Raw genomic sequence first — 72,089 nt, 5'->3', positions numbered from 1 at the left:
ATGTAATTCATAAAAGACATAATAACAAATAACAAATACTATGTCAACATGTTATATTTCTGACAGGCTTCATATTCTTCTGAAAATAACCTGCATGCTTTGTGCTTTGTGTTAAAAGAAGAAAAACTGACCTATGGTTGTTTTTTCAGTGGACACTGCTATTATTTAATATTACTAATTACATTTGAACATGCTGGTACTAACCTCATCAATAATCCAGTAAATAGTACTAAGAAGGATTTCTTCTATATAGATGAATACAACAGTAATTTGGGTGGCATTTTTGTTGTCCCCCACTCTTGAGAAAATTCCCTCTTTATTTTTCCCCCCAACAACAAAATGGAATATCCAGCCTTGGCCTTAACTATTTTAAAACAATCCTGTCTATAAACCTCATAATTACATTTAATTCCAGTCATATGAAGAACTCCAGCACACATGCAGTAACCAAACACTGTCAGTATAGTTCTGTTTTTAATAATGAGGTGCTCACAGCAAAGCATACTGTCTCTATTTGACCTGACTTGACTCACTGACTCAAGATGCCGATCAAATCTGTTCCTTGTTCCAGAGTTTCAGACAAGACAAAGTAAACCCTCCAGCAGAGGTGGGAGACGTGACATCAGTCTGGGTGATGACCACAAATCAACTGTCATCACCCTCCAAGGGATGAAGAAAAATGAAAGACAAGTCTCTCCAGTTCTGCTTTGTAATTAATGGCTTTTCCATTTCTGTGTCCGATCAGTCCCTCTCAAATGGAACAAGTTCATTATCCCTACCCGACCAGTTACAGTGGTCTTAAAGAGGCTGAGGTCTCCACTGGCTTGGGACAGCAAAGTGCCATAGTGCTACCCTCCCCATGTGTCACAAAAGACAGGAAAATGCTGTGAGCATCAAAGGCACTGGAGATGAAGGTCTTCCATGCACTCACCGACCAACACCCAAACTTACACACAGACACACACACACATACACAAACTCCCTCAGAGAAAACCTCTCATGGATACACAAACAGGCATAAATATGTAAAGACATGAACTGAACCACATGTGCTTTTCCCCAGAGAGGCACTCACATACAGAAACCCACCATAGCGCCTAAAGCAGTTAATTGGCTCAAAACTAATCCCGGCTCTGTGTTTCTGCTGATACAACTCCTGCCACTGTGCAATAAAGGGGAAGTCTACTGCTTTTGTCCAACACAATGGACAAGGTAGCCAGGACTGAGTCCTTTCTAGAGCAACACGTTTAGTCATTTACATGAGAAAAGGTGATTGTGCTTTGAAGAAAATTCAGGTCATCGCCTGAAGGCATGGAAAATATCCAAAGGGGAAGAGATTTCTGATACTTTACCTTCAGTCTGTTAGCTGATCAAAAACAATAAGTGTTCCTCTTAAAATAATAGTTTTCATACAATTTAATATGAATTTTGGCTGTTATGCAAAGTTGGGTGAGCTACTGGAAAATGCTGTAGCCTGAATCATAACTCATTCATTAGTGAAACTCATTTTTCCATCATTATAAGATCAGAGGCTGAAAGGATAAGTCTGGCATTACAATAAATTTTTCTCATTGTGGACAAATCCCATGCCAACACCAAAATCATCCATCCATCCGTCCACCCATCCATCCATCTATAGATGCCTTTTTTTTTTTTTAACCACATCCTAGTATCTACTGTTGTTTCAGTTTTCTGTATTTGGCACCCCCTCCCCCAGATTGCTGCATAACCAGTTGCCCTCCAGGGACAAAAATAAAATTGAAGTTTAAGTTCGGTGCCATGAATCAGTTCAATCCCCTTCATTTCCTATGTTAACGTTAACACTATTAATTTTCAGCAAGTCGACACTTACTGTAATTTCCCAGATCCGCTTAGCTTGAACCAGTCAGACAGCATCCAATCAAGTTGCAGGAGAGAACCATGAAAATGTAACATTACCTTACTGGGCTCCCGTTGGAAAAAAATGCCACCAAAAATTATTTTCTTCGTGTACAAAATCTACAAGGTTGTCAACAAATTGCAGTGTGCAAAACAAGTGGTTAATTTGGGACTGCTGGGACTTGAGTGCAAAATGACATTCAAAACAATGACTTGGTGGCAACTGTGGTATGTAGGCTTGATTTGATATAAACTGCAGGGCTCAAATTTGTGGAAATGAAGGAACATGTCTCACAGAGCAAAGGTGTGGCTCAGTGGTGTGTTTTTTATAGTTTTTGGAAAACTCTTGAGCTCCATTATGACCCTGAGTCTTCAATATCAAATTAATAATTTTTTCTCTGTCAGTAGAGACAAAAATGGCAGCTCCAGAATTGTAATTGGCTGGTTGTTTACCCAGACCAAAGCCACATCCAATCACATAACGGAGGTACTCAACAAGCGACCTAAAATCTGGTGCCTGATAGGATGCTGGGTCTCCAGCCATTTGTAATTAACATTGAGAATAAATTGATTTACGCTGCTTCTCTCAAGAGGAGGAGTCCCCATTCCCATCCCTGTTCCCCCGTAACTTCTGACAATGGTGACAATTGATTTCTGCTGACCTGTGCGGGGCTGCTGCAGTCAGATTTTAGATTTGCCACTTGGTGGTGAGATGAGTGAAGACTGGAAACATGGACAGGTCAAAGAGGAAAACAGCCTACTCAGTGAATTCAGTGAATTTTGCCACTTCATACCAAACCACTGTGTTTAATAACAATAGCCGTATGCGAAGTTGCTAACGTCAGATGCCATTATGAGTCATAGCATGCTTGTTTCAGTGCAGTGATCCTGCCTGGTTTTAATTATATGAATTTTAATTGTATTTTTTAATTTTTATTTTTAATTTTAGCTGATAAATAACATATTATTAATGTGTGTTTTTAACTGGCCTCCTGTCAGTTTCCATAAATGGCCCCCAGGCAAATCAAGTCGAGTATCCCTGACATACGCCCTATTTTCCCTATTTTTCGATGAGAAATAGAGTTTTAATTAAAATGGTTATTTGGGGGTAAAGGCTTTGCGAAACAGGAGGAAGGAAAAATATTTAAATGAACTCAATATGAACTCTACAATAAACTCTGGTATTGTTTGTTGCATGTCTGTGACAACCTACAGTGGGTAAACACACATATCGGGGTTATTCTTTGTTGGTCTTCAGAATCTATTCACAGCATCTGTCGGCATTTGAAAAATGCCGTACACATACAGGCCTAGACTGTGTCTGGAAATTCTGTAACAATGCACCCAGGACACTTCAGGAAGGGTATGGTATCTTTATGATACGATCTGGCTGAATCCCACTCATTGAAGCTGACACACTCTGTGTCAAAGGTGAGGATGGAGAGTCAGATCCTGAATGGAGACAGACTGATAAAGACAAAGCAGCCCGTCAGACACAGACACAGATATCCTGGCAAACCCACAGCGGTTTAGGTATATTGTTTACTCCAACATGTTTCTGTGGAACAGCTTGTTGATAGAATATTGACTGTCTGAGACAGTGCACTGTACAATCTTGTGAGCTTTACTGTTGTTTATATACAGTACATTATAACCTAGTTTCTAGTTACTATGGTTACCCCATGCTCAGTGAATAAATGTCTCCCGACCAGAGAGAGCGAGAGCGAGAGAGAGGTGATGTTTTCACCAAAACTCAAATTTAATCTTGTGATCTAGTTAAAATGGAATACCATTTTCATTTACTTTATTGTTATCCAGTTTAAAAAACAGTGAAGCAAAATACACCCATGATGACAAAAACGCGAAGTTGTGAAGATACAGGAGTATGAGTGGTGCTGAATACTGGCCCAATAAGATAGTGGTGTTGTTCAGATTATATTACTTCATAGCTGAAACTGTGATAAAAACTGCTTAATATTTCATTAAAATGCATCAGCTTTGGAACAAAGGATGGTAGTAGATCACTCAAAGAACAAAAGAAAGGTGGTTATTGTTGGAAAGATGTGAATCTAACATTGCTGTCTACGTGGCTGAGGTGAAAGCCTCGGACTGTCACATTCCACCTGACCTGTTTATCAAAGGTAGGACTTTCAGATGTACATGTTTTAGTAAGAGAACAAGAGTCTACAGCCATGCCAGCAGCTTTGTAAGGCTGCACTCTGACACAGCAGTGCTTTGAGCTAAATGCTAACATCAGCAGGCTAACATCTTCACAGAGAGAATGCTAGCATCTCGAACTGCATCATGTGAATAAGGATTTCCCTCCCTAAAAATTGAAATCACGATTCACTTATTTTTTTTCAACAGAAACATTTATTGCACTCTTAGATACTCAAGTAAACACTCTTGCTGGCTAAACAGGGCCATGTTCTTGCTAGTGCTTATCTTATCCATGAGATTCATTGTGAAATTTTATTTTGAAATGATGCATTTGTTTCTGCTTTCTTGTCTTTCCACTCATTCTCGTTAACCTGTGTGTATTTGTTGTACTGCTATAACATCAGTAAAGACTCATTTCAGTAATTAGCCTGTTTGGAAATTAGCCTTGTCAGATCTTAAGCTATCTAAATAATCCTCCGAGCTTACCCTGTATAGCTGAACATACTGTTAATATGGTTACTGCAACAGTTGTTTAGTATTCACACAGTCACACAGTGACTATGCCAGCAGTATGCCGATCTCATTTTACAATCCTTAAATGTTTTTACTCAATGTTGGCTATCAGTAAAAAGTCACAGACCTGCAGGTAAAAGTTAAAATTCAACTGCAGGAGGCTGAATGAATGTGTGAATGTTGAATTAATAGCATGTTTTGCTTTACCTCATGTAGGTGTGCGTGGTACAGCAACTGAGCATGTTCCAAAGCAAATAAGTCGCCTTGTGAATGCAGCGTGATGTGAATGCAAATGAATCTTCATCATTTAGAAATGAGATCGCATCGATGTATGAAGTGAGATTGTGATTTTTCGCATTAGGTGTTTAGGTGCTAAGATATTCAGTAAACACAGAGTTTAGCTGAAGCCGTTAGGAATGTTATCTTACAGCCATTGCCATTCTTACAGTCATGCTGCTAGCATGGCTAAAATCACTACAAGTTCCCACATAAAATGAAGCATCAACTTGTTATGCATCATGATGTGTTCAGTTTTGTTCTCAGACTAGACAATGGCAGGATGTCATGACCCGGTTTAAGCACTGACAGCGTGGAGCTAGACTGCCCCCTGTTGGCTGGTTGCAGCATAGGTCATAAAAACAACCCAGTAACTGTCAGTAACTGTCCTTTTGCTTGTATACAGACAGTGAGCTCTGTTAAAGATGACTTGAGAACTACAAGGTTCCACATCATCTATCGTCACACAGTTTGTGTATTTAGGTAGGAAGATGGATGAGCAGGGTCTGTGCCTGTGTGGCGCCGGCACAAGATCTGAGTAAATTTTCAGCATAACTCAAATGATCAAAATTTATAGGCTCAGACAAGGGAGAGTAAAGGCATCAGTATACTCCAACCTGAAAATGTAGAGTAATTTTATTTATGTGCTGACAGAATTTTTTGAAATAAGGATTTTTCTCTGGACCAAGTGTTAAGTTTTTTTATGTAGTATGTTTAGTATTTAGTGTTTGCTAAACTTGTGGAACTGATAACTGACAATAAGTGTGAACAAGAATCAGTGTTTTCCTGCTGATTAGTGATCTTATATTGTTGTATATGAGTAGTTTATATGAGAGGTAACAATAGTCCATGTGGTTAGATAGTCTAGCTGCAAACCAGGATTTTGATTGATCTTTTGTGTTTCGATCTAAAATTTTAATGGGGCCTCCTGCCCTGACTCTAACAAGCATCTCTCTTTCTTCTTGCCACCCTCCACAGGGAGGTCAAAGGTCAGGATCAGCAACAGAACAACCACCCTGGAGCTGCAGGAGTCGTCCAGCTCCAGTGTCTTGCTTGAGGCCGATTCAGCAGTACATGTAGACCCAAGAGCTTAAAGTAGGATCCCGCTTTAGAAACGCAGTATGTTGATGTGCATGTGGTGTGTTTGTGTGCACATCATTAGAGCCCTCGCCTAATGATGCTGCTTATAAACCAGGGCAAAATGAGGTGAAGTGCCCACTTACAGATTTAGAGGCTGATGACAAATGGCTGTGACCTTGGCAGACACGTTAATGGTAGAGTCACCAGAACAAAAGCTGCAGCATTGTCTTCACATCAACTTAAAAAAAAAAGCCAGGGATCATACACATACAGATACAATAAGCATGCATTATGAATAAAAAAAAAACAGAGAAGATTCTATTAGGTTACATCATGTCTGCTACTCAGCTTATGAATAACCATCCAATGTATTTCCATGGAAACGAATCTCATACCACCAGAAAAACAATAAATTACATAAAATGATTACATGCTTCAGCATCCTGTATGAATTTATAAATCAGCATGTACTCTTCAGACATTCAAGTCTTTGTACACTTCAGAATGTTCATTGTGTAAGACAATCTGAGATATTACTCTTATTAAGATTGTTACTTTTTTCATAAATTCATCCTGTGTTTCTTAATCTGGAGAAATGTGTAAGTAAAACCAGAATTAAGAGAGGGACTATAGCTGTCCGTTGGGTTTTTTAGTTGAATTTAAAACAGTTCATTAGCCAGTTTTCAGTTCAACTGAATCACAAATGTGAACTGGTTCCAGAAAATCAGTTAGAGAAAATATTAATTAAGGAGCATTTTCATTCATTACAGTCATGTAAATATAACAAGTTGAGTGATAAACACCTGGTGCCAGTAAACCATTGCAGAGGATGAATGTACAACAAGATAACATATGTAAAAGAGTACCACTCAAACCTAAAATGATGGATAACAATGTAGAAAATGTGATGGAAACATGGGCTTTATGCTGCTTTATGTATTAATTTGAGGAACGTTACAGTCTCCTCATTTGCCCACACAGATCAGATGTTTTCAGCTGTGGAAGCTTGAGTCACGTGTTGAATGTTTGTCTTGATTTATTCACTAAGTATGTTTCCAGTACACTTTGCTCCAAAATTTGTACCTCAGCGAAGCATAAAAACTTTTTTTTTTTTTCAAAATGTTGATTTTTTTTTTTTTTTTTCGACTGGAGCTCTGTTTCACTGGAACTTGATGAAATGGCTAGCTATTAGCTACTTGCCATTAGCTAGCTAGAGTGCTATTTGATTCTGCTCATTTATATATTTCATATAAAAACAAGAGGCTAGGGAGGGATTTGTCATTGATGTTGTTTGGCGTATACAGTAGCCATTAGCGCTGTGTGTGTGCTACGTCCCTGCATCAGGCTGCTTGCTGACACTGGGACTGCGCCAGCGAACATCACCGAACTGTGACTGAACACAGCCTCTGAAACTGACGGAGGCCGGTTTGACGAGAGGGCATAACCAAAGTTGCTGAGTCAGCCAATGGGACTTCTAGCTGCAAGGCCAAACCAGCTAACTAGCTAACAACAGCTGCCTTTAGCGGTAGTTAGCAGTTACTTCAGCAAAAATCTGTTAACCAGGAAACTTACCTGTAAATCACCTCAGCACTGTATTCCGTCATCAAACTGGCCTTATAACATATAATGACATCTCTGTGAAAAGTCAAAATTGAACCATTGACAGATTATATTTGGTTAATGTCGGCTGTCATAGCAAAGATATTGCCATCTTCATTAATGTCAAGTTGTCATAAGAAAGACATCTCAAACAATGTCGACTTTGCATTAAAAAGGACATAATTGACACCTTATGATAATCGTATCATTATATTCATGTTGATGGTTATGACTGTTTATGACTTCAGATGAAATGTTGATTAATTGATTGATTTTAAGTACATTTTTGAATTGTGATTGCATTGATTAAGGTGGACTTAAACTTACTGGATTAGTTTAACATTTTGCATTAATTTTGGCTCACTGATTAACACAGTATACCCCCTTTATTGTCTTCAAACTAGCTGTGTCCCCTTGTTTTTTATGCTAGGCTAAGCTAATTGACTCTTGGCTCTACCATTATATACCATGAAACCAGCCCAGAATGTTTACAACATAAGAGCCTACACAGACTGACAGTAGTCAGTACACATTATTATAAGTGAGAAAATGAGCACCCCTACAGCTAAATTATATGCTTCTAAATGTGGCAGTTTATTGGAGAGGACTGGTAAAATTATGTGAACTAGAAGGTGGACAAAATACAGCCATGTATACCAAAAGACGCAAAGAAAAAAGAGAAAAAGACTGTAGGCGACATCATCAAAGCCACATACATTTATGTATGTATTGTGTGTACGTATTAAAAAGCACATGACATGTGTTCACGCCCACATGCATGCTTGTGAATTCCCGCATTCTGTAACAATTAATGACCTCAAATGAAGGCCATGTATGCATAAACATTACATGAGCACAGTGGCTGCATGCTAAATCCTGTCAGTAAGCACAGTGTGTATAAATTGAGTCGATTTAATGCCAGTCAACGTGGTTCTCTTTCCGTCAGGAAATATGTATTTAAGCCAGCCATGCACCACTGATGAAATTCTTACTGCTAGAAATGAACTGACCACTATCTGCAGTGACACAGATGTAGAGGGAAGCTTCACAAATGTAATGACTGCTAACTCAATACCCATCTGATTTATGTAATTAATAAAGCTTCCACAGCCTAATAATCTCCAGTGCTTAATAATGAAGTAAGAACAGATCAGTCTATTATTTAAATACAGCATGCAGCTAGCTATTAGTAATTCTACACAATAAAGTCAAGAAAGGAAGGAAGTAAAAGCAGAATTATCTGAACTATTTCAAATAAATCAAGGTCTTCTGTAAGAGAAAGATTAGAGGTGCACAGAAAAATGTGTGGTGATCACAACAACTCAGTGGAAAGCATATTGCTGATGTTCATCTCAGCTCCATAACAGAATTTTTGCTAGATGCATTTATTTTTTTAACTTTGTCAGCGCTCTCTGGGAAGTTGCGCCATAGTAAAGCAGCAAGTGTTTAGTATAATTGACAGCAAGAGATGGGAGAGAACCAGTTACTTTGGTCGTCCATCTCTACAGGAGTTGCAGCATCATCCACAAAATCAGGCTCTGCTTTGATTCAGAGGAACACGTGGGGAGGTACAGCTTAGAGTTTCCACGGTGACAAATGTGAAACACAATTCTTTAGAGGTCTTTAATATCGTATTCCCTAGGGACTAAATAATTACCTTCTTGTGCTTTAATTCTGTGTGTTTTTAGATTCCATTGTGCATTTCAGCCGACAGGCTGGACTTCATTAACTCCTTTGAAGACCTTGACAATTTACAGATCTGAAAGAGAAAGATTTTGCATGACAAACATGACCCCATTTGATTTTAAAATATAGTTATAGTATACTATATTATACCATTATATACTGCAGGACAGCAACAATGCTTTACTGCTGAGTATTGTATTGAATAATATAGTATATAGTTCAGCATAGTCAGTCCCTCCAGGTTTTCGTGGGCCTTTTTTGGGATCGTTGCAGCCTAAAATGCCTGATTTCACAGATGCTTTTCTAAAAAACTGCATTGCATGTTGCAGTGCTTTCAGGCATTTTTTGCAATGAAACCATAGGACCAAGAGAAAACTGCAAAAGAAAGTTGAGACTTATTTTGTAGAATTCATTAAAAATCAAAGAGAACTTGTTCCAGGAGAACAAAAATTCTCAGAATTACAAAAATTCTAACAAAATCTACTTTATGTGTAAATGAAGAAGTGCACCTGAGGAATATTCCACGAAGAAGTCAAATGTTACTGGAGCTCAAACTCAAACACAGCACAAAATTGTAAAATAAGACTGAGAAGCCCAGAGTGTTATAACAAGAAATGTGTTCTTTTCAGTTCCCATGACAAAATAAAAAATGTATATAAATGCAAAAAAAAAAAAATAGTGAATAATAAAACAAAACACTGAGTCGTTTCATTGAGACGTACATGTATGACATTTGCTGGGTCTGCTGTGATTGGTTGAACTCATGGGAAGCTACAATGATTGATCAAAAAGAAGTAGAATTGGAGCAAAATTGCAAGGATGCACAGAATTCACAGGGGATTGGTTGAATTTCTGTGAACTGTTGTGATTGTAACATTGCAACTTCCTGGAAGGACTGTATAGAATAGTATAGTATAGTATAGTATAGTATAGTATAGTATAATATAGTATAATATAGTGTATTATAGCATCGCATGGCATAGCGTAAGACAATATAGTTTAGTATAGTGTGGCTTTAGCAGGGTCACCAATGTGGAATCCTGAATTACTGAGTTCCTTGTAAAACTCAGCAGAATAATTGTTGTTTAACCTTGAGTTTAAAAATCAATTCTATTGCCATTTTGTCTGCACACATAAAAGTTCATTTATCACTTGTTGATGGCTTTTAACAGCCTCTTCAGACCTGTGGCAATTGCTAGGAGAAGAGAAAAGGCACTCCAATCAACACTAATCGCTAAATAAATGCCAGTGAAATATCAATACGTTGCTGTGTGTTATGGATTAGGCCCAGTCTATAAAATCAGTCCTGATACGGCTGTAATTAGGGTGTGAGTCATGTACACAGTAAACACTGAAGTGGTTTGTTTACTTTCCCTGTTGTGTTATTGTATTGGGTATTTCTTGTATTTATCAATTATGTCCTCCTCTTGAATGACTATAATAACTCCTCCTTACTTCCAGTGCTTCCACTCTGACTCTTATTCTTTAATTGTTCTCAACGTAGCACTTGAAGCAGTTCAGCATATATTGCAGGTGATTCTTGCAGGTGTTGGACAAACACGTCAGCTAAATGAATGTACTATAATCTAATATGTCATATAACAATGAGCCTTCATGCTGTTCAAAAGAAAAATGTACCTTTCTGTCACACTTTTGCATCCTTCTAGTTTCTCATACATGTGCTGATCTTATAATAAAACTACCCCATGTTACATGTACCCCATATCAGAGAGAACATTTGTAATTTTATTTGCATATAAATTGCTCACAAAGCAACTTTTCAATACTTTCATGGCCGGGAAAACTGGACCGCTCTCACATCAAATCAAGTCAAATGTTTGTTTTTTTCTTTCACACATACAGTTAAAGGTTAGCCTAGGACAAGGGTTCTTGAAGTCTTGATGACTGTGTGCCAATTTAGGGAACCAGCATAATGATTGAGAGCCACACAGAAAAACCCATGAACTTGTTAGATTTGCGACCGGTCTCAAAATAGCGTTTTACCATTAAAAGTTCTTAAAGCAGCGAATTCACCTGTTAGAACATTGGGCGGATCATTTGATCTGTCCCCTGGGGTCCGACAAAGTAAGAATTGACCCATTTTTCCTGAAACACCCTTTTTTTCTATGTGGCTTTTCAGTCTCACTTCCACATTAAATTGCTGAGCCGTCCACAGAAATGCAGCCTTTGCATTGATGACAGGACATAATTACCATGACGCTTGCAAGGTGCCACTAGTTGCCATGCAACCAATTAGCATCTTTCTACAAACTGTCATTCATTCCTAACCTGACAGACTCCTGATAGGGGAGTGCAGTTTGATACAGTAGTCGAGTAAAGTGTTAAATGTAGGCTGTTGAAAGTGACGGTCTTGAAATGGACTGCAGATGATTAAATTATAAAGCACGCATTTCAAGTTGCGTTCAGGAGCTGCATAACGTGTTTCTGAGGGCCACTATTGGCCAGCAGGCTGAAACTAGAGAAGCCCTGGCTTATGGTATAAATTACAATAATATTCAAGTTATGTTCATGGTACTTAATTTCAAATTGTGTCAGTTTTAAGTGTTTAAATGACAAACTTCTATATTTACAATGCATGTGTAGATTATTTTTACTTCAAAGTATTGCTTTACTACATACTTCTAATGTATAAGATTTACTGGGATGTATTGTCAGAATATGGAAGAAATGGAATATAATATTCATAAGCATGTTTTCATCAGTGTATAATAACCTGTAAAAAAAGAATGTTGTGTTTTCATTACCTTATAACGAGCCATTTGTGCCTACAGAAGGAGCAGGTCCTCTTCCACAGAAGCCAAAATATTGCACCACTCTGTTTCTACAGTAGCCCTGAATGGACAAACCAAACACTGGCTCTAGATGCAGCCTTTTGTATTTTTCACATCCACTGTAGGTTCTCCTACATGCTTGGAAGGGGAGGGTTCGCAATTTGCAATCTACAAGCTCACTGTTAGATGCCACTAAATCCTACATACTAGTACTAATTTGGTAATCTAATATGTAGTATTATTTCAAATTAATACAATTCTATGTGTTGAAATCATGAACTAATATATTGAACACACAATGTTTAGGCTCTGCCACTAGGAGTCTCTCTCACATTAATACAACAACAAAAGGAGCAGGTTGATGACTACATGAAGTAGGATCATGGGATTTGTTGTCATCACTTTTGAACCACCATGTTTACAATGGTTAAATTGGACAATATGTTAATGGAGCAGGCAGTGACAGTTATAAACAGCTGATCAACTTACAGTGTAGGACTCATTGTTGTTTGTCTTTGTCAAATTACAATGTTGTGCATGTCTTGCACTCCTGCAGTGTTTCTGCAGCCCATATGATCTTCCTCAAGTAGGAGGAGTGGGCGGGGGGAAACAACTTGTTTCAACCATAGATAGTATATTAACTAGGAGTCTATGGCTCAAGCTTGCTATTTAGACTGCTGTTTTTGGACATGCAATTGTTACATATTGTTCCTTTAATGCAGAAATGTCATACCTTCATATTATATTTACTATTATATTTACTTTTTTACATTATACTTACTTCAAAACTACTGCTTTACAATTATCATCACTTTCATTAATGTGCAGGTCTTATATTACAACTCACTTAAAAGAGACACTACTGTAATAATATAATCTGGGTTTCTGTATGTGTGATATTAAATAGTACAAAATGCTAATTATTGGTCCAGTTAACACTTTTTGGCTCGTTTAGTGCATGTTTTGTGTTTTTAAGTGGTTCTGGTAAGGTTTAAGAGTATTGTATTCCAAAAAAAAGAGTTAATTACATTATTTAAAAGTACCACCCATGTCTTTTTGATGAAACATGTTGTACTTCACATCAAGACAACTTAGTTAAGTGTGACCTAGAAAGGCAGCTGCTCTGTCCGTGAGTCTGGACGCATCATCACGTTGTTAAAATTCCCAATTTGACAGAAATAGCTCTTTGTTGTCCCTGTCATCCTGAATAATTTATTTCTAGCCGTCGTTCCGTGGTGACATTTGCTCACATCGTCCCCGGGTAAGCGCGGGCAGGAGCATGAATCCCTCATCAGAACCCGAAAAGGTCAAGTGACATTGATCTCACTATGCAAACGCGCTCTATATTGTCAGAATCAAACCTCCGAGGCTGGGATCAGGGCGAACATTTTCAGGACAGCTCAGGACTCATTATCAGATCCGGCTGTAATGATGCCTTTTACGAGCTGAAATAGGGACATTAGCTGGAATTAAGCAGATCTGACTGAACAGACCTCACAGACGGTAATGAATGGACAGGGGATATAAGTTCATCAGTGTGTCGGTGGTGCGTAAAACGCGCGCTCAGGGGTGGGGACTTCTTTGGAGAGGCAGGAGCGGAGTGCACAGCAGCACGACTCGGTGCATCCACAGGTTGCTGCACGGCTCTCTGAGCATCTTGGCAAACCAGACCAAAGACTACAGCTGGTGTAGATGAACTGTGGACGCGTTTGGGTGAACGGTTTGGACTTTGATTACGCACAGAAGCTCACGAGCAAAATGCCAAATCCACGATTATAACCTCCCCGAAAAAGAACCTAACTACTACTGCGCAGGACTTTTCTGTCTTGTCAACGTTTCTTCCGAGGACTGTGCGTTCTTTTCGGGAGCACCATGCCACAGGTCCCTCAGTGCAGCTGCACCGCGGTGACAACGGCAACATAATGGCATGTAGGAGCGGCTGCTGCTGCGGCTCCGGTCCAATAAATGAGGATAACGCGAGGTTCCTGCTGCTGGCTTTGTTCATCATCGTCTACCTCCTGTGCGGGGCCGCTGTCTTCTCGGCGCTGGAACAGCCGAAGGAGCGAGAGGCGAAGGAACGCTGGGCGCAGAGGTTCGAGCATTTCAGCCAGAAGTACAACCTGAGCAAGAAGGACCTGAACAACTTCCTCAGGAACTACGAGGAGGCGAACGTAGCGGGGATCCGTGTGGACACGATCAGACCTCGATGGGACTTCACCGGCGCTTTTTACTTCGTGGGAACTGTGGTGTCAACCATTGGTGAGATGGAGAAAGAGGCTTTAACACGGTGCAGCATGTAAATTCAGTCACCTGTGTCATCTTTTTCTAAAAACATTTAAAATCTCATTCAAACCTCTGAAGAAAACATTGTTAGAATTATTTACTTGTGAATATATGTGTTCTCTGTTGTGTGTCATTTGGATGTTTTGTTTTGTTTTAAATTTCCCTATAATGCGACTCACTTTGTCACAAATTGTGTGTTGAATAGTTTAATTTCTTTTGCGAACTCTCTAACAAACTCTTCCATTTTATTAATCACAAAATCACAAAAGTCAGTAGGGCCAAACCAACTGGATTTGGAGCCGAAATTAGGGAGAGAGAAGAATTTCTGATATATCGGCCAATATTCTGTTACAGAATATATGAAGATTATGCATATAAACATATATTTTTAATCCCACAAAAGTAGTTAACACTTGTGACAAAGATTTGTAATGGAGATATTTTAAAACAAAAAAAAAAGTATTGTTCACAATAATATCACTGAAAGTGAACTTTCAGAGGTATTTTTTTTTAAATAATTCTACAACATAAATAATAAAAAACACAAATAGAGCAAAGTGTATACTGTATATATTAAATCTGAGTTGAGAAAAAGAATCAAATGTACATCTAACAAATAAAAACAATCTGCTTAATGTTCTGTTCTGCTTGTATTATAGGTACATATCGGACAGCATATGCTAACATCGATATAGACCAATATAGATGTGAGATGAAGCTGCGAGATAGATGTGCAAATGTCGGGCTGATATTATCAGCTGATTGATGCATCAGTCAAGCTATATTTGAATAAGTCTCAGAAGCCTGGTTAGGTATAATCCAACTTTTAAGATACTAATCAGCCAATAATGTATGCAAAATATTTTTTCTAACATATTTGACTTTTTATAGCAGCGTTAATGATGGACCATTTAGTTGTGCGTACTGGTAACCCATGCAGTAAACCAGCATAAACAGTACTAGAATGAAATTAATCCATAATTAATGTTATTACTCACACCGAAACGTCTATTCAAATAAGACCTCCTCTTTACCCTACTTGTTCAGGTATTTCCTACTTAGTGATCCACTTCAAGTCCTTTTTAATAGGGCTGCAGTGAACTATAGAAAATCTTTGTCAAGAAATCCCTGGATTGATTTCAGGCACAATGCATCGAATGCATGCCACCTGCTAGCCTAAATGGGTGCTACATACAGCATTGTCAAGCAAATTACCTACAGCTTGACCATTTCTTTGCCACAGGTAGCTACACTGTTAACTTCAGAACATAATCAAACTTACATACAACAGCAATACAAACACATGCACATCGGCAAGGATAACAGAGCAGAACCAGCTTCCACTTAACAACACAGCATGTGCTAATACAGTTCATGCTCACATCATGAAAAAATGATTATGACCTCATTCGGCCTACAACTTACTCTAGTTATCTAGCTGGCTTCGAATGAGGCTTAACATTCACACAGTTTCTCTTGACTGTCCCTCAGTATTACAACATTAGTCCAACATTAGCTGTGCAAGATGCTAATGCCAAGCTCAACAGGTTAAGCTACTGACAATCCGATACAGATTCTGATACCTGAACTTTGTACACTGGACAATACAGAGTACCGATCCGATTCTGTCCTCTGAGGTTGGGGGCTGATCGGGGCCAGTGTAGTGATTTGTACTGGTACTTTGCCATAGTGTCAACTAGTTTGGAGATGACTTTAGTAAATACCATTAATTAGCATTTTTTCATGGGTGGTGGGGACACTACCACCATATCTTGTTCTCCTTCTCTACTGTCTGCCTGTTCTTCTGTTGCCTGTTGTCACAAAGAGCAACAGAGACACAGTGTCCCCATAAGGAAAAGAAAACTGTGTCTCCACAGTGCAAGGGGACATGGAGAGATACTGCCAGAGGAGTGCTGACTGAGATTACAGCATGCACTGGAATAAATGATATAACAATCGATTTGTGTATATTTCTCACTTTCCCCCCTGGCCTGTGTCTATAGGTCGGCAGCGGACCAAACCACTATGAAGCTTAAGAGGGGTAGATGCAATCTTTCAAGAGAGATTTGGTGCTTTTGGTTTAGTTAAAATGATTGCTAATGACAATTCTGTAGTCTCTGAGTATTAGTAGTGACATGTCTCCACCATCCCTATCCAATTCTACGCCTTTGAGTTTAAGAATCACTTTTTTCCTTTCTCCAATTGTCCAACTAATGAGAGTGTGGTTGGGCACGTGGATATAGACCGATTGACCAGAAAGTGCCCTAATTTTTAAAGAAAGTTCAGCTGCGAAACACTGCTTAGTGTCGACTTAGTACTTGCAGTTTCATTCAATGGATTACCCAAAAGTTGACTTGAGAAAAAAGGCAATTTAACGCCGGCCTCAGAGCAAGATTTGTCCCTGACAAAAGGGTTTTCAATTTCAGCACTGACTGTGTCCAGGACTGTCGGAGAACACTTGAGTCATGGTTGTAAGTAAGGCAGACAAAGTAGAGAAACAGAACCATCCCTCTAACCAAGAGCGCTGTTATACATAGTGACAATAAACCTATTGATCTTCTGTTGCTGGCACCTCTGATTCATACTTCCACACTGTGTTTTCTCTCTGTTCTTTCTTCACACTACCTGATGGGTAGTGCCATTTCAACATGTTTGACTAACGTGAGGCAATTCATGATGACTGACAGTTTGACAGGCCCTCTGATTAGATGACTGGCTTGGGCCATCACGATTTAGATGAGAGTTATGATGATTATGGGCAAGTCTTTATCAAGTTCTTATTACATGAGATTCTCTCTTCATTCAGAATCATTCCTGGTGCTTTTTAACATCCCAGTCAGTTGGGCTACTGGTTGGTTGATACCCTCGTGACATCCCAAGATTGATCTGTGATTCACCATGATTCCTGAGGCCACTGACAATTTTCAAGATGCCTGTCCTAAAGAAATTGCTTTTCTCTTCTGTACTAACAGCCTTGAGCTTCTACACTTTCCTAACACCTGCGATGGAGCAGTAAGTAGCATTCACGTAACCTCCTACAAGAGAAAGCATCATTATTCTATAAGACATGAAATAATGTACATAGGCATCTTTCAAAAGTTAAACACATCGCTCAGCAATCATTGACTGTACTGCTACGAGGCCCAGTTGTAGGTTTTAACAGTATGAAGTAATGCACCCACTGATTTATAATTGTACTGAGGCTGCATCCTGTCTCTGATCTGACAGATGCATCATGATATAATCATTTGAAGTCATCATTGCTGCAACCTAATGCAAAAGTAATGTATGCGACAATATTCCACTTGTTACGTTAAATCTAGGTGTGTGAAGTCAACAGCCAGAGAGGTTTTTACAATATTTAATTTATGCTTAGTCACTAAGGAATTAGTCTTTCTGATTTTCATTTCATCCAGTCCTCAGCTTTTGGATGTATGAGCACATGAAACTTGAGGGAAAGCCCCTCACAAAGACATTTCAGCATTTTGCATCTTCAAGGACAGCGCTGTGTGCGTCACAGTGTGGATGAGTACATGGAAGAGTACAAGAGAGATGCATTGCCAGAACATATGTACATATAAGTTCCCATGTTTATATGACATAGACACTTCACTGAACAGCCTTTTATTGGATTGTGATAATATATATAAAATATATGATTACACTGTACAGAGATTAGTGTGTTGTCAAATAGTTCAACATTTTGGGAAATGCACTTGTTCTCTTGCATGCTGGGAGTTAGATGAGATAATCATTACCACTGTCATGTATCTATTAAATAGCGTAGCAAAGTAAATTAATTTTTCTCACAGATGAAGGACTGCAGTATGAATATCTCCCAGTCGAATCATCAGCACAAAAGATTAACAGCTGTGTTAGTAAATACGTAAATAGTTCTTCTACATATGAACTGGTTTACAAATCAAATTACAGAACCTCAAATTCTGTTAAGTGCACTAGTAATGAAGGAAGCTAAAGATTATGGTGCTGAGAGAACATAATATGCAGCAGAAATCAATTCACCTTTCGATTCTGGATCAATCTCGCAGCTATGGCAATGTGTTTTGTTCACAAATACTGACTGGCTGGCTTCTTCTTTGTCGCAATATTGGTGGAAGCTCATGGGTATTGTAGTATATACACCCATCAGCCACGAAAAAAAACACAATGACAGAAAAATCATATTTTCTCAGAAACACAAGTTAAGACAAGTACAAGTAGTGGCCTTAACAGAAACCTATGAGATTGTTACATTAGCCAATGTGAGAGAGATCAGAGATTCTGTTTTATGTAACACTGAGGATATTCTTTAATGAAGAACTATTTACTGAATTACGGAATGGAGATAAAAAAAAAAAAAACGTGCAGAACCAGCAGCTCCTCTCACTTCACAACATTTTAAAGGTATTATGTGTAACATTTCTGCATTAAAACACACGTTATATATGTTATTGAGTTGTGTAATTACAACATTACAATGTTTCAAATGCAGAGATATTTCAAATTTATTCATGGAAGTGGTGCGTTTCCTGTTAGCCATTGCTTGCTAGTTACTGCAACTTCAAGGAGAACACGGGATGTGGAGAATATGTCATAGAATGTGGAAGAGAACTTGAATATTACCTGGTCCATGAGCATAATTTCTTCTTGAGTCATGTCAGATAGATTTTTGTCAGCTGTGGTGGTTGTTTAACAATGAAGACAGCAACTCCCATGTTCCCGTCCTACTTAGTGACATCATTAAACTATGTCTTTTGTTATGTTTAATGCAGCAGAATTTACATACTGTATGTTTAAGGTTACAACCATTAGCATGTTAGCCAAACTTAGCTTAGCACAAAGACTTGAAACAGAGGGAAATAGCTAGCCTGGCTCTGTTCAAAGGTAACAATATATGTCCTCAGTGAACAAGTTTTATACAGTTTGTACAAAACTGTACAAAAACCTAAGTGTAAAAATGACAAATTCTGTTTTTTCAGGAGGTTACATGCTGAACCACTAACTCTGTGGTTTACTGGCAACCTCACGGTGACAAGAAGACTTCAGGATGATATAACATGTAATTAGTAAGTTAAGAGCTGGTGTTAGGGGGATTTTGTTACCTTTGGACAAAGCAAAGCTAGCTATTTCCCTGTCTTTGTGCTAAGCTAAGTGACTGCTGGCTGTAGCACCGTATTTAACAGACAGATCTAACTCTCTCTCTCTCTCTGTGTAGCAAAACACAGCACCACCATTAGCACCATGGTCAAAGCTTTTAGACCCGCCATCCTGACATAGATGTCACGGTAACACAGTAGCACGCTGTTTTCTTTTGTTTTTGTTATTAACTTTATATTTTATTACTAGGCCAAATGACTCATCAATTAAATGAATTTAGCAAACAAGAAAGAAACAGAAACACATCTATAAAATCCAGCCCATTTGGCTTTATCGTTGTGAAAAGCTCCAGCCCAATTAGCACCTTGAGAATGAATGTGAATTCAAGGCAATCAAATCTTCCACGAGAAGCCTGCCTCTGGCACAGCGGCAATTAGTCATGCTGCAGAGTATGTTTTTCATGACAGGAGATGCAGTAACATGTATCTTTGCTTTTCCATTGAAAAGAGCTGTCATGTTGGAAAAAAAAATGACAGATGTTGTACATGTGTGACGTTTATCACAACACAAAACACAATGCGTGTAAAAGGTGTTTGACAATGCCATGAATGTAATAACCTGGAAAAGGAGAACAGACAGATGGACAATGCCTCAATGAGCTTTCAGTGTTAAATGAGGGATGAAAAGGAGGAGACATCACTTAGATTGGCACAGTCGATAGACAGACCTCTCACTTTGACTCCCATTTTGTTCATCTGCCAGTTCACAGGAGACAAAGGAGAAGTCACACTCAAACCACGTCTCAGTTCCCCTCTGGGTAAAACCAGTTAGATGGGTTTAAACCTTTGAAAATGGGAGAAAATGACGAAATTGAGACGTGAAGTGGCTCCAGCGAGTCTTTCAGTTGCAAAATAACGGTGGGGAATACAGTGAAATGTTAGACAAACCAACACTCTGGGACTGATTGCTGCGATGTGCTTGGACTGAAAACACCTCAGCTCTTTAAGTGAGTGAGTGGCAAAGAGACAGATAGGGAAGGAGAGTGTGTCACCATTGGCAACCCGGTGGATTGAGGCCCTTGCATTAGTATAAATTACAGATTAGGAATTGTAAAGATGTGTTTTGTTTAAAAGGTGCGTCAAGGCAATGCACACAGTCATCTTCTCCACAAACAATCCATTCATGTACTTAGAGCGCTGACTTTTATTTGAAAAGTGTGTGGAATAAAATGGAGCACCTTTCGAATGAAGGTAATACTTTTATTCTGTTCTTTTATTCAGAGACACTTGCACATGCTGAGGGTGACAATTCAAGCGCTGCTCTTTCTGGTGTTCACCTCATTTTATCTTGTCATAAGGCCACAGCATCACAGGCAGCAGAAATAATGGACAGAGCCACCATGATGTCACCCATTTGTTAGCGGACTACCGTTTTGAAGCCTTGAATTTGGCCGACATATACAGACACCACAGGGTACATATGTTAATATCTTCACCAGTGGTGTTATATTCATGGGTTTATGATTACATCTGACTTTCTACATGTATATCATAATCCCTTGAAAATAATAGAGAAAAATTGTGACAGTGCTTTTCTTCTAGAAAAACACACCTCCCCCCTATTTACATGTATTTGTTCTCAGGTCTGTCTTGACATTTCCACTATGGCGATATTGTGCATAAACATGCTAAAAGAGCAACGTCCCTTGAGCGTGCTCATATTTTTGGTGAATGGTGAACTGAACGGATCAGTTTGTGATCAGTGAACATGACCGTGAGCCACATTCACTCCTGAGAGAGATAACAGCACTTCGGTTGATCATGTAGACTTGTGTTACAGTGAGAAACAGACTGATAGATCAGTGTTACCGCTCTTCTCCTCTGTCTCATCTCCCTCTTCATCACCCTGCTGTTCTAATGTATTATGGGGCGTTCAAGTTTCAGTGGAACGTCGGAATTTCATGTTTCCAGAATTTGAACAGTGTGTTGGTGTTCAAGTTTGCTAACTGTTAACTGTTGTTAATAACTATAGATATAAGTAATCCTGGGACTTCAAATTAAAATGTGAATATCATGTACACTTAGTATGACATCATTATAAAGACTCCAACATCCTTGGTAGGAGGAGGTTCTATTTAAATTTAAATTTAAATTTAAACAACAAACAGACAAGCAAACAAGAAAAACAGAAGAAAAGAATGTGAACTAGTTCATTTTTGGAACCGTGAACTTACTTGAACATGAACTACTTCATTTTAAATTGTGTGAACTGAACTTGGTGGCTACCTGATTGCAATTTTTCCATGGGTGTATTAAGGATCTTTCTCATATTGCAGTTAAATTGAATATATTTCTGAAAACATTATAAGTGAGAATTAGATAATGAAGTAACATAATCTTGATTCATTCTTGATCAAAACTGTCTCATTTGATAGTTTGATCTGACATACCCTGCTTTATCATCTATTTTATTCTAAATGGGACCATAATTTTCAATGAAATGAACATCATGCTGTATTGAAAAAGACTTGAAACTAGTGATAGAGACCATAGATTCATTAGGAAACTGTTTACTGACATCATAAATCAAGTGAGATGTGGGCTCATTTTCTAACGAGATCCATACAGTCTGACTTCTTTTTGCAACCAGTGGCGTCGTCCCCTGCTGGTCAGTAGACAGAATGCAGGTTTTGACACTTCCATATTGACTTCACTTTTCAGACCCTGAAGTTCCATCCACTTCTTCTTCTGTCTCTGGTCGGTTTGGCTATGAATATTAATGCTGACGATGTTTTTGTGTGTATCCAGGGTTTGGGATGACCACGCCTGCCACCATCGGAGGAAAAGTCTTCCTGATGTTTTACGGCTTGCTCGGCTGCGCAGCCACCATCCTTTTCTTCAACCTCTTTCTGGAGCGTGTTATCACCGTCATCGCTGTCGTCCTCAAGTCCTGTCACGAGCGACGCCATAACAAGGCTGTGCTCCCACAAAATGGCCGACGAGTCTCTGAAGGAAACAGAGCAGGCAGAGCTGGAGGAAGCGGAGGAGGGAAAGGGGAGGATCTGGCGGGTTGGAAGCCTTCTGTCTACTGCGTTATGCTCATTCTAGGAGTGGCAGCCATCTTGGTGTCCTGCTGCGCCTCGCTCATGTACTCAGCAGCCGAGGGCTGGGGCTACCTGGACTCGCTCTACTTCTGCTTTGTGGCCTTCAGCACCATCGGTTTTGGAGACATGGTGAGCAGCCAGAGGGTCGTCTACGAGGGCCACGCCACGGCCGCATACCGGCTGGGCAACTTCTTCTTCATCCTGACCGGCGTCTGCTGCATCTACTCCCTCTTCAATGTCATCTCCATCGTCATCAAGCAGGTCCTCAACTGGCTGCTGAGGAGGCTGGAGGGCCCCTGTCGCTGCTGCTTCCCCAGGAGGGGCCACCATCCGCACAGGCACCCCCGACGGAATGTGGTGGCCCCGGGTCACCTGCGCGCCCGCAGAGACCCCTCCATCGAGACAGATGCTATCAACGAGAGCGAGACTGACACTGGGCGCAGGATGTCTGGGGAGATGATCTCCATGAGGGACTTTCTAGCTGCCAATAAGGTGAGAGCTTCAAGGCTGAAGCGGGTTTTGGCTGACAGCTTGTGTGATATTGCGTCTGTCTAATCAAATCACATGTGTTATAACACGCAACAAATTCACTTATCTGCAACTGGGATTTGATTACTGCTCACATACAAGTAGCAGAAAGAACATTTTGTCAATAATCTTGCTTCCTTAGTGCACTCATTAACATCCCATTCACCTTGCTCTCAGTCATCTACCTCATCAGAAGCAGTATTGAATTTCAAATGCTCTACAGGAGCTTTCTAGTACAGTTCTCGATGCAGAAACTTATTATGAACCATAAGGTACATGTAACAGAAAATATCACAACTTGTACATACAAGAATTCAGTGGAATCAGTCAAGCGTTTCTCATTAACTTAAGTTCAATACACAAGCTTTATTTGTTAAAGTTATTTAAAATTAAAATAGTAATTTTCTTTATCTTCAGAGTACTTCAGGACTTCTAAACATGAGTTCCCCTAACTTGAGGTCTTTTGACTTGAAATGATGAGTTGAATGAAAGTACTGTACAGAGTTCAGTCAACTTATTAAATTAAGTTTCTAAAGAAACATGATTAACCTTTTAAAAAACTTCCCAGCATGCTATTTATATCACCCCTTCAACAGCCCATCTAACCACTCAGAGGTATCTAACTGCTAAACTACTTTTCAGACAGGAGGAGTGAGCAGTGTGAACTGCTGAATGTCAGAACAGCACTCACTCAGCCCAGGTGTATTCTGAAGTGGATCCAAAACAAAATCAGAATTTTCACACCTGGCGATCATTCTAATTAAAGAGAAGAGCCTGAGGGTTTTGACTGAGAAAATGATTAGACTGAGAGGTGTGATGCTGTAGCAAGGGTGTGATAAAACTGATGTAAAACCATTTACACACAAACTGAACGGAACATTAACATGTGGAAACAGATCATTAATAACACGTTGCATAATATAGATACAGGCCCACAGGGCCATACTTTAAACCAGAGTGTGATACTATCATAAATTTAGTTTCAGACAATAAATAACTTATAGTAACAGTTCATCCCAGAATCAAAAATACATATTTTTCCTCTTACCTGTAGTACTGTTTATCCATCTAGAGTGTTTTGGTGTGAGCTGCCGAGTTTTAGAGAGTTCATTATATTCTCTTGAATACAATGAAAACAGATGGCACTCAGCTTGTGGTGCTCAAAGTGCCAAAAATACATCATTTGAAAACCTCAACAGCAGTGTCTGATAATCCACACACCTTGTTATGATCATTTTCATATTTTCTATTTTCTTTCTACCATTCGCCAACCGTGTCACTGTGCAGAATGAAGCATGCATCTACTCATGTTACTCGTCCATGAGTGGATCCATGCCTCCTTCTGTGCAGGAATATGGTTAGCGGACCAGTAAAGTATCAGGAAACCTTGGCACTGTATTCCCGGTCAGTCTTCCTGCAGTATTGTTGGAGTATATTTTCAAATCCTCAACCTGCGACATTAAATGCACAGCGTGGTAATGCATGTGCACGTCTGAGATTATGCATGAACCACAAGCAGGAAGCAGGAAGATCAGTTAATCGGACTGCAGTGATCTATGGGTGAATGTGGGGGATTCTCACAGCTGTCCACAGCTGCTATATTCTTTCTGAAAAGCTTCTCTTCAGTTCATGAAATCCCTATACCATCTGAAGGCAGCAGCGCCGTTACACACAGCCACTCACTGTATTTACCTTCATTAAAGTCTGTGTAAAGGAAAAACATTTAAAAAAGCATTTTAGTGTTTATACAGATATATGTTGGGATTTGTGACACCAAGCTTGAAACCGGGACAGTCCCAGTCAAAATGCGGCATCTGGTCGATGTATGTATTTTGTTCCTGTTTAGCCATGCTTGCTGGGAGGCTGCTGAGCTTGATGCTGTTGCCTACTAACAGAAGCTAAGTTAGAAGAAAGTCTGAGAGTTGAAGCTGAGCAGCTGGAGGACATCAGAGGAAAAAACAGAAAGCATTTTTCTCCAGAAAATATCATCCAGTTTGACTCAAATCAGTGAACATAGTCATCAAGTTGTGTTTTTGTACAAGTTATAAAGTTGTGTTTTTGTGTAGTAATGTTGATCATTATACCATCATATGCTTTGTGTAGCTAACGTTAGCTGTAAAATGACTTACGCATAATCCGCTGTCACAGATAACACTTCCCTAACCTGACATGCCAGATGGTTTGTTACGCAGAACCATCTGGAAAGTCCTTAAAAACAGTTTGGAAAAGGGTGCGCACTTCAAAAAAAACTTGGCAGGTGATTAAATGAACCATCTGTCTATCAGTTGATTAAGATCAACTGAAGCCAAGAAGATCGGAAACATCTTTTGTGTGGAGAAAAGTCCTCTGTGTCGTTCTTTGCTCTTCTTTCAATGAAGAAATACTCTCCAGTTCTGATATAACTGATGTTATCACAGTATCTACGCTAACCTCTTCAGGAGCCACCATTGTGTAGGAGAACATCAGATGGCCCGTGAAAATTGCACAAAATGCAAAAGGCTGTATCTAGAACTGGTGTTTGGTTTGTCTGTTCAGGGCTACTGTAGGAACACGGTGGTGCAACATGGCGGCCTCCATGGAGGAGGACCTGCTCCCTCTGTAGATATAAAGGGCTCATTCTGAGATTAAGAAAAGACAGAAATATATTATTATTTTCAGGTGATTATACACCAGTGAAAACATACTTTTGGAATATTATATTCCATTTCTGCCATATTCTCACAATAGAGTCGATCCACTTAAGTCTTATACACTGGATCTTTAAAAAATTTCTTTTTCTTTCCATTCTCAGTTTGTCTCTCTCCCACAACACCCCTCCAGAGACACTGACATAATGCAGTAACTACTTAGCTAGCTACTGCCGCAGTGCATGGCTATTACTGCCACCCAAAATCATGTTTGTGCGGTTATGGTTACAGCCACTCTTTTGAGTTTAACTCATTTGCCAAAAAATGCACAATGAACAAAGTTCTTTCTTGTAGAGAAAATCTGATATTGTGACAGCCGTAAATCCAACACAATGTGGCCGCCCCCCTGTGAAATAAAATAACAACTTGTCCAAAGTTTGAGTCAGCCTCAGAACTGGATGTTGACATCAGAGCCCTTTGTGACTGTTCCCCAGCAAGAAGCCTGGAAAAGGAATTCATGTCACAGCGTGTTGTTTGACAGAAAATTTGATTTATTTCGGTGTTGGTCTGTAATCTGGTTCCAGAACAGTTGCCCACTCATTTGTTCAGAGATTTATATAATATACACTGTAATAATACATGAATGAATGAAGTGAAATGACTTGGAAATTCAGTCTGAATATCAGGTTATTTTATCTGGACGTTCTCTCAGAAAAGCACCTGTAATGTTTGAGAAACTGGCTTTGTACATGTTGTACTGGAGAGAGGAATATTAAGAGAGAAGAAAGGGAGGGGTGGAGGGGATAAATGGAGTCTAGCCATTTCACAGATTTTAACAAGTTAGACACTGTGGCAGCCGGTAATGACCTTTTCATTTTCATCTAAACATGTATAATCTGTATATAGACTTCAGTGGCAACATTAACTTTAAATATGTTATATCTGATAGAGTTTGGCTGGTGACTGAAGAATATGTTTCATTCCATTAAACCCTCTCCAAACACTGAGTCATCTTTATACATAACATGGTCTTGGTCAGTGGTCCAGAACTGAAGATGAGGCCAGGCTCATCTTCAGACAGGTCCCTTTATTGATAAAAATAAACATGTTCAACATAATAACTCAGGAATGTGAGTCTAATCCTTATACAGTTAAAATAGATCTTTTTCACAGCAGCCATTCTGATATGAAATAGAAGGATAAACACAGCTGCTATCAGTAAATGTTCAGTTCCATTTGTGTCAAACAGAGCCAGGATGTTGCTAGTTTGTATGATGGCTCACTGGAATGACTGCGACACAAAATGGAACAAGACCTTAATTACTATCATTTGTAACACCTGTGTTTACCCTATTTCATATCAATATGGCTGCCATGAAAAAGGTTTATTTTAACTGCATAAAGATTCAATTCTGATCATTTAAAGTTTAATAATTAAGATAAGGTTGACTACACATCCAAATATCTCACATCTTGACGCTCAAAGGCCCAAATTTGGGGAGCGAGAAGATGTCTTTAAATTATTGAATATTTCACTTCTGATTTTGAGAAACCGCAAGGCAGCTTATTCAAACATGGTGACTGAGGTAGACGTAGATTAGCCTGGTTTACAATATTTTTTAAGGACTATCAGTGTCCAGGAATGAAATTATTGATGATGACTGATGATCAAATCTGTGGATACACACATTATCATTAAGGCTCATTGTTTTAGTCACAACAAAACTAAGAATCTACAGCAATGTTAGGTATCTTAGGTACAGCTGTGCTTTGAGCCAAATGCTAAATTTAACATGCTAACATGTACACAATGACAATGCTAACATGCTGAAACGTGGATGCTAAGTAGCTAATGTACCAGTTTACTATCTTCAGCGGGTCTCAAATGTTTGTGTGGCATGCCTCCCTTCAGACGCTTTTTTATTTTTTATAATGAACACTAATAGAGGGCGAAACTAATAAAAAAGGATCAAAGTGGTCTGTTTGTTTTTCTCCACATTGATCATATTCATTTTACTTAGATTCACTCCACATTTTCTGCCCAGTCCTCCACATGTCCCCTGCAGAAACTTCATACCCAACTTAACCCCCTTTATCCCCACCACCTGCCTCATGTCTCGTTCATACGAATGAAAACCTAACATTAACATACTGAGCATAAAAAATTAACATGGCTACTTTTAACATTCACAGCAGCCAAGTTAGCATGTTAGTATTGGGAAATGCTGGCTGCACTTTCCTTTCCACGCTTGTGCGACTAGCTCGCTGTGGCTTTAGCAACACATCTGCCCAGGCTTGTGGAAGACGTGCACATGCAGAATGAGTGCACAGGCGGTGTGTGTACAGGTAGGCAGTTACTTAGCCTCATTCAGGCATATTACAGGCCTGCGACAGCCACATCTTATGGATTCTTTTTTTGCTGCCAGAGCATTTGCTTTATTGATTGTTGTCAGAGTGTAAAGGCAGTTTCAACAAAACAAAAAAATCCCCTGAAATACACTACCTATTCTAGCTTTAAAATTCACTTTAAGGGGAACATGAAGGTTTGTAATATTTGTGTGACATTTCGCTAAAAATTAAAAATGTCTATCTCAAAGTAGCATCGGAGTAAAAGTCAGAAGATCAGCAAAGTAAGAAGATTTCCCCACTGAGAGCTATAAATGTCTGTCTAGATGTTTTAGTTGATATTTCAGTCAGGATCCAAGTGTTGGATATTTGCCTAAAAATACACATAATTGTATGTAAAACAGCTCAATTCCCTTTTAATTCTATATTTTCTGAACACATGTAAAACAACATTAGTTGTGTGCACTCTGTACATGTTGCTTTGTAGAGTGAACATTAAAACGGAAAGGCTGCTGTGTGGGAGAGTAAATATCTGTTCTCTTGTCAGTCACACTTGTTCAGTATCTGTCGTCTTTGTTCACTTGAATCAATACACCTATAAGGAGAGGAAAAACACCATCTGGTAGCCTTGTATCACACCTGTGAATTCAGACGTGCCTGCCGCCAACACATTGTATTAATGCTTGTTTCACAAGGCCTCGCTGACTGCAGGTAGCACATCCAAACACAGACAGCAAATATTTCTTCATCTGTTGATTTCTTTATCTCTTTCCCATCCCGCAGGTGAACTTGGCGATCATGCAGAAGCAGCTTTCGGAGATGGCCATCGGACACCCGCGCCAGTCCAGCTCCAGCTCACGTCAGAACGGCTTCTCGGGAGGGGTGGGCGCCCTTGGCATCATGAACAACCGTTTGGCAGAGACTAGCGTGGACAGATAGGGGGGAAAATGATACAAAGGAAAGGCTGAGAGGATGAGATGAATGAGGACAAATTGACAATGTGGACCACCTCCCTGGAAAAAAAAAAAAGATATGGGTGGCGTACAAGTCCCAATTTATGCCTCCATAATCCATCTTTTCCATCGACAAGCAAGCTGACCCCCAGCAGCTTAGAATCAAGCCCTCTCAGCCCACTCGTCTGTCAGCAACATGGCTACATGAATGATGCATGGTAGCTTGCTGGAGTCTCACATCTGGACCAGGCTCAGTGTGCTGGAATGTTCCCCCCCGTGAGGACTTCAGTTGCCATGGTAATAAAAAAGCCTGCCTAGAGCCCTCGTATCCGAGCCTTAAAGACCTGATGCACTACACGCTACTTCACACCTAACTGCAACTTCCACTCATCCACAGTACTCCATAATACTCACTGTGAGTCTACCCACGTCTGCTCTACTGTATCTGGCTCTGTAAAAGGACATTAATGAGAAAAAAATAGCTTTAATAAAATGGGTGTTTCTTGGTTTTGTAGTAGTTATTAAAATGCAACGAGAGGCCACAGGTAATTTGATGTTCACCCTCAATGCAGAGTACATCATTTTACAATTAGACTATCATGATCCATGACTCAGACACAGACATACTCTATGCTGTTCAATAGCCTCCGTCTTTGGCACCTGTTTCTATTCATCATCACAACAAATAGAAAACAAAACCTCCTAAGAAAACCTCAGTTCAAACCAAACAGATCTATCTATCTCTAGCTGAATGGGTGGTCTATTACTATAAACCTATTATGTAAGACTGCTGGTTACTTTGTGGTTTTGCTGCATATTATCCAAACACACATGCAGACATTTTAACACCCTGATGTTGTCCAGGTTGGAGATGGTTGATTTGATATGAATTAATATTAAAAAAAAACTCACTCCAGGGTAGAGCTGCAATGATTAATCAAATAATCAATTATTAATCAATTAAATAAGTCACCAACTGATAACAGATGAATCGCTCTGAGTCATATTTTAATTAAAAAAATCAAAATTCTCTGATTTCAGCTTCTTCTACAAAACAAGACATTTGTGAAGCACAGATCAACATTTTTCGCCGTTTTCTGACATTTTATGAACCAAACTAGAGCCGTAACTAATGATTATTTTCATTATCAATTAATCTGTCAATTATTTTCTCGACTAGTTGTTTGGTGAAAATGGTGAAAATGTTGTCCACAACCCAAAGATATTTAGTTTACTGTCATAGTGAACTAAAGAAACCATTTACAAAGCAGAAATAAGAAAAGTTGGACTTTTTTTAATAATTTAATAATTTAAATTTCTTGTCTTTATGTATAATGTAACAAATAACCTGCTCATTATTTTCTTGATTAATCAATCAGTTGTGAGAAAATGGTGATCGAAGCCCAAGATGACGTCCTCAAATGTCCTGCTTTGTCCACAACTCAGAGATATTCAGTTAACTTCCAGAGAGGAGTAAAGAAACCAAAAAAACTTTCACATATGAAAGGCTGAAATCAGAAAATGTTGACATTTTTATTAAGAAAAAAATGACCCAAAACAATGAACCCATTATCAAAATATTTGATGCTTCATTTAATAGTCGATGAATAATACATTCATTTATTAATTGTTGCAGCTCTGGACCAAACAACTAATTAGTCACTCAAGAAAATAATAGACAGACAATCATTAGTTGCAGCCCTACTCCAGAGCTCATTGGTTGATTTCAGCTCAGCAATAATAGGATTGTCCCTTTTCCTGTATTCAGTCGGGATTCACGGTAAACAAAAAGGACAGACAAGAGAATTAAGTGAAACCTGCAAGCAGCCAAGAAGGAAGGATGACTTGGGAGGAAGGTATATGCATATTCGTTTTCTTTGTGAATGCACCTGAGAGGAAATTACTGGGTGAAAACCCTCCAGGCTCCACTTCAGATGTCACCAGAGGAGCTTTTGTGTATGACTTACTGTAAGTGTGCCTTTTTTTTTTTCAGAGAGCAGAGAGGCGACAGACTTTAATGCTGTCTTTCTGCAAAGAAAGAAGAAGAAAGAATGCTAGAATATTTTTGCACTGGGTTGTCGTGATTTTTTAAGATGATTTCCCATGGATGTGAGAGTACTATATCTGAGTCATCTGTTGCTTTTCACTTCACAGCACACACTGAGAAGAAGGAGGTGAGATCCAGATGGCACATGGCACTAATAAAACATATGCAGTGTAAAGACTGCATTTGTATAGAAAGAAAGGAACACAGTGTAATTAACCATTTGTTTAAACACTCCTGCAAATATTGATTTTACAGTTAGAATAAAAATCATTAACCATCCACATTAAAGCAAGCTTTTTTCAGTGTTTATAGGGCAGTGTCTTTGTATGGCCTTTGCAAACACATATGTTTATATGGATGTTTATATGCACTAACATAAGGTAGTATTCTGCCTCTAAAGAGGTCATTCGTATGATCCCAGGGTTCTTTGTTCCGCAGATTCATATGGCACACAATGCTGACATGATAAAGGGTCCGATGCTCCCAGGGTCCTATGATCCCGAGCTCTATATAGGACATAATGGTTTATTGTTTGGGCTTAAGAGCGATATAGACTCAAGTCACATGACTTGGATGCAAGCCAGAAATTTGATGACCTCAGACCGACTTGGAAGTATGCCATGGATAAATTAATTTCCTGAATCTAAGTAACTTAATTCATTAATTCCCAGAAAGTTGACACTTAATTCCCAAGATCCGCATAGTTTAAATCAATCCAGCAGCGTCCAGTTGTGTTGCAGGAGATAACCATGAAAAGTTAATATGTTACTGAACTCCATTTTGTAAAAATGGAATGTCAACCAAGGATAATTTCGTTTGCATACCAAAACTATGAGGTGGACAACTAAAAATGAATTGCATTATGTGAAACATGCAGGTCAGAAGAGTAGATACAAAACAACTTCCAACTTTTTCCGACTTTGAAGTTGAACTTTGAAGGAAATGGTAAGTCAAAGCTCTGTTGCACTTGGTGAAGAGTGCATTATGGGTTGTTTAGGACTTGAAACTTGTGTTGACCTGGAACTTGCCTATCGTGACTTGGGGCTTGAGCGCAAAGATTTGGGACCTCCTCTGTGGGTCCAGCATAGAACATAGGACCCTGGGAACATAGCTGCTCCCACTCGGAGGCTTGAGAACACATTATTAGCACTCATTAGCACAATCACATCCGCTGTTTACTGTTTCTCCATCATGTGAAAGCCAGTCCTGGATGCCATCAAGAGTTTAGGGTAACTTTACTGCATCTACCCTATTGCTCTTTGCTGGATTTGAAGTTTACACTCCAGCAGTGCTGGTCATGCAAGCAGCTTTAGCCTCTGTCGTTTAGGAAAATATGTTAGCCATGAAGCATTATCTCATACACAAAAATCTTGTGCTGGAAACATTAAAAAGCCAGCCAGAGACAGCATTTTCAAACAAGCTAACTTTAGCTTAATCGGCTACCTACAGCTATTAAAATAGGTGCCATTTCAGCCAAAATCAACAGTCAAAGGCTGGAAATGAATCTGAATTTTGAGTAGTCACTAAATCTGGCACTGTTATCATTGTGAACTGGATATGTGCCGTGCGAGTTGGCGGAGCTCAGTGAACAGTCAATCGCTGCAAGTTTACAGTAATTTCTCCATTTCGAGCAATCCTTTTCAATGTATTTATGTGCTCTGCTCTTCCAAGGTCAAGATGTAAGGTGGATGTGAAGTACTGAAGTCCAGCTTGTCTTTATGTATTTAACCTGCATGTGAACACTTTGCTCTCATCAGCACTAACACTGAGGTGTCAGCATCTTATTCAGCTAGTCAGTTCATCAGCAGTACAGAAAGAGAAACTAACACGGTCATGAATTAATCTCCAAATACTGAAATCCAACATCTTACACTGAATAATAAAACCGACAAAAATAACTTCAATCTAGCAGCCTCCACTCTTTGCTATGGAGACAATCTCACCCCAGACTGAATACTCTGAAACACAAAGATGCTGCTTTGCCATTGCCAATGCCCATGCATGAAAAAAATCTCACACACTCAAGCGCACAAACAAAACAGCCTAATAGAGAATCAGAGAATATGTCAAAGAAACTGTGCCTACACAGATAATAATAGCTTTGAACAAATGCCTGTGTGTTCCTGTCTGTGTGTGTGTGTGTGTGAGAGAGAGAGAGAGAGAGAGAGAGAGAGAAAGAGAGACTCGGACAGATCCAGACATACAAAGACTCTTTGTTAAAGCTCTTTTTTGATTCACAGCAACTCCCAGAGTTACTGACACCGCTGTCGTACCCGCCGAGTTGGAGACAATTTGAAACACACTCTAATGGAACAGTCATGGGGTATTTGACAATGTGGTTGTTTCTGCTGTGCTGCAGGCGTGGTCACACCACTCACGATTCAAGGGGAATAAACTTCTAGGTGGCTATTTTATTATTATGTTCACAAAAGGTGTGCAAACTGAGTAAAAACGTGGCAAATGTGTCACTACACTTACACTACAATTTTTAGGATAAATGAAAGGTTGTATTTTCCCTAATATGAATGACATTCGGGGGAAACAGGCAGCCATATATAATGCATACGATATAAGGTGTAATATATTCAGTATTAAACACATACTGAGTTTATTTAAGGTCAGTGGCTGTTAAGCACTGGCTTTGCGGACATGTGTGATAAGAGGGATACACAAATAGTGGCAGCCCTGAACAATTAGCTAATTACCTTAATGACTTAATTAGGATGGCTGGGATGCTTTGTCAATGCTGTGTGCATAATTATTGATTTATCAAGTGCATGAGGGGGGTGGAAGGGTGAAAAGTAAGCAAGGTAATCTAATAGTCTCTGTGAGAACTGAGAACTGGCTGTGTGTTCCTGGTGGCACAAGGTGCTGGTCAGATATATGATGTTAACATGTTCTAGATAGCATTTACCACACTGACTCTTTTATTCATCATGACGTACAATAAACTCACATTTTGTCATTTTGCTTCTTTTCTTGCTCTAACAATGGCCCACATGAATAAAAGTCAGCCACAATGTGCAATACTGTGCAAGTAACCATGACAACGCATGGCATGTGATGTTCATTATAAATGACTTTAATAAAGTTGTAAGGCAAACATTAATTTACACAACATACAATGTTATATTGCAATGAGTTTAAACTGTGAGTTCAGTGCACATGCTGACAACTGTGAGAGCTAAACTGGAAATCATAGACTTGAAGGTATGATGTCATCAGATTACTGTCTTTTCTTTCTTTCTTTCTTCTTTTAAAGGTCCAGTATGTGAGATTTACAGGGGTTTATTGGCAGAATATGGAATGTAATAAGTATGTTTTCATTTTGGTATAATCACTGGAAAATAAAAATTGTGTTTTTGTTACTTTAGAATGTACCATTACTATCTACAGAGGGCTTGGTATGTGGATTAAATGTGATTTTGTTGTCACTAATTGTCCGGACCTCTGAACCTTGAATAAAAATCAGATGTGAACCTTTGAGTCATAAGTTTCAGAATTTCTGTCCGCGCTTGGGAGGGGATAGTGACATTTGCAAATTGCAAGCTCAATTACTTTATAACGCATGGAAGTTACCAGACTCACATTATATATCTGGTACAGGTGCTGTAAAGTAAAACTCGTTACCCAGGATAACATCATGCTGGACTGAGTAGTTTCAGTGTTTGTGTTTGGTAGTTCATAATTAATTTAATATTTTTATTTAATTTCATTCTATACAGAAATTAGAAATTGTGCTTAGACCCTGTTGCAGGTCCAAACTCCCGAGGGGGTCATGGCACAATAGACAGTATGGCTGCTGCCAAAATGTCTCTATTTTTTAAGGAAAGATTTAAAAAAAAAAAAAAAAAAAAAAAAAAAAAGGCTTAACCGTTTAATTCATTAAAAACTTATGACTGACTTTTAAAATAATTTCTAAATAACAACTTAACTGTACAGCATTGCACAAAGGGCATGTTTTCTTGTTGAGTTTAATAGCGAACTCTTTCAGCGACAGCACGATTTTTGTCCTATTGAGGTGCCGTACCTCTGACGTCACTTCAGAGCGACAAGCAACAATGGTAAGTGAGCAAGCAATTTCTCTCCGGCTCGTATATTTATTTTACTAAAACGTATTATTTCGCAATAAAACATCACTCATGGTGCTTGAAACGTTAATATTCGCCCTGTCGTGTAGTTCGAAACTGGTTTATGTCTTGTTTATCAAGTAACAACTAGAATTATAAGTAGGTATTAAACCTACTAGGCGAAGGCTAGCTATGTTAGCTTTTTTCTCCGTTGGCAGCAGTCGTTCTCCTAGCTCTCATTAGCAGAGTCATTCATATTGTAGAGGCAGCCTTTTCTGTATTTCGATTAAATGTGTCATGTTTAGTCGTGGGTGACATTAAGGTCACAGATTTTGTCCTTTCATTAATACAAGCTAACGTGTTAAATTTAGCTACCTTGGCAGGTGACAGAGAGCTGAGCTAACTACTGTAAACAGCTCGGCTAATGAGTTAGCGTTATTTAGCTAGCAGGGGAACTCGCTGGTTATAACGGTCAAAATGCTCTGATAGCTACTTTTCGACTTTTCCTCTGTTTTATAAATACATTTATTATGTTATTCTAGGGTCAAAGCCAGAGTGGAGGCCACGGTCCCGGAGGAGGCAAGAAGGATGACAAGGTGAGAATGACACAGATTTAGCCAGCTAATGACTGAATCTTGTTTTGCCAGATACATAGAAATATATCCTAGTAATTAGACTTAATAATATATTTATATAGTATTACGAGATATTTGTTTTGCTTTAGCTTAAACACTGCAGTTTGCTGTTATTTTTCTACAGTCGACTGCAGGAGGGGTCAAGTCAAGCCCAATGGACCACGTACAGCTCAGTTTGATCATTTTTAGTGTGAAGAAGTACAAGACCATCATAAAAAACGTTTATCATTAGGGACACATTCATTTACAAAATATATGATTAACCGCCTGAGTTGTCTTTCCGCTTTCAGTCGGTCTCATTCCACAATATACATTAAAATGTATATATGACAGTGGATCTTCAAATGCACTGACAAAACATTTATGTATTTTGGAACTGAACAACAACATAGAAGTTAGTGGTGTTACGATTTAATCATTTGCATTTTTTTTACTGACAGCTATGCAGCCTATAATGTTTTCATTTGTAAATCAACAGTTCATTGGTTTTAAGTGACAGCTGTCAACTGCATTTGAAAATTTTACTTATTCCTTAAAAAGATAGTGTAGATGGTATTATTTTGTTATATAACAGCCAGTAAGCTACATTATGTTGTCTTTGGAGTATTGTTTTCTTCTTTGTGTACTGAACACTGCAAGAAGGCTGGGGTAGAGAGTAAGAAGAATACTTTTTCAATATTCAATATTTAAATATTTACAATTTAATTGTGACACCCTAATTGTATTTTACTTTTCCACCCAACACCAACTAAAATGGAAGCTAATGAAGAATAACTTATCTGTGCCTTACAAACTTTTTACAAATCAAAGATGTGGCTGGTGCCTTAGCAACAGAGTTCCACCTATATAGTTTATAGATAGTAGTCTGGTAGAGAATTTTTCACTAAAGAAGCTGATTGATGATATTGTGCACAGTACTCTACTTGTTTAAATATGATCAAAATAAGTGTTTGTTATTTTTTAGAGAAATAAATTCTGGTCTGGAATTAATGACTGCTATACTTTTGCAAAGTCATCCAGTAGGCCAGATTGAACCAGCGGGCCGGCCATTTGACACCCCTATACTTCAGGCTTTATTCAAAGCTTGGATGTGTTTCTGCCTATAACCTTTTCTGACATTTGTCACCCCATTTTGTGCCCATTGAAGGATAAGAAAAAGAAGTATGAGCCTCCAATTCCCACCAGAGTTGGCAAGAAAAAGAAGAAGACCAAGGGACCAGATGCTGCCAGCAAATTACCACTGGGTAAGGGACTGAAAAAGCTGAAAGTTGTGAAGACAGGTTTTATCTGTTTTGTATCCTGTATCAACTTTTGGAGTTATGTCATTTATTGTTATGTCATCAATTCTCACATCTCCAGCCTAACTTGATTTGAGTTCACTGGAGAAAAGTGTGTGTGTAGCAGGTGCTAATTCCATCCCTGGCAGAGAGATTGTAATACTATGAAAACTCCAGATGTGGCATTACTGAATGAAAAGAGAATGTAGAGAAAGTAACACAATCTGATGTGATGGTCAGGGGAAAGCATCATAAAAAACATTGCCTTGACATTGGCATTTGCAGTTGAATCTGTTTTTGAATATAGGTTATCTTTTGTTTGTCTTTCAGTCACCCCTCATACTCAGTGCCGCCTGAAGCTGCTTAAGCAGGAGCGGATCAAAGACTACTTACTGATGGAGGAGGAGTTCATCAGGAACCAGGAGCAGATGAAGCCTCTGGAGGAGAAACAGGAGGTCAGTGCTTGTTTTATTTTTATTTATGTATACATCTCTATATATATCTATCTGTATGCCTCACTTGCTTCTCTGCTGTATATTTAGGTTTAATGTAGATAAAATAATCCTGTTCTTCTTGTTTTTATAGGAGGAGAGGTCAAAGGTGGATGACCTGCGTGGGACCCCTATGTCTGTGGGTACTCTAGAGGAAATCATTGACGACAACCACGCCATTGTTTCCACCTCCGTGGGATCAGAGCACTACGTCAGCATCCTGTCCTTTGTGGATAAGGATCTACTAGAACCTGGCTGCTCTGTCCTGCTCAACCATAAGGTAATATTCAGTCTGAGAGTCCAATAATAGTCATATTAAGACAAAAAAGAATAGTTACAGTTAAATGAGATACTTGTAATATTTAGAGTCACCGAGTATTCTCCAATTCCCTGAATCACTTCTGAATTTTCAGGCACCTCTTCTCTTTGTTTTTGTGCATCACTTGTAGGTTCATGCTGTGATTGGGGTGCTGATGGATGACACTGATCCATTGGTGACAGTGATGAAGGTTGAGAAGGCCCCACAAGAAACCTACGCTGACATTGGAGGACTGGACAATCAGATCCAGGAGATCAAGGTATATCAGAAATGCACTTGAACCTACCATGTAAAAACAGAGCCCAAACTTTTAGTTTAAAAAGTATGTGATTTTAATTATATTAAATTAAGACAGTCAAACAAAACTATAAATTTAAAGAGGGGCAACATGCGTATACACAAATAATTGACTGCTCATGCAGCACTGGACTAAAATCATGTCAGTAATAAACCGTTAAAGTGTTAGTCCATCCTTTGACACGGAGACTCACTGGGCAATTTCTTGTTGTTTTCTACAGGAGTCAGTGGAGTTGCCTCTCACACATCCAGAGTATTATGAAGAGATGGGCATTAAACCCCCCAAAGGTGTCATCTTATATGGACCACCTGGTACAGGTAAGGGCTTCCATTAAACATTTTGCCATCAGCAGTTTTCAGTTCATAATGATAAGTTTGCTTTAATTTAATATGTTCAGACAGAAGTGAAAGGGTCATGGACAGACAAAATCCTTTTGCCGGGGACTAAGTTAGCATTTTTCCCACAAACAACTTTGGTATAGGCTACTATACTAATTATAAAATAATGGATATTTGAAACTCTCTTGTATATACAGGGCTGTCATGACAAATGCATTACCACAATACTGTAGTCATGTGATGCCTACTGAGCTGAGGTTGACACATTTTATTGTGAAGGCTCAGTCATGTTATTTCATTGCACAAAGTGTTTGAGATACATGCATGGACATATTTATACATGTTTGAATCAGTGCTGTCACACACTTTGCCAGTCAGGAGCAACCCGATTGATTGACAAGTCAATAACATGGCCTCTGATTGGCTGACTCCCAACCCAGACATCATGGGATGGCCAGTGGATGGCAACAACATACTGACTAGAAATGGGTAAATTTGCATTCAAGTGCCGTCCCGCTGGAATATGTTGCTTTTTCGTCGTGATCAGAATAAAATCCATACAGTCACAGCAATAATTACACTGGACAAGCAGGCTGCATGCACCAGGCTGTGACCTCTATATCATAAGAGTTTGGCATAAATGCATAACTCTACTTCTTTTTTACTCCATGTTGTAGAGAAATAAGAAAAATAAATGAAGGCTGAACAAACATAAGCAATCAAATTATGCTCTCCAAGTTAAACATGAAGTAATCAGAAAGTGATCATCTAATTATAGACAGACTTTTGCGATGACATTTAGCTATTTCCCCCAATATAGTTTAAGGCTCTGGCATGCAGTTTTACAAGAATATGGTAGTAGAACGACATATATACTTATACCCTAACCATTTACCAATTCAGTCACATTAGTTTGAAGTATTTTTAAATGAAATCCAGACATAAAGGTGTTGTTACCTCAGGTTGACATCACAGGCAAATTCCATTTGGCCATTAGGGACCTTTTGTAAAGGGCACCACAACAGGGAAGGTGAGATACTGTCACTAAGCGCCTGCAGCCTCTCCGTAATGCCACAGATAAAAGTGCTCTACAGTCAGTGTTACACCATTGTGATGATTCAAAACAACAAAATAAAATGGCACCTTCAGCAGCTGTGCGATTGGTTTCATCAGCGCAGTATAATTACTAAACTGCTGCTTTTGTGCTCTTGTCAACCTTTGTCACAGTGTACAGCATTCAAAAACATTTTACAACTTAACAAATCAAATCTGTTCTTCATTGAACAGTCTCATTAATGAAAGAAGTAAAGGTTAAGTGAAGTGCACTTCACTTCGACTTGGCTGTGAATTTCAATTCAGTCTCTCCATTCTCTTCAGTACTTGTATAAAGAACTACACATCATTACTGGTATAAGTAGAAAAGAAAAGAATTGAAGTTTGATTTCCACTCAAAGACGAGGAGAGGAATAATTTTTCAAGGTTTAATCTTTGTGGATGTTAGTGGTCGTACATTAATGCACAATGTTAAAATGTTTTTTGTCAGAATATGGGGAGAATTGTGAGAACCATTTAGACATAGTACGCATAATTATAGTAGAAGAGGCATAATAGTCTTGAGTTGCTGTAGTGCTGCTGATGGCACACTGCTGTGTTTTGAACCTTATCCTCGTTTTGGTTTATGAAATGATAAAAGATAGAACACCACTTGGACATTTCTACTGTGTCATCAATTCTTATTAAGTCATTCATTATAAAGTATTTATTTATTTTTTCATTTATTTTCTGCTGAGGATTTTAATAGGGAGTTTCCCCCTGCCCTTCTAATCTTGTGGAGCCCAGACCATCTCTGTATGCACTCTGTTAGCCAGAAAACAAGTCTGGAAATGTGAGAAGCCCTCAATGTGTGGCATGTGAGAGAAGCAAAAAGGAAATGTGTTACATCTAGAGGACAGTAGTTTTACTATGTCAGAAAGTGAGGGACTTTTTCAGAAAATCTGTCAACATGTCAGTAGTATGATCTTACATCAGTACCTTGTTACTTGCATGATAAATTATGTCTGACTTCTCTTTTATGGTACTTGCAAAGTTTTTTAAAACTATTTTTCCTTTACTTGGTTGTTTTTTAAAATCAGTTAACAGATTTTAAAAGTATACATACACCAAAGGAAGTAAGACAATCAAAAGAGATATGTTAAATAGAATCTCATGAGAAACTACCTAAATACCCAAAGTATGGGCTACGGCCCCCTGGTGGGCCATGAAGGTACTGGGGTGGCCATATTTACTTTTTAAAAATTAATCAAAACTAATAAAACAGCCATTGGATTCAAAATGCATGTTATTCTTCATTTATCAACCAGTTTTTACAGGTGTTACACCATATTTGGCAACCCCTCATGTTAACACCAGAACAAGTGGCAGGGAATCATCACTTTATAAATTGTGTATGTGGATGGATTGTCAGCTTGCATGACCATATGCCATATGTCCATGTTCACATGGAATTGTTCAGTTCATGAAATATGAAATATATAGGGAAATCTGTCTGTGTGTTGATCCTCAGTCACTGGAAATTACATTTTGTTCTAAAGGTTTTCATCGTTCCCATGTCTCAGTTGATCCATAAGATTTTTCTACCCTGCCCATACATGATAACATTAACCTGGAAATTGGGCATCTAAAATAAAACTAGCAGTGAACAGACTGTCGAGGATTGATGTTGGGAACATCTGAACTAACTATACTTCAACTTGTCTTTACCAGGTAAGACGCTGCTCGCCAAGGCCGTAGCTAATCAGACATCAGCTACCTTCCTGCGCGTGGTGGGCTCAGAGCTGATCCAGAAGTACCTGGGTGACGGCCCCAAGCTGGTGAGGGAACTCTTCAGGGTAGCAGAGGAGCATGCACCCTCCATCGTCTTCATCGATGAGATCGATGCCATCGGCACCAAGAGGTACGCAGACATCTACTTAGAGCTATTTCAGACAGAATGTGAGAAACTGAGTGCATCAGAGAAGTGATAATGTATCGCATATGGTGCTGGGGAGTCAGGAGTGGATGACAAGGTGTTGGATGAGTAAGTGTGATAACAGGCTATGCTTTAATATATTACTGTTTTATTTTTATTCAGTACTTAGGATGTTAACATTTCAGGTCGAGTAACTTGTGTCATCATCTGACTGAAAGTGTGTCTCTGAGAAATTTTAACATGATGTAGGTGTATAAAACTGTACAGTGTACAGAGTTTATTAAAAGGGTCATTTGGATTATTTGATGTGGGGTTGTATGAGGTTCTTATTGATAGTCAGTACATTACCTACAGGAGATAAAGTTTGGCAAACCCCCATTTTGGAGAAGCAGACAGGGGCATCAGCACAATGCACTGCTGTGGACAGGGTTAACAGCAAAACATATTTTAGCCATTTAAAAAGATCCACCTGAAACATCTACATCAGTTTAAGTATACTTTATATGTAGAATATTTTCACTGCTTTACTTTGCTGTAAAAGATCCTTTTCTGATGGGGAAAATGCCATTATAAGTCAGATCTCGCTCTCTCTAAACCAACCAAACTCCATAGGCAAAATCTGTATTTTTATCTCCCATAATGTTGCTGGTCTACCACTGTCTCAATCTGTTAGTTTGTTTGTGTTATTATGTGACTTCTGTGATTAAGAGGATAGTTTGGATTCACCAAAGTCGCACAATAACACAAACTAACTGATCGAGGCAGCAGTAGACCACCAACTCCTACATTCTGCGAAGTAAAATTACTGATTTCGTCAATAGAGCTTGGTTGGTCTTGGTGGTTTCCCTTTGGAAAAGTCTCTCTGAAGGCAAAGGGTGAAAATATTCTAAACATAGCTTGCTTCAACTGGTACTAATTTTTTTTAGGTGGACCTTTTTGTAAGTGGCTAAAGTATCTTTTGCTGCTGACCCTGTCCAGTTCAACACATTACTTAGCTTCTGTATTGGTGCCACTCTATGCTTCTCCAAACTGAGCGTGTGTCGGCCACCATCTACTGCAGGTAATACAGACATGTACTTCATATGTTTCACTACAAATAACTAATCACTTTAATCAAGCTGCAGTTTGCACATAATGCTCTGCAAGTTCATTTCAGGGTAGCTGTAGCTTTTCCCTTTCTTTCATTAAAAAAAGACAGACTCAGAGGCAAAACACTGTGTAGAAAATACAAAATGAAAATCTTTATTTGGCTGTTCGAGCTTACTGTTGGCAGCAAACTGTAAAAAGACGTAAACATTTTTAGGTTGGATATTGGCTGAGTTGAATCTATGAGCCTGTACATGACTTTAGTCAGCTGTTGACTCACGAAAATTATAAATGAGCTTGCGCTGGAGATGTGGCCAGTCTTTTTACCTCACACAGAAAAGTCAGCAAACAGCTCACTTAAATGGGTCAGTGAAAACAAGACTGCAGCATGGACTTGTTGGTGGTCCTTAGTCTGGGGATGTAGGGCAATGTAGTGGAATCTCTAAATTGTGACGATAAATGTTTCCTGTCTGTTCTGTAGGTATGACTCGAACTCTGGGGGTGAGAGGGAGATCCAGAGGACCATGTTGGAGCTGCTCAATCAGCTGGATGGCTTCGACTCACGGGGAGATGTTAAAGTTATTATGGCCACCAACCGGATAGAAACCCTTGACCCAGCCCTCATCAGACCTGGTCAGTAGCACCCTGTTTACAGCTTGTATTAAATGGGACACTTTGCATTAAAATGTGATTTGTATTTGGATATGTTACTACCTTTAAACTTCATAAACTATGTGAAACACTGTCTACGACAAATTCTTAAGTAGTTGTCTCCTCATCTAAAGTGTAATGCAAAACTATTCTGATACCACCACAGCTGATAACACGTTAGGAAAAGAAACTCAATTTGATAAAACATCTGAAGAACCAACACAATGCAGAGTTGAAAGAGTTTGCTAATGCTAGCAGCAGGAAAGAACAGCAACAATTTGTCACATTCAGAAATGAGGAACATCTGATGAAAACAAAACATTTTTAAAGTCTTTGTAAGAACTGTAATGGCATTATTAAGCACCCGTTTCAGTAGTAGTTTTTATAGGTTTTATGAAAAAATATTGTCAGGTTGTTCTGGTGCATTACAGTAATGCCAGATATGCCTCATTAACAGGAGGTCAGCTGCTCAGATGAGTGCAGTGCACATTACACACACAGTATTTAGAAGTGTGTCTTTTTTTTAGCATTCTCACTACCATTCTTTTTAAAGTTTATGTTAGCTAAAAACAAATATCCGTGTTTGCTTGTGTACAGATGCCAGCATGTTGTACAGATTGTGTTTGCACCTACCTAAGATCCAAGAGTGCCTCCAGATGTGGTCAGGCATATCTAATCATGAGGCGTTAGCAACTTGCATTAATACAGTTTTCCCTTATCTGGAGAACGTGCTCAGATACAGATCACATTTTGATGCCAGGGGTAAATGGAGTGTAAGAGTCTGAATGGGTCTGGTTCTGCCTGTGGTTGTCACTGACTCTCTGTCTGCTCACGTCTTTAAAGTTAATCTTACAAACGTTTGGGAAGTAGTTGTTTTCTGCTGAGTCATGGCAGGAAGTAGAAATTATGGGAGATTATGGCAAACAAAGAAACATGCTAAAGGTGGTCATGTGTATACCAGAACTGAATTTATTTACTCTTAAAAGTACAAAATTCTTTGTCATTATTATTCCTAAAAGAATAATTTTCTGTCTAGTTTGAAAATGTTGCTAATTTAAAAATAAATCTATTACTCACCTGACCTCAAATATATATTGTTATTTATTCATTTAGATATGCACTGATTATCATCATTTACATTAAGTGTTATGCTCAGGTGATCACTGATCAGATCTGTTATTAAAACACTGTAAACAGTTCTGTAAAAGTGAAGTGTGGGCAGAATCCTCACAGACAAAGACACTTCTTCAATTGCTCTAATATTTAATAATTAATTAATATTTGATAAATTAAACAAGTATGATCAGTACTTGATCAACTGGCACACCATTATGTTTTATAATCAATATGTTTCTTCCTGAGTTATTAGCATTAGTCCACTGAATAAAATATTATAAATGTTTGAAATTGGCAAATCTGTGAGAAGCTCTTCATGTCAGCTGTTTGCAGGCAGTTTATGATGTTTCTGTCCTCTCTTCCTCCTCAGGGAGAATTGACCGGAAGATTGAGTTTCCTCTGCCAGATGAGAAGACCAAAAGGAGGATCTTCCAGATCCACACCAGCCGCATGACGGTAGCCGATGATGTCACCCTCGATGACCTCATCCTGGCTAAGGATGACCTATCGGGAGCAGACATTAAGGTGAGACTGTCGGCTCACAGCTGCAGGCTTTGTCTGTGATCACAGCAGCTGGATCCAAAATCAGTTTCACTTTTTGACCAACTGAAAGTAGAAATGATCTGACAGATAGTGAGTCCTTTGGGTTCTTTCTTCACTCCTAGAAATGCCATGGTATCTGTGGGAGAACATGGTCTTAACATAAGAGTGGATTAAGCAGCATGATCAGGGTTGCGTCTAATCGAACCGCAGCCTGGCACTGTAGATGTATTTTATCTGTTTTTTCTTAATTTGCTGCAGCTTAATTCTCTGACTCTAGCCACTTATTGATTTGTGTGAACTATTGGGAGCAAGCCAGTTCACACCGAGGCTCAGCAGAGAGGAGAAAACAATATGAAGCTGTCTGAAGGGGAGCCACAGAGCCTGATTTTCTATGTTATTGTGGCATCAACACTTTTTAAATTGTGTTACATCCTCCATTAAAAAACATCCGATCCACAGTGTTTACTGTACATTTCGATCTGTCACTGTCAGTGACTCAACTCTGCTGCCCTCATGTGGGATTTGACAGAATTACACTTTGAGGTAGTCTCTACCTTTCTGTTTGGTGCTTGGATATTTTTGTGAGCTTATTTTGTGAACTTGAATGTTCAAGAACTTCATATGATACAAAGTGTAACAAAAAAAAAAAAAAAAGTCATGAGTCCTCCACCCACTCCACAGCTCTTATCTTGTGTCAAACCCCCATTGTAGTGCAGGAGACGTGCCTGTGAGTTCGTCCTGTGACCTGTGGTTAGTTTCAGTTATGTCTCCTAAAATTAATTATAAGTTGTCCTTATAGAATAAAAGTTGATTTTTTTCTACCACCATTAATTTATATAGTATGTACTTTAAACACAGCACTGTCTAATAAATTAATAGCAGTGTTTGTGGTTATTTCTGCAAATCAGCTACTTCCACATTTCAGGTTTCCTCTGCTGTTTTTTTTGCACGTGTTACTAGTTTACCCAGTTAAGCAGGAAAGCTAAACACACATAGTTGGGCTATATAACAACACAAAGCACACCATTGTTTCTGCTTTTTGTTCCCACTGTTAGAATTACGCACCCACTCTTACTATTCCTACACAGTGTGTTACACCTAAGGATGGGTATTGCTAGGATTTTATCGATGGAGATACTGCTGATCAATACAGAGTCTTAATAATACTACTTCCCATAATTTGATCCAAAAAATAGACATAACATGAAAAGATGTGAGAAGATTCAACAGTCTTTTAACCGAGGTTAAGGGCTGTGGTCATCTCTCTACAGTTGAAAGTGTTAACAGCCATCATATAAACAAAATAAGTTATCGGCTGTCAGGTCAACTCACACAAAGTTCAAACTTATGGTACTTAGCAGTTAGTGATTCATGCTCTGTTAGCTATTAGCTCCTTAGCATACCTAAACCAACTGGACTGTTGTGAGGGCTGTAAATCTTTCAGCTTGGGAACAGCCTGCTGTTTGTGTGTGTGTGTGTGTGTGTGTGTGTCATCTTCCTTCTTCTTCTGGTGATGGAGAACAGGTTGGACTTGGGTGTCTGACTTCTGCTGTCCGCTGACGAAGCTGTGACTGCTGCCTGACTGACATTGTCTGTGACAGCCTTTCCCAGACTTGCTGTGGCCCAATTTGAAATCAGAAAATCTTCCCACCCTGTAAATCAGTAGTGCTTAAAAACTATGCTAGCTTTGTTCTGAGTTAATTAGGGCTGGGAATCGTTACAAAAATTTTCTATACTGTTCCCAATACCTTGGCTGCGATGCTGATTGCTGAAGAATACTTTTTTGGTACAAAATCCAATCTAACAAAAAGAAAATTATATTATACTTTAGGATACAGTTACTCACTTTAAAGGAAACAGCTGCTCAAAGACCTGCTGGTAAAAAAAACAACAAATAATATACTGTTTTTCCTGCATGCCTCTAATGAAGTGTAATGTTTAAAAGCCAATCACCAGCATTATGAGATCTTTGTACAAGCAGTGGCATTAAAAATATTTAAGTTCGATACTTGATATTTGTAATATTTTTGTAGTAATAATTAGTGTTATCTTCACTTGATAAGGTCGAGACAGTGGCAGTTTTAGTTTGTCTAATCCCCTCAGTATCTGAGTTGGAGGCGGTATTGAAGATGTAATGTTAAAAGTCAGCTGCAGGAGCTACTTTGGTAAAGCAGTGGAATACGCTGCTGTGCTTCCAAGTTTTTGCATGCTTTAGTAATGTGAGCCCACTTTTTTGAACATTCAGCCCTGTCTGTTATGCAGTGCAAAAGGTAAATGCCTGTAGCTGGCAGCGTCATCATCATTAAGGGCCGGTTAGAGTGAAAATGCCAGCCACGTTAGACCAAACTGACGGTGCATAAAGATAATAGCAGCACTGTTTGTCCAGAAGCTTATCAATATTTCTCTACTGACCCATCAGGAACTGTTACCAATTTAGTAGCAGCTCTTGATACCCATCTCTAATTATATTCTTTTCTTTCACAGAAACACTTGTTACAGCTGAACTCGAGCTCTGACACTTGTTCCTCTCTCCCTTTCACTGTGTCCTCCAGGCCATCTGCACAGAAGCTGGCCTCATGGCTTTACGGGAGCGCCGTATGAAAGTCACCAACGAAGACTTCAAGAAGTCCAAGGAGAACGTCCTGTACAAGAAGCAGGAGGGCACGCCGGAGGGGCTTTACCTGTAACCTTCAAACTTTTAATCACCCCCCTCCACCATCCTCACCCCTTCTCTATCTATCGCTGTGTGAAAGAGAGGAGGCAGCAGTTGAGTTGTCTGTCTCCACAGAGAGAGTTTTGATATATTTTGTGCATGTCATGTCTGGCTTTTCCCGCTCTCCTGTTACCGTTACTTGTAAAGACAATAAATAAAAAAAGCCAAAAAAAATAAAAAGTCTTACCGTGTTAGTTATGTTTTTATCCTTTTTTTTATGTGCACCATCTCAAGTCATGTTTGCACAGAAGCAGCATCTGTTGACATCTGCTCCTTATGAGATTCCTGTATATTGAGTTCATCGCCGTGCTGTAATATCTTGAGATAATTAATCACATGAATTATTCAGTTAGTTCAGTCTTTGTTGTCACCCTTTGTGTCATGAACAGGATCAGTGGTATCAATATGCAAAGTCATGTTTTTATTCCTTGTGTCTTCCTCGCATACTTTACCTGTTATTTCAACAGCCTGGAGACTTGAAATAGCCCTGAAGGAATTGCCCAGTCCTTCCTTTAAAAGACATATTCTTCACTAATTACTAGAATATTCCATATTACTCCCACACACTTGACAGCGCAGATGCACATAATTAAATTGCATTGAGATAAAAGACCCCGGCTGTCGCATTTTACTTCACTGTTAAGTGTTTTTGGAGCAATAGAGAGAAGTTACAGTGGATTTTGGTGCATGTTTTGGTTTCTGGGTATGAGTGCAGCCTGTGCTTTGATTTTAAAAACCAGCCTGTACATTATTACAGCACGGTTAAGTAAATCCAGCTAAGCTGCCCCTTGCTGCAGTCTTGACATGCGGAGAACAGCAGCGTTGATTTAATTCCTCTTGATGTGGAGCCATGTGTAACTCTGTGCTCAGCAGAAAGTGGCCCCCGTGCAGCAGGCATCGAACCACTTTACAGGGCCATCTCTGGGCTCGAGTGAGAGCGGAGCTGCTGCCGCCGCTGCTGCTGCAGCAGCCCCCCTCCTCGGAAACACTCTCTCCTTATTAAATCAGTCACGCATTTCAAACTGCAGCTCGTACATCACAGCGCATTCAGCAAATGGAAGAAAAAGAAAAAAAAAACCATTTAAATCAAGCGTGGCGTGTTGGGCCTGAGAGGCTGGGAGGGTTACAAGAAGAGGGGTGTGCGTTCTAATGAGGCATTTGCCCTGTCAGCTCAAGGCAAACTCTGGGTTGGGTATTTCTAAAACGCCCCCGTGAGCGCATAGACACTGATGGGATGGAAGGGGAGATGATACGGCAGGGCTGATCATGGTGTTGGCATTCTCTGAAATGTCACATCCACATTATTGTTCATTCATGATGTGTACAGATTGTGCTCCAGATAATAGTGCTCTGCATAAAAAGCTTGTTTTTAAAATGAGTTCCAAAACACATCAAGGAATAAGGGCCTCTCAAAAGAAACCCTTCAATATACCACATACTGGCTAAAATATAACTGCCATGGAGCATTTTTAGATGTACTTGGTTAGCTAAAGCTGCCTTTTATTTGTATTTGGTTGAAGTATGGCTCAGATCAACGTATTTGCATTGCAAATTCTGCAACAATCATTAGTATTATTTATTCTGATAGGCTCAGACTCCTGCACGGGTACTGACTAATTCGTAGCAAACACCTCAGGCCTTATTTTATTCAGCTTCTTAAAAGGCCAGCAAAGGGTTTAAGGTGAGTAAACTGAACTATTGCCTTTTCCAATGCCTTAGAAATTTACATTCAACAAAAATATAAATGCAACACTTCTGTTTTTCCAATCATTTTTCATGATTTGAAGAAAAAGTCTAGTTCCTCATGTGTGCAAACAAAAGGTTTATTTCTCTCAAGGTTTGTTGACAAATTTGTTAAAATTGGTGCTGCTGAGCTGAGCTTCTCCTTTGCCAAGGTTTTATTTTGAAAGAAGACATACATGGGGTACATATACCATTTTTTCTTGGGAGGGCAAAGTCATGGCCCACACTACTCTGCCTCTGACTGGCTGGTACTCATTGGGTTAAGACATGAGGACTGATTGGTCTGCGCTGGGGCAAGAACATCAGGCAAGCCAATCAGAGGCAGAGTAGGGTGCCTACTCTGCTTTCCAATATCCGTGCTACCATACATTTTAGTATGCCAGAAGAAGATTTAGTATGTGCCAATACACAGCATGTCAAGTACAGTAAGCCAGAAAACTCTGGGATGTTCTAATGCATCCAGTAACATTTTGCAGTATGCAAGCCAGAATACTTTTCTGACTATTCTTACCCACAATCCTCTTCTGATGTGTGAGCAAGAGGGTCATAGTTGAGGGCCCAATCTCTTGATGATGTAGTATTCCCCAATTTTACACATACTGCGTGCAAGAGTATGTATTTTATAAGGCGAGCTGCCATATGAACTAAAAGTAAAAAATAGTATGTAATTTGCAATGTAGTTTTAATCTGTTGCTCTGTGGGAAATAGTCATAGTTGATGATAAATGTCTTTTTCAAGATCAAATAGCACTTTAGAGTGGTCCTTTATTGTGACCAGTCCAGGACACACCTGTGCAACAATCATCCCTATATGCCATATATATTATTTTAACGAATTTGTGAACAAAATTTGAAGGAAATAAACCTTTTGTGTGCATAGAAGCCTTAGACATTTTATTGCAACTCATTAAAGATGAGAGCAAAAACAAAAGTGCTGCATTTCTATTTTTGTTCATATAGTTATTAGTAAATTAACAAGTACCCTCCCCTCTGCCAGTGACAGGTTAAACTGGGCATGTCTGTGACTGCAAAGGGTGAAGAAATGTGTTTGTGCCTGTGTGAGTCTGGTGGAGACGCAAAGCAGCGAGAGGAATGTATATGTGCTTATGTAATAGCTATTTCTCCTGTTAAACAGGGCAAAACGCTGAACAAATTCAGTAAGAAAGTCCCGATTAGTTCCAGCAGATTAACACATGAAATAGCTCGACTTTAGTTAGAGTTACTTGACCTGATGAGGGACTGAAAAACAGCCTGGACTCAGACTGAACTGCAGAGATTCGCTTTGTGCTGCTGAATGTTTATCTTTAATCTCTAACAAGTTAACACAGGAAATGAAGAAGTTTTGTTATTTAGCTGCTGAACAGTTGGGGGAGACCAGGGGTGGGAATACCTCAGTGCTTGTTCACGCTAGATCTCTCAAACTTTGGTACATGGTACTCATAGTTGTCCATTAGAAATAAAAGTCACTTGGACATCTTCTACACAATCACAGATTATGTGACTTAATGTCATATACAAATAGCTCTGCTGTTACAACATACCCCACTACTGGGACGAGCTGTAACAGCGAGCAGAGGTACACACTATCCAATTTGTGAAAGAACTTAACTGAAGAATAAACAGTTTGGAATAAAGTGAACAATAACAATAAGTAAACTAATCCCGTGTCTACAATACGCTGAATGCTGCTAGTCTTGACAAAAAGCAGAGATATGCCACCACTCCTGTGAGCTCAAAAAGGAAATGGAGCGTTACAACTCTCCCTGGCCTCCCTGATCATCCACTGTCAGTTGTCTAATTTCAGTGCTGAGAAAAGTGATAAAAACAAACTTGTTACAGTCTTGTCAGGGTTCAGAAGTTAGATTTTCGTTTCTTTGAAATAAAACCAAACAGCCCACCAGTCTATCAACACGCTTAAGTGTATTTAAGACTCGTGTCTACATGAAGACGGTGCCATCTCTTCCTTCCTGAACAACTTGTTCATGATCTCTACACTTTGTCCACTGGGTGGTGCTTCTGTCAGGTGCAACCTCACACACTCACACAGGCTGGAGGATTACAGTATGTGCGTGTAGATTATGACAACACATGCTATCGGCTTTGCCCAATTCTGCGTCGTCATTCCACCTTAAATTCACCGTGTTGTATTCAGGGGGCAGACGTGTGTTAGCCTGAGCGACTGACACGAGCTCGGTTCATTTTAATGAAATGCAACGCACCTCGGTTGTGTACCGTTTAAATAAGTAGGCAGCAGCCCTGCCATACTTCATTGTTAATTTCACATAGGCCTACCAGACTTTGTAGTAGCCAATAGTAAGTCTGCGCACTTCCCATATCGAGCCTATCAAACATTTACCCCGCGCCAATGAAAACCTGTCGCATTTCCCCTCCGTCTCCTCCAAAATAATCTAAATAATTACAAACACTAATAAAGCAGAGGAGACGCGGCACTAAAAGGTGCGTTGGTTTTTAAGTTTCCTGTATTTATATTTATTATATTTCCATCAAGTGCCACTGCCTGGTGCAATGCAGGTCCCGTGTAGCCAATCGATGCGTTCGACACATGGAGTATAATATTGCAGGTCTGCAGCGGCCAATCAGAAGCGCCCTCACACACCGGCACAGCAAATTCTCCAGTGTCAACCAGGCTGCTTCCTACACTGAAGGTATCCTTCCGCGGCTGCAAACTCTAACTCTCTTTCTGGCGTAATGACGAGCCAGATGGTAGATGCTTATAGCTGGTAGATTCATAATGCACCATTGGGGATTTGAGGTTGTTTATGTGAAGGTCATTAGGAGATATATTCAGGGAAGTGGTCTCACAATGATCTGCTCCAATTTAAAGGCACAGTCTGCATTTTTTGAAGCCTATGAGTTTGATTTTGGTGTTTCGAATTGCATCATATGGCAAAATAATTACAAATAAATACTTAAACAGGTCTTTAGTTTACTAATGTATAATTGATGCTTATTTGCAGCTTTAGTTTGGAGCCCTGGTCTTATTTTGTAATAGACTTATGTTCATAATTATAGTCATTTTGCCAAATCACATCAGTAACTTATAGCTGTTGATTTCTTGCATTATAATGACTTACCATAATTATCAGACAGATGAAAATGGGGAGAAAATCAAAGATAACTGACAATTAGCCCACTAAAAGTCACCAAAACCAGTTAGTGTAGTCTGTCCATTTCCATATGGGACTTTATTCTTCTTGGCTGGGATAATGAAGATGATAAGGATACTGATGGCTCACTGCAGCAATAGTTTTTTTCCCCCACTAAAATTGATTAGGGTCTTTATGTAAACTATGATACCTCAATAACTATTTGAGCTGAACTTAAATATGCAGCTTTATTGCTACTTTGGCCTAAAAGCTCTCACGGGGCCTACCAAAGGACTCCATAGTTAAAGCATCTAAAAAGTGTCCTTTCAGGCTTGCCTTACAGGGCATTATTGTCACACAACTTGATCATTACTTCATGTAACTGCAGGTAAATATCCAGTAAGATAAGAATGACAACATTTTAACTGTTGGAGGGTTGATCTCCATTTGTATGATTTGTTTATGTAGTCTGTCCGCTCAAGGTTTCTACCTGTTAAAAGGGAGTTTTTCCTTTCTACAGGTACTTCTGTGGTTGCTCTTGGTGGAAACTATCAGATTTATAAAGTGGCAAGAGCACTGAGATACTGCAGTTATGATTTGGTGCTATAGGCTGCAAATAAAATTTAATTTAATTTAATTATCCAGCAATCGAGTGCTGCTATTATAGGCCTATAAACAACAGTCTTCATACACATAATGAAAACACCATTTTTCAAACATGCACTAATGCACTTAATATATCCTCAGTCATGTACTTTAAGGATGCCCTCCATACACTGCAGGCGTTTTAGCCCCGGTGATTGGCATGTCTTCTGTTGGAGGTCTGCGCTGCTGCTGCAGCAGTAGCCCTGAATTGAAATAAGGAAGTGAGTGATCAGTGCTCGTGTGGCGGAGGGATACACAGGCAATCCCCATTCTGGCCACGGCCAATATACACACTCCTAACCCGCCAGTGGAACTCCATCTAAGGAACGACCACACTCCTAGTCTGCCTCCACAGACCAACAAGCACACAACCCATCCGACATGGTATGTATTGTCATTCATTCTGTGTAATAGGAAAGGGGGGAAATACGCGTTTAATTGTAGGAAAACCTGCTTCTTATTTCACTGCGAGTGTAAACCTGCTGTAGCTGAATGCTTTTCTGTTCCTGTAGGCTGTTTGCTGCTCTCTCATTGATTCCTCTTAAGAGACGGAAAACGCCCGCAAAGCGCATATGATATGTTTTAGCCGGTGTACAGGATAACAAGAAGTCCTATTATGGAGCGTATTTGCGTTTTCTTTTGTCTGGAAAGATGCTCACTCTCAAAGTGGCAACGTATTTCCCCATAACTGCGCAATTCATACAGCATTATCGGCTCTATCGGGTCAAGTAGCTGCTTCACGGCTGCATGGTGCAGCTCGAATTCGTTCCTGGAGCAGACTCGGTGGTATCGAAGCTATTCTGAGTCATTACACCATAATTCTGCTGCTATAAATGCATTAGGATACGTTTTACAACCCGCCTTATGAACGCAGGCGTGTTGGGAAACCTAGAAACAGAAGAGAGACATTTTCCTCACAGTGTTTCATTCGCTGTATAAGCGGTTCACACGCTTTGAACACGGTGAATGTGTTCCTCTTATGAGGAAAAGGACATTCGGCTTCTCCTTTTGGTCTGTTGCACCATCTCTGCTGGTCGAGTCGAGCCGTAATGAAGGGGAATGGCAACTATTGTATCTTCGTCAGTGTTCCGCAACGGAAACTGACCATATTCTGTAATTACAAGGTTGTATCTACATCGTATCCCCTGGCTTATAAAGGATACCACAAAAGAAGACGACATGAGACGCAGTTCCGCCTTTCCTGCAGGCCCCGAGGGTTTATCTTGGGCTATGTTATCTATTTGTGTTATGTAGGCTGATTTGGTTGCCTCTTTGCAAATTTTTTGATGTTATGCAAACGCATGTAAGTTTGTTCAAGAAGCAGTGTCTGGCAGCTGCTGCCACAAAACATCCACAGCTGTGAAGTTTAGTCCACTTTTTTTACAAACCAAACTAATGAGAAATGTTGTGGAATATGAATACTGCTGGCTGCTCCACAGATTTTGTGTGCATCATTCTGTAGCAGCTTAAAGGGACGGTTCACCTAAAAATGAAAATCCAGCCATTATCAACTCACCCTCATGCCAGTCGATGGTTCTGTTTAGTTTTTTAGTCCACAGAACAATGCTGGAGTTTCGCAGGTAAACAGCATAGCAGAATCTCCCAAACAGTTCAAGTGAATGGTGACCAGTTTTCAAATGTAAAAAAAAAAAAACATCAACAACAAAAAAACATAAAATGCCTTCATACTGCTCATCTGGTTTAGTCCAAGACCCCTAAAGCTCTGCCATTCACACACAGGTGAACGTGGCTCCGAATCAAGGATCTACAGTGAAGGTTTAGGCTTAAAATATGATGTATATGATGTCTTTCAAGTCAGCTTAGCATGTTGGAGCTTTAGGAGACTTGAATTATACCAGATGAGCAGTATGGAGGCAATTTATGTTTTTTTTTATGTTTGAAAACTGGCCATCATTCATTTCTGTTGTTTGGGAGATTCTGCAATGCTGTTTTCCTGTGAAACTCCAGCAGTTTTTTGTGGACTAAGAAACTAAACTCGGCCTTCAGTCGGCATGAGGGTGATTAGATAATGACTGAATTTTCATTTTTGGGTGAACTACCTCTTTAAATTCCGAGAAATGTTTCAATAGGCCTCAGTGACTTGCAAAATACATGGACTGATCTCACCAGATGTTGGAGACCCACATTTACACGCACGCTGACATCTGCAGCCAAGCTAACGAAACAGAGAGAGCCCCTCCACAGGCGACGTCACACAAGGAGAAGTGGAAATGATCTGCATGTGGAAAAGAGGCCTTCAAGTTGATCCATTGATTGTCGAGCCTGATAGATCATTAATGGCTCGAGGGAGTCAAGAAGCTGTAGACCTCTTCATCCCCCCCCCCCTTCTGCTGTGATCAAATATCCCATATATGGTATTGAGCTGCAATGCAGTTTCACGTTGCAACGCAGCGCAGTAATTGGAGTGTAAAGTGGAATTGTTATGGCCAATGTATCAGCATCTCTGAAAAGTTAAATCCACAGGCGTAAGCCCCTTGTCTGCATCAATACGGCCATTGAAGTGGAAACAGCCTCCCCCATTGAGGTGGAAGTATCGAATAAGTAGTCAGGCAATGCAAAGGCCCTATCCTGTTCCTGTTACGCTCTTGTTTGCTGATGCATGTTTAGTAACTTGATGGACATCTGATCTGCAGCGATGCATAATTTATATGCTTGGCGGCAACACCTAGCCATGTCCCATGTTCCCGGTGTCTAGGAGCGATAAAGTGCTCTCCGTTGTATGGAGGAGGACCCAGCCACCTACCACCACCAGGCCATATGGTGGACCGGCCTTGTCTGCAGGGTGTAGAGGGAGGCTGGTGTTGTTTACACCCACCCTTTCCCCTCCTCCTCCCCTCCAGACACAGCTCAGCCCTGAGGCCTCACTGTCTTTTGTCCGGGCTCAAAGAGGAGAGGCGTTCAGTGCTCTGTGGAGCTCAGTGCTCCTATAGAAAGAGAGTGTTTGTGTCACACTGACTCTTTGTGTTTGTGCGCGTGTTAGGGTGAATGGAAGTGTGTGTGTGTGTGTCACACCCATCTGTCAGGGTGACTGTTGGTTGTGCACCTTTCACTTTATTTATTACAGAGAAGCTACTTCAGGAATTGCTTGGGACAGATCAGCAACTCCAGTGTTGATAACACTCCCCATGCCATGGCGTTCCCTTGTACCATTTTGCATCCCTGTCAAATTAAATGTGATGTGAACAGTGAACGATGCAGTACAAGGGTGATATGACAACAAGATATCCCTCGCTGGCCCAGTGAACTGCCTCCTGTCTCCCACAGTCCTGTTTGGAGCGCATTGCTGGGGCTGGCTGCCCGGGCAACAGTGGGAGTGGTTGACCCACTCATGCCAGCGAGCCACTTGCCAGCAGAGCCCCCCCGCCACCCCGCCCTCCCCAAACACTCACACACTCCCTATCCCTCTACAAGCTGTTATTAAGACTGGAAGCCTGGCAGTGAACAACCCTGTCCATAAGACAGCATGGATGGTGAATCACGGGGAGTTTCCTCTGAACAGTATGTCACATATAGAGAGAAACACACAGAGTGGAAAGGTCTGGAGGAGGAGTTGGTATTGGCTGAAGTTCAAGTGCTAGGGAAAAGAGAAGATGGAGGAAAGAAGAAGAGAAAGGAAAGGGATGGGCCAGTAGTGGGCCTGGTGGTGCAGCAGCACCATGAGGCCCCTATGGCTTGGGCCTAAGCCAAGGGAGGATCCATAGCACTGAGTCACCAACCCCACACCCAGTCCACTTAGAGAGACAGCGGGGGACAGAAAGAAACAGCAGCAGCGACACAGTGTGACAAAGCGGGTGACTAAGGGGAGATAGGAAGGGGAGTAGGGGTGGGAATCTTTGGGCACCTGCCGATTCGATTACGATTACGATTCAGGGGCTACGATTCGATTATAAAACGATTATTGATGCATCTTTATGTATATTGATGCACTTTTTCACAAACACATTTCTTTTTGTCTCACTGAATAAGCATTCGTCACTTGCAATTTTTAAAAACAGCGCATTTGTAATAAGAATTCATTTCGATTATATTTTATTAAACTATTGGAAATATGTGCAAACTGGAAAGTACCAACAGTAGCCACTAGTAGCCGCAGCAACAGCAGCCTGCCGTCTCCCCGACTCCTCCGTCGGGTGGAATCGAGTTACGGCTTTTCATGTTTGTTGTGTTGCCAAAGTATTTTATTTTAGCTCGACACAGCTTACATATAACGTGGCTCTTGTCCAGTTCGCTTCCGCCGTCGACGTTGTAGAAGCCGAAGTGTTTCCACACGGCTGCTTTTAAATTAGAAGGAGCTGTTCGGACCTCATGACGAGGTGGCTGCCGGTCGGCCATGTTTGTTTTCCGCTGTGCGCGTGTCGCTCCAGGTGCGCGTCCCAAAGTGTCCCGGCGATGACGCGTACCGCGCTTCTTAGTTCCACATTATTTAGAAGCTTCTGTATCACTTTAATTAACAGATTTAAATAATCGAAATTTGGACGTTTGTGAATCGATTCAGATTCGTCCACGTCCGAATCGCGATGCATCTAAGAATCGGAAATTTCCCCCACCCCTAAAGGGGAGACTCATCAACAGAGAAAGGGTGAGAAGTTAAAAACGCGAGAGATGAGAGGGACAGAAACCACACGGATGAGGCTGAGAGTATTGGTCAAGCTGGGTGGCATGTTAGCGTCAGCAGAGCTGTTTTGTCTCTTGACATTTCCCTTCCTTGCAGATGGAAATGGAGACAGGAAGAGAGGGCGCAGGGAGGGAGGGAGGGAGGGAGGGAGGCAGGGAGGAAAGCAAGTGCTGTTGTGTTATTGAATCACGGCAGATAATCGTATGAGCGCTACTGAAGTTCTCCATGAACCGCTCGCTGGTTGGATCAATCCATGCTGTGTCTCAAGCCGCCATGGAGAGGCCTTTTGTTTTCTGAAAAGTTAAAGGTCAGCCTGCAGTGTGTCATGCAGTGAAATCCTATCGGGTCTAAACTAAACAAATTTGATTTAGTGACTCAATATACAAAATAAAGCACCCTCACCTCCTAACATGGAATTAACAGGACTGATATTTACTGGCTGTATCCGAAGCAAGATTGCTTGCACAAACACATAAACACACCGATTGGCTGCAGGAATTCGCTTTGAGGCAGGACTGACTAATTCACAGGAAACACGGGGATGGAAAGTATTGGTGTTGAGGAAGAATGCCATTAAGAGTGACTGTGTGTGTATGTTAGTGTGTGAGTGTTGGTGCACATCTGTGGCTGCTCATGTTTGTCTGTGTGTGTTCCTCCTTCACTGCCAAGCACAATGATGTCAGTGTGGCCTGTTAACAATAATAATGATCATAAAAAATCCCTTTTTTTTCTGTAAAGCAGAGATGGGAGGGTACTCGTGGGAGTTATTTGCACCACAGGCTCTGTATTCACACTTTACTACTGAGCGTGTTTGTTTGAAATCAGTGGCTCCTTTACAAAGCAGCCTGATCCATCTATGTAAAAGGCCTGGCAGCGGATGCTCGCTCACCATTTAAAGCATGCGTGAGTCACTATCAGCCATTAGAGAGCCCGAGCTAACGGAGGAGAACAGCCTGGTTGGGGGGGGGGGCAAACCGCGCCAAGCCAGCAGGCCATTTTTCCTGTTGGTATGACCATGGAAAACACTCTCCATGCCGATATGTCCTGAAACAACCCCGCCTAAACATTTTCTCCCCGTCTGGAGACAGCACTTCATCCGTTTTATTGCGCTATCTTGTTGCCCAGCAGTCCCTCTCTTGTGTGGCCCGCCATGGTGCAGCCTACTAATTTGAACATGGTGTGAGTCAATCCCATGGAGCCGCTCGTCAGCTGGAAAAATTAATTTTGTGCAGTATATTTGTAGAGCTTTCAATGTGGTAGCTTTCTGGCAGACTATCAAACAAACATGACCTTTAAAAAACATCTTGATAAGCCTCTGCTATCAGTCTGAGCCAACTGAGTTGCAGTGTCAATTTTATGGCAAAGTCAGACTGGAATCAAGGTGGTCTCCCAGTTGGCATTAAACTATTTCAGAGACTAAAGTTTTTTTGCTTGCCTCTGCATTCAACTCCTAAAATTCAAAAATTCAAATAATGTATTCAAGTTGCTCAAATTCAGTAGCCCAAATTTAGATCCCAAAATTTGAGTTAAAAATCCAGGTACATTCAGGATTCCAAGGAAAAGCAATTGATTCTGTCTCACTAAAAACAAATTACACAAAAAGCCAAATAAGTAATACACTAACCAAAGAGCAGTTGTTGTGGTTTGTTTTTATTTTTTAAAATTGATAGTCTTCCTGTAGTTCCAAAGATCAGTGTCACATGACCAATTATGCTTAACTTTGCTGGATGATGGTTCAGTTTGAGACAGAATTGATTGCTTGTTCTTAGTACCCCAGATGTTTAATCTGAATTTATTAACTCAAATTTTCTCATTTGATTTTGGCCTGTGGAATTTGAGCAACTTCACTATATATTAGCATTTTCCTTAACCACTAATTGAAAACACAAACAATCAATTAACCAATTAATAGTAATAATTATCAAAATGCAAGACACACTTTTTTTTCACATTTTAGGTTGAGGTTTAAGTTGAAATACAGTCATTAAGAATTGAAGAAGAGTTGAATGCAGGAGCAAAGACAAAAAATATGATGTAATTTCAGTGCTACAAGAAAATCAGCACAATAAATTCAGTGGCTTTTATACCCCAAAATCCGGTGATACAGATTTGCTTCCACAGTTAGAATTCTGTTTAGAGAAGAAAATTTCAAGCTACAAATATTGAAACAAGTCCTCTAACTGACTCTCTCCCATCCCCAGTGCATTGGCTGCTAGCTAATGGGACCAGCAGTTAATTTGTGGTATTGTCATTGGTAAATCTTGGCAGTGGTGAGAGCAGATTCCAGCTGACAGACCCCTAAACACTGCGGCCAGTGTTGAGCTGTGTGGTGGTTTGATGTGTGGGGACGATGAGGAATGCAGTGACGAAACAGTTTGGGAGTTGGAATAACTGCCTGTTGAGTAACTTCATTGTTTGTAACACTATCCCTCCCTCTCTTTTTGTTTTCCAACCACAGGCTGACCAACTAACAGAGGAGCAGATTGCAGGTAGGAACAGAAAGATTTTTTTTTGTCATCCTTTACTTCCCCTCAAAGTCAAGTCCTTTCGTCACATTCGCTGATCATTTCCACGCTATGTTATTCAATAAAGTTCCCTGTCACTGGCATAATGTCACGAACACGAAATGAAACAGAACATTGAAAGATTTGGCACCCGCCCTCCCTCGGTAGATCATTAGCTTCTCAAAATGAAGAGGAAATACATCGTGTCATGAGTCAGGACTAAAACTTACAAAGCCGCAGTGAAAAGGCAGTTTTTCCAGGCGAGTTTATGAGTACTTTCAATCACTGAGGCACCTTGATATTCTTAATAAATAAATGATGTGGCCTCTAAAACTTGAGGCGGCACAATTTCTTCTCAGTCAAACCCCCTCTGTGGCTAATTAGCTTGTGCTAAGGCTCCAAGGCTAATGCTCACTATTGCCTGCACTTCCCTGGATGGAGTTTTATGGCCTGTAGTTTAGAAGTCTGCTCATACAAAGAGCAAACTGGTGCAGCATTGAAGTTCTTACAGTAAAAACTGTTTTTTTTTCCAACTGCACAGTGTTCTGCCTCACTCTTTCTTTCACACTTTGAGATAAGATCTCTGTGGCTTCACAGCACATTTAAAACTTCATCAGGGCCAATTCACAGACGAGCATGAACTGAGTTAACACTCAGAAGGGGTCGATTAACCTTTTCGACCTGACTGCACCGTCCTAACACAACCTGCTTCTGTAACTGCATAGCAACAGTAATCTAACCTCCCACTCTTACCTCCACCCCCCCACAGAGTTCAAGGAGGCTTTCTCCTTATTTGACAAGGATGGTGACGGCACCATCACCACCAAAGAGCTTGGCACCGTCATGAGGTCGCTGGGCCAGAACCCCACAGAGGCTGAACTGCAGGACATGATCAATGAGGTGGACGCTGACGGTTAGTATACATAACTTGATTTCACCCATGGTGACATGAACAGTTTGTGTCAGTGATGAGTCACAGAGGTCACGTCAGGTGTCTAATACGGAAATAAGTTCCTCTTGATTGGTTTGAAATGACAAAGTCTGAAGGGCTTTAGAATCAGAAGTACCCAATATTAATGGGTTTCACACTTTAAACTTAATTTATCGCATATTGAATTTTGACACAGAACCTCATATACTTCAAGGTCTTGCATTACAAAGACAGCAGACTGCAACTAACAATTATATTCATTATTGATTGATCTGATAATCATTTTCACGATACATCTAGAGAAGAAATCATGAAAAATGTTCAGCGCAATTTCTCAGATGTCTTCAAATTGCTTCTTTCATCCAGTCAACAGCCCAAAACCCAAACACTCTTCATTTACTACCTTAAAAGACAGAAAACCAGCAAATCCTCACATTTAAGAAACTGGAGCTAGCAAATACTTTTGCTTGACAAAGGACTAAAATGATTAATTGATTATCAAACTAATTTTCTTTCTATTGATTTATTGATTAATAGACTGATTGTTGCAGCTCCTCTATTTTGTAAGTATGTCCCACATGTACCCACTTCTGGCTTAATTTACTGGGAAATTTAATTCAAAAGGTCGATAATCAGCAGTTAAATCATTAATATTACTCACCTTTTAGAGAGTCAATTGTAAATGAGAGGGAAGGGTTGTAATATTTAGGTTAATAAAGTGACGCCATTCCTTTCTCATCAGCAGTTTAACTGATCTTTTCCTGTTCACCCTGTTTTTAATCAGTGAAATGACTTGCAGCTGTGACTACAAAGTACGGCTGAACGATTTTGAAAAAAGGGATTTGCACCAAACAAAGTTGTTTTTGTAAGTCTTTAGTATATGTGTAGATCAGGACATCTCTCCAGCACAACAGTATGTAATCGAAAATGTTATTTTGACATATATTTTGCTTTTGACAAATATTGCACCTCCTTCAAGTTGAAAATTGCTGTTTGCCATATTGCGATCATGAGAAAAGTTTGATTAATTGTTCAGCCCTACTACAAAACAGTAAAAACTACACATTACCATTTTGTTGCATGACTTTGGTGATAAAAAACCACTGTCACAAATGCACAACGGATTAGACAGAGCATTCATTACTGCCCCATCTCGAAACACATCAGCGGTGTTGTTGCCCACCTCCCTCCCTTTTCTACCAACTGTCAACCAACTGTCCAGGCCAACTGTCCAGCCAGCTTTATTTTCAGATGACGTGTCCCTCTGTGTCAGCAGTTTAGTCACTGTGTGTTCAGCTCCATCATAGTTGACAATGTCAGGGATATGGAGGCGCAGGAGATGCTTTCAGTGCTGTCGAGTGGATCAGGCTAAGTGTCAGAAGACAGTCAGTGTTAGTGCATTGTGCCATAATTCAGACAGATTCTTATGTTTGATTTGTCATAGTGGGCTATGCAAATGAAAATTAACTGGACTATTCACCTTAGGGCTAATAAAGGAGTGGCTTGGTCTAGACAATCTCAGAAAATAGTGAAAAAAGTCAATCAGTGTTTCTCAAAGCCCAAGATGATATCATCAAATGTCTTGTTTTGTCCACAGCCCAAACATATTCAATTCACTGGCATAGAGGAGTAAAAGAACCATGTAATATTCACCTGCAAGAAGCTAGAATCAGAGTATTTAGGGTTTTATTTTCATTGAAAAATGATTTAAACCATTTAAGCAAGTATCCACATAACTGGCAATTGTTTTGATAATTGATAACTAATTGAGTGATTGTTGCTGCTCTTGTTTGCTCTAAAAAATGTCCGAAAATTATGAAACAAGTCAGTCAGTTGATCAGTATCTCCCAAAGCCCAAGATAATGTACGTAAATGTCTTGTTTTTTCACAACCCAAAGATTTTTAGTTTACTACCAAAGGAGTAAAATTATCTGATAATTTGAACTTTTTTTTCTTCAAAAATTACACAAACCAATTATCAGAATAGTTGCTTGTTATTTTAATAGTTGACAAGTAATTGATGAATCGTTGCTGCTCAGATTCGCCCTATGAACAGAGGTTAGTCAAGTCTTTATCCTCACTGTAATGTCTCCTGAAGACTCTTTGATCAGAGGAGAGTGATAGAGAGAATGAGAGACAGAAAAAGGCGACAGAGAGGAGTCGGGGAAGTTGGCTAGTAGCTCCCAGGCTGGCTGTCCTTGGGCAGCAGAGTCGAGGATGTTAGCTGTCAGTGGGGCCTTTACCCCAGTGGTGCTCTGTCAGCTTATAGGATTTTGTAAATGGGACCGCATTGATCAGGAGAAATCAATTGCACCGCAGCTTGGCTGCCCCTTTATTGAAATGTCCTCCCACCATCCTCAGCACCCTCCCCCCTCCCCCCTCCCCCCTCAGTTACACCCAGGAGCAAGCACACACATACACCATCACTAACATCCCCTTGTTCTGCCTCTGCCTCCCTTGGCTGATGCAATCTAGGTCAGACAGCAATGAAGCTAGTAATGGAAAATAAAAGTGGTTACATAAGGCCTCGCTGCGCTTTGCACATCCAGTACCCACATCGGCAGCCATGGGATGTCAGCTGGCCCATTGAAAATCAGCTTTATTTACCAAACAAGGAGGCCGTGGCAAAGAATTACAATGAATGGAAGAGAGGATGGAAGGCTTTAGCTAGTCAGAGAGCTGCGAGAAAGAAGCAGTCTTTTGGCAATTTGATTGTAGCCACAATTTATAAACAGTGTGCAGTACAGTATCAAGCTAACCACGCCTGTTTGAAATGATTCAGGGGCTGCAGTATTCCTGGCATGTACCAGACCACGCTCAGCTGAAACATGTCAAAGAAAACGTCATCTGACTATTTAATTATAGACTAAATAACAGTATGACAAAAATATTAGCTTCAGCCCCAGTACTTCCATCACTCGTCATCATTACACAACCATGCTCCTCTTTCTTATCTCTGGGATGGAAGTTGGCTTTATGATGCAGGGAAAAACGATGACCATACACACAGAAGCGCACGGAGATGCCTCAGTCTTCTATAGTTTGCGTCAGCACCTCTTATGTGTAATCGCACCATCTCCCACTCGGTTCACTCCTTATATTCTCTCCTCTTCACATCTCCCTCATCTCCATCTCCCTCTCTACCACCCACTCACTCCCTCCCTCTCTATTTTCTCTCTCTTTCCCTCCCACCATTTTCTCTCTCGTCCCGCCTGGCTTCCTCCTGATCTGCATCCCTTCTTGCTTCCATCTGTAGCAGCTGGCTCGAGGTGCAGCTGAGCAGATAGAACTCGAGGGCTGCCTTGCCTCTCCAGTCATTGTCCCCTTCCCCAGATGATGGTTTTCCAGTTGCAGTCCTGCCCTTCTCCAAGACTGGGACAACTCCCCCTACTCAGCCTCCCTCCCAACCCCCAGTGGCAGCATGTGTTCCCTCGGTGCTGCTGGCTGTCTCTGTGTGTTAGATAACAGGTCCTTAGATTGTTACCCCGGGCCATGAGATCACCATCTGCCCCATCACATTACTGCATCCCTTTTCCTTCCACACACACATCTACTCTTGCTTGTTCCCTCTCTGCTGAGGCATGCTCTGTCATTGGTTAATCTGTGTACAATCCCCCACCCCATCCGTCCCACCCCAGGGCTAATCCCCCTGGGTACTTTGCCCTCGGTGTCCCTGACCTTCACTTCAATCCCCTGACTTTTCGTTTGTTTTGTCAGTTTTTTAATTATAATACGCTACCACACTGAAATCCTAACATCTCCAAGTCGTACCACTACTGTTAACCTCACCTCCACCCCCCCCGTCCTGCCTCCTGTGGGTGCAGTCAGTGAGCTGCTGAGCTCTTCATAGATCCTTCCCCTGTCAAGAGGGTCTGATCCCCTGGTAATCCTGTCTTGACACCAGTAACATGGATATTGATCCTATGGCACGCATACATGTGCCACTAGAACCACCAGAAACGAAAAGCACCGATTCCACTGCTGGATATCGTTTAAAAATGACCAGTACAAAACAGTCCTCTTAAAGTGATACTGATACCAGCAGAGTACTTAATTTGATACTACCGCTGTTACTGTTTCAGTAATTGAAATCAAAGACAGAATTGGAAATTCTCCAAGCATTTTTCTTTCTCTCTACTCCTTCCTAGTTATGGCTTAAGGCAAATGTCAGGAGGAAAAAAAACACACATTAACAGTTAAAAGACAGCACAGCATGAGTTACTGTCCTTTAAATCACACTTTATTCCATATAGTGTGTAAACAACCATTGTCAGGGTGTAAAACCAATGATCTGTTGATCTTTACAAAGCAAGACTCCATAGTCTACCAATGACAAAGCTGTTGGCACCAAAAAAAAGTTTAAAAAAATGAATCAAATTGTGGCCTTGAAATTGAAAGTCAAAATTATCATGCATTTGTAGAATCATGACACCCTGTATAGCCATACTTTCAAATGTTTGGTTCCATCTCAGCATGCTGACTTTACCACACCACAGACTTCATGGGTTGTGGCCTATCACATGTCGTTTTGACTCAAAGAGCACTTGCTGTGATTGGCTGCAAGCAAAGCCATGCACATAGTATTTTATTTCTAGATCTGGGTACAAAAAGGATCAAATGCAAGTAACATTTTGATTTTAGTTTTGATACTTCTTGGTACCAGCTTATTTTGGTTGATACCTTAAAGGTATCAAATACAGATACTCAACCCTGCTGACCCTGTCGATTAAGTAGAAATTTAGAGTAGTCGACTAATCTAAAATTAAGGACAGTTTATTAATCTAAACACCGACCAAAGAATATTGTGTGAAACAGTTAATCACATTCTGCAACAACCAAATCATATTTTAAATGTCGCTGAAATGTTTTACACAGTGCACGTTATCCTTCAAAACATAACAACTCAATCTACTTAAAAAAACGTCACAATACTGACAAATCAAGCTTGTCCCACTTTCCACTTGGCTGGTTTGCAGACGGCAGCGTAACATCTTAGAACAGTTAACTGCCGTTGAATATTAATGAAACATTATTAGTTTAACTGACCAGTATTACTGGTGCCAACTAGCGACGGTAGCAGTGTTTAATTGACTAGTTGACTAATCGCAAACATCCCTATAAAATACAGGCTTGAAGTGAAAGAGGCACAAAAAAAATGAACTTTAGGATGGATAAAAGTGGAAAGGAGGGATGGAGCATCTGGATGGAAGCTCTCCACCCCCTTCCCCTTGAGCAAGGGTTTCTCACAGGGATGGAGCCTTTGATTTATCAAGGCTCCTCGAAGGCCGGGCTGCACAGTATACTATATGTCTACATTATGGATGACTGGCTATGGGTCCCCCGCTGCAATCCTGCTGCGCTTTGTATAACATACGCAACATCTTCCCAGGGCTTCCCTGAGGAAGAAAATGAAAAAACACACACACTCACACTTACGATCACACACATACATCCTCCTTCCTCCTCCCAGCCTGCGCTAGCTGTGTTTATCACAGGAAGGAAGGCGTATACTAAAATGATTTGGAGGCTGTTCCCGTCTCCGTAGCTACTGATGTCTCAAGTTGCACCATTACTGACAGGAACATCTCTGGAGAGAAGTTATGGCTCGATGATATTGTCATACATGAGGGAAAAAAAAAAAGGACTGGAGGAGTGAATAAATATTTTCGGTTGGCTGCTTTTCATCAGCTAAATGCTAGGTCATATTATCTCTGCTTATCTGAGTTTGCTTTTAGCTAATTGCAATTTTTGCTGATTAACAAAATGCCTTATTGATCACCTATTCCAGGTAATGGAACCATTGACTTCCCGGAGTTCCTGACCATGATGGCCAGAAAAATGAAGGACACAGACAGTGAGGAGGAGATCCGCGAGGCTTTCAGGGTATTTGACAAGGTAAATAAGGCCAAGGTTTTAATAATGAGAAAAAAAACTGTTCCCATGCTTTGCAAGCCAAGTTTTGGTTTTACTATCACACTTCTGTTATATGGAGCAAGGGGTACCTCAGGGCCCCATCCTTGGACCTTTCTTGTTTTAGATGTACATGAACGATAATATGAAATTATGATTAAATTATGTACTATAACACTGTTTTGGCTGCCACATGTCCCACTTGTCTCAAAAAGATTTTGCTTATCCAAAAGAAATTAAGCATGATAAGCTAAGATTTGCTAAAAGATGCGACTCATCTGCTCCTTTTTTCAGAAAATAAAAACATTTTTTACCATTTTTATTGTGAACATACCTCATGTGTTTATATATAACATGACTTGCCTAGTGCTTTGCAGAATTTCAAAGTTTTCCTCAGACATTCACTCTTATTGTAAGGACTATGATCTTCCATACTGTCAAACTTCCATTAATCAATACACATTGAATTACAGAGGACAAAAAAAAATCTACCTACATCACTACAGTCAACATCTACGTTATGTTTACTCAAAAAAACACCTGAAAAGCTCTCCGATTAGCAAAGATTTAGAACACTTGTTGGATCTCATTGCATGCATCTCAACTTGTAAATATAGACTTCTATGTAAATTGTTTGTTTTTAATCAGTTTCGTATTACTGGTTAGTTTTGACCCTCTGATGAAGTAGAATCTTTTTAAAGCATGATGACTCAGATGAGGTTACTAAAACATCACTTTTGCCAGGCCAGGCTAGTAGTGAGTAAAGCTTACCTAATGAAATAAAGTCATCAGACTCCAACTTCTGACATTAGCACCTGCTGCCACATCTCGCTCATAAATGGATCTGGTGGGAGTTTGTCCCCACCATCAGTTTGTTAGCCTATGGGTCTTTCTGTGTTTCACACGTTTGATCCTATGCCACTGTGTTTCCAGGATGGAAATGGCTACATCAGCGCCGCAGAGCTCCGTCACGTCATGACGAACCTGGGAGAGAAGCTAACGGACGAGGAGGTGGACGAGATGATCAGAGAAGCAGACATTGACGGAGATGGACAGGTCAACTACGAAGGTAAAAAAAAAAAAAAAAAAAAAAAAAAAAAGGAACCCATCATAAGTGCATACTAAAACGTCATGGTGCACAAATAGCTTTAGTTTCTAGGCCATGCTGGTAGCTTTTATTAAACATGGGGGACCAGAGCACTTGATTTTCCAAGCTGTGTATTTCTCTGAGGGCGACTGGAAGACAAGCCAGCCACACATAATATTAGTTATTAGATAGGGGCTATAGATGGAGCGTGCTGAAACAGAGATGGGAGAAAGCCATCCTTCTGAATCATCATCAGTGTGCCAGGAGCCTTTTCACTCTTTCTTTCTGGCTGCCTCCTCCCTCTTCCTCCCTACCCCTCTACGATTGGTCCCTTGGCACATTACACGAGAGACTGCGCTCATTTTCTAGAAGGCTGTTGATATATTATGAACAGTCCATAAGTCTTAGCTGAGAAGTGTCCTACTTCTACGGTCCCATTGTACCAGGGACAGAATATGTACTCTACAGACAATGAAAGCTGTCTTTTATTTATTTATTTACTTATTTTTGGACGTGCACGCACCTCCACAACTGTAAGCACAATGCAAGAGCTTTTTAATCAAATGGGGTTTAATGAGATGAACACAGAAGCCATTTGGAAAGGGGACACTAATTAGGATGTGTGTTCTGAACCTGCTCAACTTGATTAAAAAATTAATAAAGCATTTAACAATTTAGCAGGTGACTGCTCCTACTGGCAACAGGCTGTGCCAAAGCCTTAAAACCTGATGTCCTTATTGTCTCCTCTTGTCTTTCTCTCTCTCTCTCTCTGCAGAGTTTGTACAGATGATGACTGCAAAGTGAAGCTTGCCTGCCCCATCCTGTCCCCTCTTAGAAGAAAAAAAAAAAAGAAAAAAAAAATCCAAAATGTTTTACTTACCTCTTGGAAAAAAAATGTTCATTTATTCATACTGTTTCTGTATAGAAAATAATTGAATGTTGAAATAAAATATCCTTCTGTCCACACAGGAAAAATATAAAAATATACAAAAAATATCTGCATGAAAATGATGGTTAGTGATCCTGTCCCCTCCCCCCGGAGATCAGTTTAGCATCAGTACTTAACAAGTAAAAATAATAACAACAAAACCCTGTAACTACTACCTTCAGACTAAAGCAAAAGCATTTGGCGAACTCCTTCCAGTTCCATTTGCTAGTGGTAAATGTCTGGGCTGGCCATCTCTTCTTTCTCTCTCTGTTTTCTGTTCTTCATGCATGCAGCTTGAGACCGGAGCACTAACCCCCTCCCTCGCCCCCCTACATCCCCCCCATCCCTCCTCCGGGCTACCAGAGCGTGCTGAATCCACTATAAGCTGTCCTCTTGTTGGTTTGGTACAGTTTTTTTGTATTTGGAGAGGAACCCTGTACTGTTAAGATGAGAGAATATACCAGGTTCTAACTCAAAGCGTTTAAAGTGGAATGGGACTTAATTGTATGCTAGATAAAAAGAGAAAAAAAAAACAATGTAAAAAAAAATTACATTTTCAAATGTTTGGCATGTTCTTTTTGTTTTTGTTATGTTATTTGGACAGCCATCTTAGTGGTTGTGCGTCCTGCCCTTTTTAAAAGGAGGGGGGACATAAAGAGTCTTACGGTGAGCTTTCTATTTTTTTCTTTTTCTTTTCTTTTTTTTCGCTGAGATGGAGTGTCTGTCCTCTTTTCTTGCAAGAGAGAATCACTGGCCTTCACTTTTCTTTTTCTTCTTCTGTTTCTCGACTCAGACAAGAGCATAGTGAGGGGTGCACTGTGTTCGCAGCGCATGCTGTCTGGAGTGTCAGTGCACCAGTCTTCGCAACTGTTCGTCTGAGTTCAGTTTACATTCATTCCAAGTTGTACATGCTAGTCTTTATTTTTTTTTTTCAAATAAAAGACCATGAACTTTATCTTATGTCTTATGTCATTTTTCTTATGCTCGATTGTGAAAATGATCTATAAAGACAGCATAACGAGTCTGTATGTTGTTTACCGACTAGACAAATGTGTCAATAATATAATAAATGATTCTAAGCATCGTGCTCTCCATGTGCAGTGTCATTGGGTGGTGTTGAACAGAGGCAGGACTGTCAGTGTGTGTGATACTGTGCTCCATTACATGGCAGCGAGGCTGTGGAGAGAGTGAGCTGCTCACAGGGGAGGAGGGAGAGTGTTTGCTCTCGCGCTCAGCCGTGGATATACATACACATCTATGACGCCTCTCTTCTCTCTCAAGACCTGGGCTGGTTGCTAGGCAACAGGAACATGCTGTAACTGGGATGTTGGGGGTTTTTGAAAAGGCAAGTGGGAGTTTGAATAAACCCTCCTGCTTCTGCCGATGACTCCATGTTGGCTTGTCCTAGTAAGGCAAACCAGGCCACAACACTGCCGCTGTGCGCACTTTTTAAACAGCACACACACAGACGAGCACGCAGGCAATAAGTTCTCCGCCGTGCCACAGATATGATACTACCTTAATGTCTAAAAAGTCACGTAAGAGCTGCATTGTTTTACTATATTTGGACTGTAATTTGACCATGTTTAGAAAGGCTGAGGCAGCCCTCCACCCACCTAAAGCATGATGTGAGCACTTCCCTTAATCATACCCCTATACATAGGCATTCACATGCTTTATTAGTTTATATACAGAGATAGGGTGGGGAAAACACAGAACATTTTCTGCATTCCTCATTATCTCTCTAGATCTGTTTCAAATTAGATGCCATTAAGCTACTGAGGAATGAGCCTTACTGGCATTAATCAGATAAAGTGAAGTTCGGAGAAGGAAAGGGTGGGTAACAAGAAACAGGAAAAATAATCCCTGCCTAAATGCTTCCAGTAACTGGGAAGTTTGTCTATCAACCCTCTAATTACAGCCACTGTGTTTTCTTTTGAAGAAAACCAGGCAAACTAATGCACTCAGCCCCTCCCTGCAGCACCAGCCAAGCCAATGGGAGCTGTCGTTGGGTTGACTGACAGCTGGGACTGGCGCTCTGCTGTTCTAGGCCACCTCAACCAGTCAGGTGCTCAAACCTTGACATTTACACTGGGAGGAAAATAGCAGAGCTCTTTTCTCAAGCTCCAGAGTGTTTAACATTTAAACACAAGTAATACATAATGTAATTATCAGTCATATGAATAAATAATGTGAAATTGATGAATGGACCAATAAATTGCAAATTAATTTGGTAAATTTCTAAAACTAAATCCATGACTATGAAATGTTACTTAAAGTATAGTTTAGTTTTTTTGTTTTATTTAATTTTAGAATGTTTTTTTAAAGTCTTTTTTAAGATTTTATTCCAGAATGCAATTTATCCTAGCTATACTTTGATTTAAAGTCACTTTTATTAATACAAGTTGTCACAATAGACCTTTTCACAGCAGCCATTTGCATGCTGGTTTACAAGGCTCTTATAAACTACATGGAATGATACTCAGGACCATAATTAATATCACGGGTAACATCTGCATTTACCCTACTATTTCATATCAATATGGCTGCCCTGAAAACTGTCTATTTCCTGCCAATTCAATGTTTATCCAGCCTCTCTTAGCAGGCTCATCAACTGCCACCTAGCTTTGCATCCAGCTAGTTCGTTCCTGTTGTCTGGAGAAACCAACAAAAAGACTGTACTTTTACTCTTTCTACAAGAGACATCTTTAGAATGACAACACAACTGACATCCTCAGCTAGCTTCACCTTTTAACACAGACTCCTCAGTTTAAGGCCAAGCGTACGCTCACAACCAAACCTAGCCTGTTAGCTAGCTAGTTTGGTAGCATGTGTAGGCTCGTTAAACTACATAAAACCAGAGTTCACTGTGTTTGTACTGTTTTCAGCAACAGCTAGTTGGTTGGTTTGTAATTGGCTAACTTGTGTTTGCTAAGAAGGGCCAGCTAGTTAAACAAAATGTGGTTGCAGTTGGTGACACCTGCTAAGAGAGTTAGCAGGCAGGTGAGTAACTGAAGGCTGAGGGGATAAGCTCAGGAAACCTGTCATGAAAAGTGATATGAAATACAAATACAAATGATGAAATTAAAATCTATGATTATAACAGTAATGCAATGTCACAAACAA

At 40.0% G+C, this 72,089-nt stretch overlaps 3 protein-coding genes across 3 annotated transcripts; all 3 read left to right on the top strand.

The window, feature by feature from the left end:
• The first annotated feature begins 13,650 nt into the window (after positions 1 to 13,650).
• On the top strand, positions 13,651 to 28,978 carry kcnk13b (potassium channel, subfamily K, member 13b). The gene is made up of 3 exons (XM_084737569.1): positions 13,651 to 14,243; positions 22,172 to 22,959; positions 28,752 to 28,978. The coding sequence occupies exons 1-3, from the start codon at positions 13,907 to 13,909 to the stop codon at positions 28,905 to 28,907; spliced, it is 1,281 nt and encodes a 426-aa protein (XP_084593695.1). The 5' UTR covers positions 13,651 to 13,906; the 3' UTR covers positions 28,908 to 28,978.
• A 5,963-nt stretch (positions 28,979 to 34,941) lies between these two features.
• On the top strand, positions 34,942 to 47,653 carry LOC146314097 (26S proteasome regulatory subunit 4). The gene is made up of 11 exons (XM_084736963.1): positions 34,942 to 35,032; positions 35,581 to 35,634; positions 36,821 to 36,917; positions 37,281 to 37,405; positions 37,536 to 37,721; positions 37,891 to 38,019; positions 38,279 to 38,375; positions 41,160 to 41,349; positions 42,932 to 43,083; positions 44,588 to 44,742; positions 47,313 to 47,653. Exons 1-11 carry the CDS (start codon positions 35,030 to 35,032, stop codon positions 47,445 to 47,447), a joined length of 1,323 nt encoding a protein of 440 aa, XP_084593089.1. The 5' UTR covers positions 34,942 to 35,029; the 3' UTR covers positions 47,448 to 47,653.
• Positions 47,654 to 53,222: 5,569 nt separating this feature from the next.
• Positions 53,223 to 69,918, top strand: LOC146314096 (calmodulin-1). Its single transcript, XM_084737346.1, has 6 exons — positions 53,223 to 53,351; positions 60,062 to 60,092; positions 60,877 to 61,020; positions 66,827 to 66,933; positions 67,882 to 68,017; positions 68,811 to 69,918. Exons 1-6 carry the CDS (start codon positions 53,349 to 53,351, stop codon positions 68,837 to 68,839), a joined length of 450 nt encoding a protein of 149 aa, XP_084593472.1. The 5' UTR covers positions 53,223 to 53,348; the 3' UTR covers positions 68,840 to 69,918.
• Positions 69,919 to 72,089: the final 2,171 nt, after the last annotated feature.

This window comes from Lutjanus erythropterus, chromosome 15 (genome assembly GCF_056507025.1).
Source record: "Lutjanus erythropterus isolate fLutEry1 chromosome 15, fLutEry1.hap2, whole genome shotgun sequence".
Classification (NCBI taxonomy): Eukaryota; Metazoa; Chordata; class Actinopteri; order Lutjaniformes; family Lutjanidae; genus Lutjanus; species Lutjanus erythropterus.
Note: the sequence above shows the minus strand (reverse complement) of the source record. Positions and strands in the feature narration are given on the sequence as shown.

Coding starts and splice junctions, on each gene's coding strand:
- kcnk13b (XM_084737569.1), top strand. CDS start 13,907: ATGGCATGTAGGAGCGGCTGCTGCTGCGGCTCCGGTCCAATAAATGAG. Junction 14,244..22,171: donor AACTGTGGTGTCAACCATTG/GTGAGATGGAGA, acceptor GTGTGTATCCAG/GGTTTGGGATGACCACGCCT. Junction 22,960..28,751: donor ACTTTCTAGCTGCCAATAAG/GTGAGAGCTTCA, acceptor CCCATCCCGCAG/GTGAACTTGGCGATCATGCA.
- LOC146314097 (XM_084736963.1), top strand. Junction 38,020..38,278: donor ATCAGATCCAGGAGATCAAG/GTATATCAGAAA, acceptor TGTTTTCTACAG/GAGTCAGTGGAGTTGCCTCT. Junction 43,084..44,587: donor CCCAGCCCTCATCAGACCTG/GTCAGTAGCACC, acceptor CTTCCTCCTCAG/GGAGAATTGACCGGAAGATT.
- LOC146314096 (XM_084737346.1), top strand. Junction 60,093..60,876: donor AACAGAGGAGCAGATTGCAG/GTAGGAACAGAA, acceptor ACCCCCCCACAG/AGTTCAAGGAGGCTTTCTCC. Junction 61,021..66,826: donor CAATGAGGTGGACGCTGACG/GTTAGTATACAT, acceptor CACCTATTCCAG/GTAATGGAACCATTGACTTC.